This window comes from Taudactylus pleione, unplaced genomic scaffold (genome assembly GCF_031769625.1).
Source record: "Taudactylus pleione unplaced genomic scaffold, aTauple2 ptg000329l, whole genome shotgun sequence".
Taxonomy (NCBI): Eukaryota; Metazoa; Chordata; class Amphibia; order Anura; family Myobatrachidae; genus Taudactylus; species Taudactylus pleione.
Window position 1 is genome coordinate 11,461,220 of NW_028284730.1, and position 72,089 is coordinate 11,533,308.

Here is a 72,089-nt window from a genome sequence, read left to right on the forward strand (position 1 = left end):
AAAGCAACCTGACAGACCTGAAGAGAGAAGGTAAGGAGTGGAGGTGGCACTGGAGGGAGACAGGGCAGGATGTAGGTGCTGGAGGTTAGACAGAGCATGAAGGCTGTATGGTGGAACTTGAGGGATACAGGGCAGGATGCAGGTGCTGGAGGGAGACAGGGCATGAGGGCTGGAAGGTGCTGCTGGACGGAGACAGGGCATGAGGGCAGGATGATGGCACTTGAAGGAGAGAGGGCATGAGAACAGGATGGTGGCGCTGGATGGAAACAGGGCATGAGGGCAGGATGGTGGCACTGGAAAGAGACAGGGAATGAGGGCAGGTTGGTGGAGCTGGATGGAAACAGGGCATGAAGGCAGGATGGTGGTTCAGGTCAGAATCAGGGCATGAGGGCAGGTTGGAGGTGTTGGAGGTTAGACAGGGCATGATAGCAGTATGGTGGCACTTGAGGGAGACAGGGTATGAGGGTAGGATGGAGGTGCTGGAGGGAGACAAGGCATGAGAGCAGGATAGTGGCACTGGAGGGAGACAGGACATGAGGGCAGGACGGAGGAGCTATAGGGAGACAGGGCATGAGGGCAGGATGGTGGAACTGGAGGGAGACAGGGCAAGATAGTGGCACTTCAGGAAGATGGGGCAAGAGGATGGCGCTTGAGGGAGACAGGGCAGGATGGTGGCATTGGAGGGACGCAGGGCAGGATAATGGTAATGGAGGCTGGAGAGACCCAGGGGGCAGGAGGTGACACAGGAGTCTGGTGCAACTTCTGTTGTACGATGATGACATTGGATATATTTCTACACAAATATAGGCATCTTCTGGACCATGTGATCACCTACATGAATATTGAATACCTGCTGAAGACACTATCTGCCCAGGGAGGATCAATTTCACCACAGGTTCTCCGTTGCAGAGAAACCACAATATAGGTAAGGTGTATTTGTAATGGAATGGAGAGGAATGCTTCCATAGTGACAAGAAATAAGCTGTGTGTCATACTGACATGCCCCTTGCGACGCATGACCACACCTATTTTTCCCCCACGCCTGCAGCACGCACTGATATTGCCACTTTCATGTACTTGCTACTTGCACCGCTGCCTCCACTTAAAAAATGTCCATACCCCCACTTCAAAATTCCCACCTTGACCACTGAATCTTACTATAAAGTAAGGATGAAAATGCTGGCATCAGGGCTGGCAACACTGGGAAATAAAGGGAATTGTTGTTACTGTTTTTTTTTATTGCAGAGTGAAATCTTGTTTTAGTTACAAAATTGTGACTAGTGGTAAATCATTGCAGGCAGATAGCAGTACAATGAGTAGCATTTTTCTTACATACATATTAATACATTAGTCAGTAATTGATTCTATCTGGGCAGTCTATGGAATACTATATTATCAATTAGGAAAGATTTTTGCAATAAATTAAAGTTAATCACAATGAAGAATTATCTAGATCACCTTCACCTGATCTGTGGTGACAGACCAGGGCCGTAACTAGGGGGGGTGCAGCGGTGCCATCGCCCAGGGATCTGAGGGCAGCACTGTCGCCCCACAGCCCCTGCATCTGGCTAGCAGGGTGTCTAGAATGGCACCCTGCAGCCAGTATTGCTGCTGCAAAGCTTTGGACGCTCCAGGCACGCAGCTTGCAGCCTGTACAGCCGCCTAGAATGTCCTGAGGGTGCCTCAGGCAGTGCCATACTTCCCTGTTCTGACAGCCCCGACCCCTCGGCATGATGTCATGCGCTCAGGGCGTGGAGCGGCACAGGACACACTACTGCCCCTTTACGGCATTGTGACAGATCATAGCCATAGTGGGAGGAGCTAAAAGGGAGCACTGGGGGACAGACTTAATGAACAACACAAAATGGCTTCCACCTGCCTCAGACTTCAATAACCAAAGGGACTGAGAGTTCTCTACAAATCTTTTATATTGGTGTGTTGTTCTCAAGACCCATCTACTTTTTTTTTTAATTAAGGGGTCTACTTATGAAATTGTGGTGATATGTGTCCGAGTATTACAGTGGCGATACAAAAAAAATTTTCACCACAATCAGAGGAGTAGTGTGGAACCATGGCACCTGGAGAAAGTGCATGTCATAGCCCCCCCCTCCCTGTACTCATCTGTGCCAGTGGGGTATGGCCAGCCTGCAGGGGAATACTGAAATGAAGAGAAAAACAGCAAACAGTGCAGTATCACGCTGTGCATTGAGGCCCCATTGGGGGAATAGAATGCTTCGGTGATGCACTGATGCAGTGTAGAATGCATCTGACATTAAGGGGTAGCTACTTTGGCACTGCTTTATTTATGTATAGCACCTAGGATCTAACTTTTATCTCATTTGAATCATTATTAGTCAATAGAGGAGATTGTATTATATATTCTGATCATTTAACTTAAATTGACAGAGTACATGTGCTAGAGTGAGATTCCACAGGGTGCACAGCTTAATACTGCAATTGCTGCCCCAAGCAGCTGTCACTGGAGTGGGAACACTTATGAGAAGCTCCATTCTCAGCTATGCTCCTACTTTGCAAATATACATTGCACCTATATTAATGTGAGTACTACGTACTACTAATCATGTTCTGTCTACCACAATTATTTCAGGTCTCCTAATACAGTATTTTTTAAAAGACCTTTCAAATAACACTTTGTTGGATCTGGATTGGTTTTCCCACCTACGTGTTTTGTTTTCGTGTCTTGGTTTTGATTTTGGATCTGGATTTTTTCTTAAAAAATAAAAAAAACATCTAAAATCACATAAAATGGGCCTTTTTTGTTCCTACAGTATTAATAACCTCAATAACATTTATTTCCACTCGTTTCCAGTCAATTTTGACCACCTCACAGCTCACAATATTGATTTTTTTCATCTAGTTATAGGACCAAAAGGTTGCATCCAGCTTGCTGGCTCAAAACTGATTGATATAATTATTAATAGAGTTGAGGACTGTGCAGAGATGATGGTTGGGATACCCTTGAGGATTGACAAATTAATAGTTGATAGTTGGTGCAGCCCCTGGCTGTAAAATTGATAATAAATGAATTAAAAAACAATTCATTGGGTGCAGCCCCTGGTTGTAAAATTTATAATAAATAATTTTTTTAAAAAACAATTCATTGGGTGCAGCCCCTGGCTGAATAATTAATAAAAAGCAATTAATTGGTACAGCCATTGGCTGTAAAAGTTATAATAAATTAATTAAAAAACAATTCATTGGGTGCAACCCCTGGCTGAATAATTAATAAAAAGCAATTCTTTGGTACAGCCCCTGGCTGTAAAAGTTATAATAAATGAATTTTAAAAACAATTCATTGGGTGCAGCCCCTGGCTGAATAATTAATAAAAAGAAATGTATTGGTACAGAACCTGGTTGTAAAATTGATAATAAATGAATTTAAAAATAAATCATTGGTTCCTAAACCAACCATAACATTAATTTAGAATGTCAGGCAGCAATGCCCGAACCAGCACATAATGGAAAGGAAAAAGGTGCCAGATGGAATAGTCATTGGGCCCTCCCACCCACCCTTATGTTGTATACAAAACAGGACAGTTTATCAAACCAATCATTTCAGTGACAAGAACTGCCAATTGTGCTTGAAATGATTGGTTTGTTTGGACCCCCATAAAACAAGCTGCCAATGTGATATGGACATGGAAATTAAAATGATCCCATACACAAACTGGCTTTACATTACTAGTTGTCATCGTCCTCATCTTCGTCATCCCCATCAGTGTGTATTTCCTCCTCTTCACACAATATTAATTTGTCCCCGATGGAATCCACCTTAGGCGCCTCTGTAATTTTTTCATGTAATTGTTGGCAGAGGTCTTCCTCGTGGAATTTGTAATTCATTTTAATGAATATCATCTTTTCCACATTTTGAGGAAGTAACCTCCTACACCGGTCACTGACAAGGTTGCCAGCTGCACTGAAACTCTTTTGGAGTACACACTGGAGGGTGGGCAATTTAAGTAATGCAAAGCCAATTTCTGTATGGGACTCTAAATTGCCTCTTTTTCCTGCCAGTACTGAAAGGGACTGTCTGACATGCCTATCAGGATGTTATCTCTGAAATAGTCCTCCACCATTCTGTGAATGGAGACCGTATCACACATAGTCACGGTAGAAGACATGTCACCAGTAGGCAGTTCTCTCAGGCCCGACCAGATGTCATTTTTTGGTGAAAGATCTGCATGACCAGCAGGCATTCTGTAAGGAAAATTTAGTCTTTTCCTGGCAGCTGTAGAAACTGAAGGAGGAGATGATGGCATTTCACGTGCAGCTGCAGCTGACAATTTTTTTTACCAACATCTCTTTGCACAGTTTTAGATTTTTGTCTGTTGGAAAAAAACTCACAAGGTAGGACTTAAACCTAGGATCCAGAATGGTCGCCAAAATATATTTTTCCGATTTCAATAGATTGACGACTCTTGGATCCTGGTGAAGTGAATCAAGGGCTTGATCCACCAGTCCGACATACTTTGCGCAATCGCTCTGTTTTGCCTCCTCCTTCAGTTTCTCCAGCTGTTTTTGCAAAAGTCTGATGAGGGGAATGACCTGACTCAAGCTGGCACTGTCTGAACTAACTTCACGTGTGGCAAGTTCAAAGGGTTTGAGAACCTTGCACAACACGGAAATTATACTCCACTGCGCTTGTGCATTCCCCCTCCACGGCCTATGTCATAGTCCGTTGTATAGGCCTGGATGGTCTTTTGCTGTTCCTCCATCCACTTAAGCATATAGAGGGTAGAATTCCACCAAGTTACTACCCCTTGCTTCAGCTGATGGAAGGGCAAATGTAATAGTACCTGCTGGTCATGCAATCTTCGACAAGCAGTCGACGAATGTCTAAAATGTCCGGATATTTTGCGGGCCACGAGAGCATCTCCTGCACGACCGTGTCAGTTTTTTTATAAAACGTTGCACCACCAAATTAATTGTGCAAGCAAAACATGGGACGTGTTGGAATTGGCCCAGATGTAATGCTCTCACAATATTGGTGGCATTGTCCGAAATCACAAATCCCGAGGAGAGTCCAAGTGGGGTAAGCCATTTAGCAATGATTTCACTGAATTTTTCTAAGAGGTTCTAAGCGGTATGCCTCTTAGTGAAACCAGTTATACAAAGAGTAGCCTGCCTCTGTATCAGCTGTCTTTTGGTAGATGCTGCTGTTGTAGGCAATACACCTACCCAGTGGGCTGTCACAGTCATGTAATCCTTAGTTTGCCCTGTCCCACTTGTCCACATATCAGTGGTCAAGTGGACAGTGGGTACAACGGCATTTCTGAGGACATTAATAAGGTTTTTTTTAATGTCCTTATACAGACTTGGAATTGCTGTTCTAGCGAAGTGGAATCTAGAAGGGATCTGGTAGCGAGGACACAAGACCTTAATTAACTGTTGAAAACCCACTGCAGTAATGGTGGATACTGGACGCACATCTAATACCAGCATAGCTGTAATGGCTTCAGTAATCTGCTGTGCAAATGGGTGATTGCTGTCATACTTTGCCCTTGCAAACGATTGTTTAACAGTTAATTGTTTCTTGGAGGATACGCTACAAGTAGTCTTCCTCCTGGTCCCCTTCTGGGATGAAGATCCACTGACAGCAATAGCAGCAGCAACAGGCGTAGTCATCAAGGATCCTTCTGAGGAATCATGGATAGGAGAGGAGTCAATCATGCTTCGAATACCAACATTGGATGCAGCAGGACTACTCCCGATGAAGAATGAGGATGTTGATGATGCAGGTGTTGGAGATCGAAGGCACTTGGATCTCACAGAGAGGGAGCAGGTAGGTGACACTGGACTTGTTACGTTTTAAGTTTTGGAACTTGGCGATGTACACTTTGATATTTGATGAATGCGCTCCAAGTGACGTAACAAGGAGGAGGTTCCTAGGTGGTTTAGGTCCCTCCCTCTACTCACTCTGGCATGGCAACGGGCACATATGGCTTGACCTCTGTTGTCCGGATCGGGATGGAAATAATTCCACACATGAGAAGTGGATTTTTTTGTCTTTTGTCCCGGCATGACAACAATGGGCTTTGGCTTTTTCAATCCATGGGCAACAGCTGTTGCCTTACTTACACAAAGGACATCTTTATCATCAACATCCTCATCATCCTTAGCACCTTCAACTACCAAAATATCCTCCTCCTCCATGTACAATTCCACAGAAGCTTCCTCGATGACTATGTGTGCAAGATGTTGACTGTCCTTCCCCACATTTACAGAGGGCACACAAATATTGGAACTTGGAGGATCCTCCAGTACACTAGTATTTAGTTCTGGCTCACACATGGCAACCACGGACACACTTGCACTCTCTTCGGGGATTTGTGATATCGATTTCTCAGGGCACACAGTTGTTTTTTCCAAAAGGCTATCAGAATCAGCAGTCTTCCTATAGAAAGGCCAAGGCCTTATCCTTTCCTTGCCACTTTGTGTAGCGAATGGCATATATCCAATTTTTTGTTTATCTAAAGGCGACTTTCCTTTAAATTTTTTTTCTTAACTTCAGTAGGAGCTTTACCATATCGATGGCGTGACTTAAACCCTGGGGTATGGGCTTTTATAGAGGACGAGGAAGTTGACATCCTTGCACTGCTGGCGGCAGCTACAACATGTGGTTCTTGGCCTTGCTCTCCTGTGATGTGACAGCCCTCCATATTTTCTGCGGTCTTGAAGCAGTGTCACAAGCAACAATAGTGTAGCCAAGGTGCGGTTACTATAAATTTTGCTCCCCCATGCCAAAAAAGTTTCAGGCGCCCCCCCCGCCCAAAGATTAAACACACCCAAAGACTACATTTAAGGTATGTGGTTACATGATAGAGCAACATGCCTTACACATTATGACACACTAAGTAATGCCACTTATAACACAGTGTGCCACACCGGAATGCCCCTTACAACACATTATGCCACACAGCAATGCCCCTTACACATCCCACACAATAATGCCACATATAACACATAATGACATACAGTAAAGCGCTTATAACAAATTTATGCCATGCTGTAATGCCCCTATTTCACATTATGCCACACTGTAATGCCACATACAACAGATTATGCCACATACAACACATTATGCCAAACAGTAATGCCCCTTACACATATGCCACACAGTAATGCCCCTAATAGCACATTGTGCACACAGTAATGCCAAATACACATTATGGGAAACAGTAATGCCCATTACATCCCACCCTGACAGATCTACTTCACCAACCCTCCTTTCTGCACCTGCCAGTCCGTCACATCAGCTCAAGACAGGTTGCACAGTTTTTATGTCCGTGTAGAACCAGATTATTGGGAACATAGTTTATAACCTGTAAACTGTGTATCAAATTAGTGCCCCTTATACAATGCCCCCTGTAGTTGTACCCCAGAATGCAATGCCCCCTATACTAGTGCCCCTTATGCAATGCCCCCTGTAGTAGTGCCCCTTATGCAATGCCCCCTGTAGTAGTGCCCATTATGCAATGTCCCCTGTAGTAGTGCCCATTATGCAATGTCCCCTGTAGTAGTGCCCCTTATGCAATGTCCCCTGTAGTAGTGCCCATTATGCAATGCCCCCTGTAGTAGTGCCCCTTATGCAATGCCCCCTGTAGTAGTGCCCCTTATGCAATGCCCCCTGTAGTAGTGCCCCTTATGCAATGCCCCCTGTAGTAGTTCCCCTTATGCAATGCCCCCTGTAGTAGTGCCCATCATGCAGGGCCCCCTGTAGTAGTGCCCATTATGCAGGGCCCACTGTAGTAGTGCCCATTATGCAGGGTCCGCTGTAGTGCCCCTTCTAGTAGTTAGCCCCCTGTAGTGCCCCTTCTAGTAGTTAGCCACCTGTAGTTAGCCCCCTGTAGTTAGCCCCCTGTAGTTAAGCGCCTGTAGTTAGCCCCCTGTAGTGCCCCTTCTAGTAGTTAGCCCCCTGTAGTTAGCCCCCTGTAGTTAGCCGCCTGTACTTAGCCGCCTGTAGTTAGCCGCCTGTAGTTAGCCCCCTGTAGTGCCCCTTCTAGTAGTTAGTCGCCTGTAGTTAGCCGCCTGTAGTTAGCCCCCTGTAGTTGCTCCCCCCCTCCGCGCGCATACAAACAAACACACACACACAAAAGAAAAAAACACAAACACTTACCTTTATCCCCGCTCCAGTGCTGCTGCCGTCCATACCCCGGCGTCCGCTCCTCTGCACTATGGGAGTGACGTCATTACGTCACTCCCATAGTGCTCTGCGGGACCCGGAAGACGGAGCTCACTCCTGAGCTCCGTCCCCAGCGTCCGCTCCTCGGCACTATGGGAGTGACGTCATTATGTCACTCCCATAGTGCCCTGCGGGACCCGGAAGACGGAGGGAGCTCCGTCCTCCGGCTGCCGCCGGGGGTTTGCATAGGAGCCGGGCGCCTGCTGGTAACACACTCAGCGGGTGCCCGGCAGATGGAGGGTGCTGCACCCTCCATAGTTACTACTACTGCCCCCGTCGCCCCCAAGCTACCCAGCGCCCCCAAGCCACCGCGGGGCCTGCAGGGGCTGTAGTTACGCCACTGACTAGGGTGCAACTGGCGCTGCTGGCTGGATCTTGTGTGGTGCTGCAGTTAAGCCTAACACGCATGCACACACACACACACAGAAAAATATAAAAGACACTTTGATTTGATTTTTTTTTTTTAATATATATATATATATATATATGTATGTATATATATATATAATTATTTTTTTGAGTCCAGAACTTGGGCCCAGATGGACACAGCACCAGCCTAGATGTATCTGCAGCACTGCACCAGCCCAGATGGACACAGCAGACAGCAAAGCATCAGCCCAGAATGGACCACCAGCACAGGACACAGCAGACAGCACAGACAGCCCAGATGGATCAGCAACAGCCCAGATGGACACAGCAGACAGCACAATGACATCACCGGCCCAGCCAGAATGGATGAGCACCAGCCCACGACACAGCAGACAGCACCAGCACCTCTCCCAGCCCTACACTACCCAACCTCCCTGTTCAGTCTCCACAGCCGGAGTGAAATGGCGTCCGTCGCGTGGTCCCTTATATACTACATTGATCATAGAGACGAAAGCTTGCGAACCGCAAGATTTCAGACTCTATAGTTTTGCCTCGGTTTGAGATCTGAGTCAGGCGGGAAAAATCGAGCCTGCTTGGATCCGACTCGGATCTGCTAAATTCGGATGGGCTCTGATCTCTGAAATCCGAACCCGCTCATCCCTAGTAAATACTAAATATACCCTTAATAGTCAAAACAATTATAAACTCACAATTAACATGGAGTATAAATGAGGTTGTTAGCACGTTTGGCCACAAATGCATGCCCACACACCACGTCAAGGTGAACCTCATCAGATGGGTCCCTAACATCCCTAACACTGACACATATCAATGTCTTCCTGCCTTCCTGCTCTAGTAAGAGACTCCTGGTCACTAGAGGAGCCTGTGCTGAGCCCTGATTGGTGGAGCTCAGCACATGTTCATCTGACCTCCAGCAGGGGGCGGGGCTACAGCAGCATGTCGAGGAAGAAGCTGCAAGGTCCACATTAAGGTAAGGGTTAGGTCTAGACTATACAAGGCTGATGGACCTGTGACATCACACCCACGTGACCCGGCCTGAAAGGGGGAGGGGCGGGGATGCTAACGGGGGGACCAAAAGTGTCCCCTCGTGGGCTCTCTGCGCTCGCCACGCTTCGGGCACGGTGGCTCGCTGCGCTCGCCACAAATATTTATGGTAACGCAGGAGCGGTCCAGCCTCCTGCAGCGGTCATGTGGTGGATACGTCACAGAGGTCCTTTAGCCATATAGGAAATAGCAGCAACCTTAAGGTAAGAGAGGTTATACTCCAGTTATGTCAATCACCCCCCTGCCTGTATGTACTGTAAGTGTGACCCTCCCTGCCTGTATGTACTGTATGTGTGACCCTCCCTGCCAGTATGTACTGTATGTGTGTATGTGTGACCCTCCCTGCCTGTATGTACGATATGTGTGTATGCATATGTGACCCTCCCCCCTGCCTATATGTATGTATGTGTGTAGGTGTAACCCTCCCTGCCTGTATGTATGTGCGACCCTCCCTGCCTGTATGTATGTGCGACCCTCCCTGCCTGTATGTACTGTATGTGTGTATGAGTGACCCTTCCTGCCTGTATGTACTGTGGCCCTGATTCAGAGCCGGACGCTCTGACAGAGCGCTCGCTCTGAATCAGGGCCGTCCCTACTCCTTTTTGGAGCGGCCTCCTGGCCGCTCGCATAGCTGTGGGTGACCTCCCACAGCTATAGCGAGCGGCCAAAATGATGGTCGCGATGGTCAAGACCATCGCGACCATCAGGCTTGCGACGAGACCCTGCGGTAGGGTCTCACTGCCGCAAGCCCAGGAGTGCTTTTGGCTCTATCAGAGCCAAAAGCACTCCCACTGACATCACTAGTGATGTCAGTGGGGCCGGCCCCAGACGGTAGGCGTTCCCATGCCCCCGGCACGCCCACCAAAGGGGGCGTGCTGTCAATCAACATCAACAGCACGCCCCCTTTGGTGCGAGACTCTTAATGACAGCTTGGCCATCGTTATTTGGGTCTCGCGCATGCGCACGTCCGTCGTGCGCACTTGGGCACCATCGACACGCTTGCGAGCGCTCGGCGCTAGCGAGCGGGTCGAAATCAGGCCCTGTATGTGTGTATGTATGTGTGACCCCCCTTGCCTGTATGTGTGTGTATGTATGTATGTATGTATTGTGATAGGATCACTGGTAAAGTGGTCTGTGGCAGGTACATTTGTCCCAGATTCCTGTCATTATGTGTTTTAAACCCCCAGGAGAAAGTCTGCAGTGTAGCAGGCTTGAGTTTCGGCTTTTTGAAAAGCCGGTTTGGGACCTGGGGGTTGTGGGTGAGAGGAGAGGGAGGGCTCCACCCACGGCCACTCCAGGTTTTGGTTCTCTTAGCCTGGTAACAGGCTTGTTAAGGTTTCCACCTGAGAGTGGCCAATATAAGCCTAGTGTGTTGAGGGCTGATTGTCTCACCTGGGAGAGCAGGCAGGGAGTTTGCTCAGAGACACTTGGATACCTAACTGTGAGTGTTGTGCTGTGCTTTTGTTGCTGGCGAGGGCATTAGGCCCTGCCAGGTTCTGGTAGTGAGGGAACTACCTGTGAAGTTAGTGCCCCGACAGGGCTAGGATTTACGTTTATGTTTTCTTTATGTTTCTGACATTGTACAATAAAGACTGGCGCCGACCAGCTTGTACTTGCATCTAGACTGGTGTGCTGCTTCCCTGCTGCTGTGTGTGTGTAAGGAAGGAGTCCTCTACCCAGGAGAGGGACCCCCTAACCTAACTGTGTCACAGTATGTATGTACAGTATGTGACCCTGCCTGTATGTGTGTTTGTATGTATGAATGTGTGACCCAGCCTACATGTGTATGTATGTCTGTGTGACCATTCCTGCATGTGTATATGTTTGTATGTATGTATGACCCTGCCATGTATGTATGTGTATATATGTAGCAGTTATATTATATAGCACACACTTTTTTGGGGGTGAGGGGGGCGTGGCACGGTAGCACACTCGTGCTTCGGGCACTATGGCCACATGCTACACCTCTGCCTGGCTACCCCAAGTAGTCCATACATGCAGCACCTACACAAAGAAAACCTTGGACAACACTATTAGATACCTGCCAGCAGTAAATAAATAAATGTAAAATTCTATATGAAACAGTGTTCAGAGCATCTCTTTTGGCTTTTCTGCATCAAAAATCAGCTGTTTTCTCTATGCATGGTGCCACTGTCAGGACCTTCTATTTCTCAAACATCTGATAACCTTTAGTTCAAGCCTGAAAGTTTCAGAACACTATTTCCCCATCCAGGCAGCAGGGAGCAAACAGATGCAACATTAGTTCTTTCGTCTGTACATTTCGGATGATACATTTATTGATTCAGTTTGACATACACACTTTGCAGGGTAAGAGCCAGTTCTTAAACTCTGTCACGACTGGGCTCAGTACTACTGTCTAATGTCAAAGCAGACTCCAGTGCTTATTCAATGCACTGTTATAAAAAAGTGAGTCATCACAAAAAAAAACTTTTTAAAAAGTAAATCATATCCTTTGTATATGATAAATGTGTATGTAGTTAGGAGCCTGGCAGTCAGAAATACAGAGGGTCACAATACCGGCTCCGGAATCCCGACGGTCAGAATCCCGACGGTGAGTATTAGGGTTAGGCACTAGTGGGAGGGTTAGAGATAGACTGCCAAAGGGGACAGTAAGGGAAATGCTGCCAAAGGGGACGGTTAGGGTTAGGCTGCAGGAGTGGTGGGTAAGGGATAGGGTTAGTCTATGGGGTGTAGTAGGTATTACCGCCGGCCGCAGCCCGACAAAGGTGAAGATCCCGATCGTCCCTAAGGTAAGTATTGCTAACCTAATTCCCCTCCTAACCCTCCCTTAGGGGGTGTCTAACCTTAACCTCCCCCCCAAGTGCCTAACCCTAATCCCCCTTCTAAGTGCCTAAACCTAACCCCCCCTTCCCCGCAGCCTAAACTTAAGTCCCCCGGGGTGGTGCCTAACCCTAACCTCCCCACGAGGGTGCCTAACCCTAACCCCCCCCTTCCCCTAGCCTAAACCTAATCCTCCTGGGGGGGTTGCCTAACCCTGTCCCCCCGGGAGCCCTAAACCTAACCCCCCCGCGCCGCTGTCCGCGCCTGGCTTACCTTTGTTCGGTATGCCGGGCGTCGGTCTCCAGCATATGGTTAATGACAGGTGTCGAGTTTTCATCGCCTGTCATTAGTACCACGCCGGGATTAGAAAGTCTGGAAGCCGGCGGTCGGCATTTAGACAGTCGGCTTCCAAACTACATCCCAGGCTATGGGAGGAGTTGGTAAGAGTTAGGGTTAGATTACTTACCAACATGCATCAGGATATTGACCATTGGGATTCTGGAGCTTGCATTGTGACCATTGAGATTCTGACCACTGGGATATCATACCCAACCCCACAGGAATACCCAATATTTTACAATGCTGGAAAAATGTAGATTTTGGTATATAATATCTTTTTCAGCTCTCCTGTGTACCCTTTAATGTTATATTGTCATATTGACTTTCATCTCTACCCTGAGTTCCCCACTCATCCTCATCTTCCTCCTTTCTTCTTCCTTTAAGTTTTGTCTTCCCTCCCCTGGGAACTGCATAATCGTCCCATCCTGGTAAATATGGATATTCGTAGCCAGTATCATGGGCGTCAGTACCTTGACTCTTCCAAGCATCTACCCTGATGCCTTCTGGCTCATCATACACTGGATTAGAAGGGAGTTCTGGCTCATCATAAATATGCTCATGTTTGCGAATGCTTTTGGATTTTCTTTGGGTGGGAACCGGTCCAAGAAGACCCCCAAAGCCTGTAGCCAAAAGGTTTTTCGCCACTTTGTCAAAAGGGACAGCATATTCGCTCTCCTGGACGGTGTTGTTAGCAGTCTGATTGCTCTGGGGACTTTTAGATGGATGCAACGAAGAAGAGCGGATTGGTTGCCGCGGTGCAGTGGTCGCTTCCTCTTGAGGTTGTTCTTGGATAGTTGGGGAAGAGGCATCATTTTGGCTTGCTTTAATGGCACATTCAATGGCCTGGAAAATCTGACTTCCATAGGCTGTCTCAAATTCAAAGTTTCCTTCTCCTGAAGCACAACGCCGGCCAGCCTCAAAGGAGAACATACTCTGTTGTTGGAGAGGAAGAAGAAATAATCAAGACATTAAAGTAAATAAAGTGAGAGGGAAGGGACATTAAACTTGATAAAGTAGACACAATATCATAGGTAAATAACTTGAGACTATGTAAAACGATGTCCAACTAACAGCTGATTTCTTAAACGTTCCTAAGTAAACATTTCCATGGCAAAGTTGTCATCAAAATCACTTTAATTACTGTGCTATGGTTGGCTGGTACAAGTAAAATCAGTCTGAATACAGCAATCACAAAACAGTAAGGATAAAGGGAAGTATTCACATTTGCGCCATCGACACAGTTGTCATGGAAATTTATAGCCAAGCTTCTCAACCCTCTCCTTAAGAAGCCCGTTTTGTCTGGACTGGATAAGTTTGGACCAGTCAATTAAATTAATTTCCATGTGTATTGTTCAAAACATGGTTTGTAGTTAGTACTAGATATAAAAACAGGGTGTCAAAATAATAAACTATATATTACCTTGTCTCTGCCAAACCTCCTTAGGTATGGATAAGGCCAGCTGAAGATCAGACTCCTAGACTGACAATCTCGCAGGGAGAGACTGTTGCTTTCAGCTGAAAGTGTGTACATGCCGGACAGACCACAGCGAGATGATGCGTTTGTCTTTCTCACCCGCACTAGAAAGTGACCACCTGCAGTACAAACATGGAAAGCTTTGCTTTATTTATGTTATTTAGATAACCTTCCATCTCACGTGCAGTGTTTTTCTAACCCCTTGCTGGACACTCTCTCATTCCTACACAGTATATCTCTCCCCCCTTGTTGAATATGAATCTACCATTTCATGTACAGTGTATCAAGTGCTTTAGTTCGCAGGGGTACTCAGATGAACGCAGTGTCGGCACCTTTTCTTGGTCTAATTTTATATAGTTCCAGAAACAGGAAGAAATCAGTGAAATCATTTCAGAAATGAATAAAATAAGCATCTGCATACTGATCTAGAGTATGGAAACTTTTATTTTTATATAAATGTCTAACTTTAGGTGAGTACCACCACCTTTATTCTACTATCTCCTGCTAAACTCACATACTCTGTACATTCTTTATTTCAACACCAGCTAAACAACCCTCTCCCATATCTTCCCTTGCTTAGCACCACTCTCCTATCTCCTGTACAATGCTCTTCCCTGCTTAGCACCACTCTCCCATCTCCTGTACAAATGTATCTCCCCTGCTGAGCACCACTCTCCCATCTCCTGTACAATGTATCTCCCCTGCTTAGCACCACTCTCCAATCTCCTGTACAATGTATCTACCCTGCTGAGCACCACTCTCACATCTCCTGTACAATGTATCTCCCCTGCTGAGCACCACTCTCCCATCTCCTGTACAATGTATCTCCCCTGCTGAGCGCACCAATCTCCCATCTCCTGTACAATATATCTCCCCTGCTTAGCACCACTCTCCCATCTCCTGTACAAATGTATCTCCCCTGCTGAGCACCACTCTCCCATCTCCTGTACAAATGTATCTCCCCTGCTGAGCACCACTCTCCCATCTCCTGTACAAATGTATCTCCCCTGCTGAGCACCACTCTCACATCTCCTGTACAATGTATCTCCCCTGCTGAGCACCACTCTCCCATCTCCTGTACAATGTATCTCCCCTGCTGAGCACCAATCTCCCATCTCCTGTACAATGTATCTCCCCTGCTTAGCACCACTCTCCCATCTCCTGTACAAATGTATCTCCCCTGCTGAGCACCACTCTCCCATCTCCTGTACAAATGTATCTCCCCTGCTGAGCACCACTCTCCCATCTCCTGTACAAATGTATCTCCCCTGCTGAGCACCACTCTCCCATCTCCTGTACAATGTATCTCCTCTGCTGAGCACTACTCTCCCATCTCCTGTACAATGCTCTTCCCTGCTTAGCACCACTCTCCCATCTCCTGTACAATGCTCTTCCCTGCTTAGCACTACTCTCCCATCTCCAGTACAATGCTCTTCCCTATTTAGCACCACTCTCCCATCTCCTGTACAATGCTCTTCCCTGCTTAGCACCACTCTCCCATCTCCTGTACAATGCTCTTCCCTTGCTTAGCACAGCTCTTCTATCTCCTGTACAATGCTCTTCCCTTGCTTAGCACCACTCTCCCATGTCCTGTACAATATATGTCCCCTGCTGAGCATTACTCTCCCATCTCTTGTACAATGTATCTTTCCTGCTGAGCACCACCCTCCCATCTCCTGTACAATGTATCTCCCCTGCTGAGCACCACCCTCTTGTACAATGTATCTCCCCTGCTGAGCACCACTCTCCCATCTCCTGTACAATGTATCTCTCCAGCTGAGCACCACTCTCTTGTACAATGTATTTCCTCTGCTGAGCACCACTCTCCCATCTCCTGTACAATGTATCTCACCTGCTGTGCACCACTCTCCCATCTCCTGTACAATGTATCTCCCCTGCTGAGCACCACTCTCCCATCTCCTGTACAATGTATCTCCCCTGCTGAGCACCACTCTCCCATCTCCTGTACAATGTATCTCCCCTGCTGAGCACCACTCTCCCATCACCTGTACAATGTATCTCCCCTGCTGAGCACCACTCTCCCATGTCCTGTACAAAGTATCTCCCCTGCTGACCACCACTCTCCCATCTCCTGTACAACGTATTTCCCTTGCTGAGCACCACTCTCTTGTACAATGTATTTCCTCTGCTGAGCACCACTCTCCCATCTCCTGTACAATGTATCTCCCCTGCTGAGCACCACTCTCCCATCTCTTGTACAATGTATTTCCCCTGCTGAGCACCACTCTCTTGTACAATGTATCTCCTCTGCTGAGCACCACTCTCCCATCTCCTGTACAATGTATCTCCCCTGCTAAGCACTACTCTCCCATCTCCTGTACAATGTATCTCCCCTGCTGAGCACCACTCTCTTGTACAATGTATCTCCCCTGCTGAGCACCACTCTCCCATCTCCTGTACAATGTATCTCCCCTGCTGAGCACCACTCTCCCATCTCCTGTACAATGTATCTCCCCTGCTAAGCACTACTCTCCCATCTCCTGTACAATGTATCTCCCCTGCTGAGCACCACTCTCTTGTACAATGTATCTCCCCTGCTGAGCACCACTCTCTTGTACAATGTATCTCCTCTGCTGAGCACCACTCTCCCATCTCCTGTACAATGTATCTCCCCTGCTGAGCACCACTCTCCCATCTCCTGTACAATGTATCTCCCCTGCTGAGCATCACTCTCCCATCTTCTGTACAATGTATCTCCCATTCTAATCACCACTCTCCCATCTCCTGTACAATGAATCTTCGCTGCTGAGCACCACTCTCCCATCTCCTATACAATGTATCTCCACTGCTGAACACCACTCTCCCATCTCCTGTACAATGTATCTCCCCTGCTGAGCACCACTCTCCCATCTCCTGTACAATGTATCTCCACTGCTGAGCACCACTCTCCCATCTCCTGTACAATGTATCTCCCCGGCTGAGCACCAATCTCACACCTCCTGTACAATGTATCTCCCCTTCTGAGCACCACTCTCCCATCTCCTATACAATGTATCTCCCCGGCTGAGCACCACTCTCTTGTAAAATGTATCTCCTCTGCTGAGCACCACTCTCCCATCTCCTGTACAATGTATCTCCCCTGCTGAGCACCACTCTCTCATCTCCTGTACAATGTATCTCCCCTGCTGAGCACCATTCTCCGATCTCCTGTACAATGTATCTCCCCTGCTGAGCACCACTCTCCCATCTCCTGTACAATGTATCTCCACTGCTGAGCACCACTCTCCCATCTCCTGTACAATGTATCTCCCCTGCTTAGCACCACCCTCCCATCTCCTGTACAATGTATCTCCCGTGCTGAGCACCACTCTCCCATCTCCTGTACAATGTATCTCCCCTGCTGAGCACCACTCTCCCATCACCTGTACAATGTATCTCCCCTGCTGAGCACCACTCTCCCATCTCCTGTACAAAATATCTCACCTGCTGACCACCACTCTCCCATCTCCTGTACAATGTATTTCCCCTGCTGAGCACCACTCTCTTGTACAATGTATCTCCTCTGCTGAGCGCCACTCTCCCATCTCCTGTACAATGTATCTCACCTGCTGAGCACCACTCTCCCATCTCCTGTACAATGTATCTCCCCTGCTGAGCACCACTCTCCCATCTCCTGTACAATGTATCTCCCCTGCTAAGCACTACTCTCCCATCTCCTGTACAATGTATCTCCCCTGCTGAGCACCACTCTCTTGTACAATGTATCTCCCCTGCTGAGCACCACTGTCCCATCTCCTGTACAATGTATCTCCTCTGCTGAGCACCACTCTCCCATCTCCTGTACAATGTATCTCCCCTGCTGAGCACCACTCTCCCATCTCCTGTACAATGTATCTCCCCTGCTGAGCACCACTCTCCCATCTTCTGTACAATGTATCTCCCATGCTGAGCACCACTCTCCCATCTCCTGTACAATGAATCTTCGCTGCTGAGCACCACTCTCCCATCTCCTATACAATGTATCTCCACTGCTGAACACCACTCTCCCATCTCCTGTACAATGTATCTCCCCTGCTGAGCACCACTCTCCCATCTCCTGTACAATGTATCTCCCCTGCTGAGCACCACTCTCCCATCTCCTGTACAATGTATCTCCCTTGCTGAGCACCAATCTCACACCTCCTGTACAATGTATCTCCCCTTCTGAGCACCACTCTCCAATCTCCTGTACAATGTATCTCCCCTGCTGAGCACCACTCTCCCATCTCCTGTACAATGTATCTCCCCGGCTGAGCACCACTCTCCCATCTCCTGTACAATGTATCTCCCCTGCTGAGCACCACTCTCTTGTAAAATGTATCTCCTCTGCTGAGCACCACTCTCCCATCTCCTGTACAATGTATCTCCCCTGCTGAGCACCACTCTCCCATCTCCTATACAATGTATTTCCCCGGCTGAGCACCACTCTCCAATCTCCTGTACAATGTATCTCCCCTGCTGAGCACCACTCTCCCATCTCCTGTACAATGTATCTCCCCTGCTGAGCACCACTCTCCAATCTCCTGTACAATGTATCTCCCGTGCTGAGCACCACTCTCCGATCTCCTGTACAATGTATCTCCCCTGCTAAGCACTACTCTCCCATCTCCTTTACAATGTATCTCCCCTGCTGAGCACCACTCTCTTGTACAATGTATCTCCCCTGCTGAGCACCACTCTCTTGTACAATGTATTTCCTCTGCTGAGCACCACTCTCCCATCTCCTGTACAATGTATGTCCCCTGCTAAGCACCACTCTCTTGTACAATGTATCTCCCCTGCTGAGCACCACTCTCTTGTACAATGTATCTCCCCTGCTAAGCACTACTCTCCCATCTCCTTTACAATGTATCTCCCCTGCTGAGCACCACTCTCTTGTACAATGTATCTCCCCTGCTGAGCACCACTCTCTTGTACAATGTATTTCCTCTGCTGAGCACCACTCTCCCATCTCCTGTACAATGTATGTCCCCTGCTAAGCACCACTCTCTTGTACAATGTATCTCCCCTGCTGAGCACCACTCTCTTGTACAATGTATCTCCCCGGCTGAGCACCACTCTCCAATCTCCTGTACAATGTATCTCCCCTGCTGAGCACCACTCTCTTGTAAAATGTATCTCCTCTGCTGAGCACCACTCTCCCATCTCCTGTACAATGTATCTCCCCGGCTGAGCACCACTCTCCAATCTCCTGTACAATGTATCTCCCCTGCTGAGCACCACTCTCTTGTAAAATGTATCTCCTCTGCTGAGCACCACTCTCCCATCTCCTGTACAATGTATCTCCCCTGCTGAGCACCACTCTCTCATCTCCTGTACAATGTATCTCCCCTGCTGAGCACCACTCTCCGATCTCCTGTACAATGTATCTCCCCTGCTGAGCACCACTCTCCCATCTCCTATACAATGTATCTCCCCGGCTGAGCACCACTCTCCAATCTCCTGTACAATGTATCTCCCCTGCTGAGCACCACTCTCCCATCTCCTGTACAATGTATCTCACCTGCTGAGCACCACTCTCCCATCTCCTGTACAATGTATCTCCCCTGCTGAGAACCACTCTCCAATCTCCTATGCAATGTATCTCCCCTGCTGAGAACCACTCTCCAATCTCCTATACAATGTATCTCCCCTGCTGAGCACCACTCTCCTATCTCCTGTACAATGTATCTCCCCTGCTTAGCACCACCCTCCCATCTCCTGTACAATGTATCTCCCCTGCTTAGCACCACCCTCCCATCTCCTGTACAATGTATCTCCCCTGCTTAGCACCACCCTCCCATCTCCTGTACAATGTATCTCCCCTGCTGAGCACCACTCTCCCATCTCCTGTCCAATGTATCTCCCCTGCTGAGCACCACTTTCCCATCTCCTGTACAATGTATCTCCCCTGCTGAGCACCACTCTCTTGTACAATGTATCTCCTCTGCTGAGCACCACTCTCCCATCTCCTGTACAATGTATCTCCCCTGCTGAGCACCACTCTCCCATCTCCTGTACAATGTATCTCCCCTGCTGAGCACCACTCTCTTGTACAATGTATTTCCTCTGCTGAGCACCACTCTCCCATTGTCACGACCAGGGTTTCACGGCATGGTAGTCGACGGGTAATACCTGTGAGGACGCTATGGCTAGGGGCGTCTGGCGGTGGCACTGGTGCCTGGTGGGGAGCATTGGCTGTGCATGGTTCCCTGTGGGCATACTGTCACTCTGGTCTGGTTAGGCCTGGTGGTGCTTCTGTTCCGTTCTGGCATGGGCGCCGCCATCTTGTCTCCGGTCAGGTGACCTAGTTGCCCTATCCTGTTTTGTCACATGCTCCTTTCTGACCAGTCACGGCTGAGCACTGGGGATTTAAGGGAGTTCAGAGCTCCCTTGCATTGCCAGTGCAACGTGTTTCTCAGTGAGTGCTGAGAGTGCGTTCCTGTGCTTTCACCTGGTTTCATTGCCTAAGCCTGCTTCACCTGACTTGCTCCAACCCTGCTGGATTCCCCTGCCTCCTCCAATTACCTTTCCTATTGCCTGAGCACCTGTGTCGACTAGACTTACCCTGCACCCTCCATTTACCTTTTCCCCTTCCTGAGAACCTGAACCTGCTGTTTCCCTGCACCTTACCTCCATTTATACCCAGCTGGACTTCGTTACCTCTGCCTGCATTTTGTTACAGCTCACCATACCTGCATACTGGACTGTTCCTGCCTGTCACTTTCTGGACATTCTCCCATTTACTTCACTACAGTTATTAAGTGCACTTTAGTGCTATACCTGGACTATTTCTTGCCATTCCCATGTCTGTTAAGCCAATCATTAAAAGTTCCACATTTACCTTTAAATTTGCTCCTGTGATCGCTCCTGCTACCACCCCGGGTGCACAAACAACCCAGAACATAACAGCCATCTCCTGTACAATGTATCGCACCTGCTTAGCACCACTTTCCCATCTCCTGTACAATGTATCTCCCCTGCTGAGCACCACTCTCCCATCTCCTGTACAATGTATCTCCCCTGCTGAGCACCACTCTCCCATCTTCTGTACAATGTATCTCCCATGCTGAGCACCACTCTCCCATCTCCTGTACAATGAATCTTCGCTGCTGAGCACCACTCTCCCATCTCCTATACAATGTATCTCCACTGCTGAACACCACTCTCCCATCTCCTGTACAATGTATCTCCCCTGCTGAGCACCACTCTCCCATCTCCTGTACAATGTATCTCCCCTGCTGAGCACCACTCTCCCATCTCCTGTACAATGTATCTCCCCTGCTGAGCACCACTCTCTTGTAAAATGTATCTCCTCTGCTGAGCACCACTCTCCCATCTCCTGTACAATGTATCTCCCCTGCTGAGCACCACTCTCCCATCTCCTATACAATGTATCTCCCCGGCTGAGCACCACTCTCCAATCTCCTGTACAATGTATCTCCCCTGCTGAGCACCACTCTCCCATCTCCTGTACAATGTATCTCCCCTGCTGAGCACCACTCTCCCATCTCCTGTACAATGTATCTCACCTGCTGAGCAGCACTCTCCCAACTCCTGTACAATGTATCTCCCCTGCTGACCACCACTCTCCAATCTCCTGTACAATGTATCTCCCCTGCTGAGCACCACTCTCCGATCTCCTGTACAATGTATCTCCCCTGCTAAGCACTACTCTCCCATCTCCTTTACAATGTATCTCCCCTGCTGAGCACCACTCTCTTGTACAATGTATCTCCCCTGCTGAGCACCACTCTCTTGTACAATGTATTTCCTCTGCTGAGCACCACTCTCCCATCTCCTGTACAATGTATCTCCCCTGCTAAGCACCACTCTCTTGTACAATGTATCTCCCCTGCTGAGCACCACTCTCTTGTACAATGTATCTCCCCGGCTGAGCACCACTCTCCAATCTCCTGTACAATGTATCTCCCCTGCTGAGCACCACTCTCTTGTAAAATGTATCTCCTCTGCTGAGCACCACTCTCCCATCTCCTGTACAATGTATCTCCCCGGCTGAGCACCACTCTCCAATCTCCTGTACAATGTATCTCCCCTGCTGAGCACCACTCTCTTGTAAAATGTATCTCCTCTGCTTTGCACCACTCTCCCATCTCCTGTACAATGTATCTCCCCTGCTGAGCACCACTCTCTCATCTCCTGTACAATGTATCTCCCCTGCTGAGCACCACTCTCCGATCTCAAGTACAATGTATCTCCCCTGCTGAGCACCACTCTCCCATCTCCTATACAATGTATCTCCCCGGCTGAGCACCACTCTCCAATCTCCTGTACAATGTATCTCCCCTGCTGAGCACCACTCTCCCATCTCCTGTACAATGTATCTCACCTGCTGAGCACCACTCTCCCATCTCCTGTACAATGTATCTCCCCTGCTGAGAACCACTCCCCAATCTCCTATGCAATGTATCTCCCCTGCTGAGAACCACTCTCCAATCTCCTATACAATGTACCTCCCCTGCTGAGCACCACTCTCCTATCTCCTGTACAATGTATCTCCCCTGCTTAGCACCACCCTCCCATCTCCTGTACAATGTATCTCCCCTGCTTAGCACCACCCTCCCATCTCCTGTACAATGTGTCTCCCCTGCTTAGCACCACCCTCCCATCTCCTGTACAATGTATCTCCCCTGCTGAGCACCACTCTCCCATCTCCTGTCCAATGTATCTCCCCTGCTGAGCACCACTTTCCCATCTCCTGTACAATGTATCTCCCCTGCTGAGCACCACTTTCCCATCTCCTGTACAATGTATCTCCCCTGCTGAGCACCACTCTCCAATCCCCTGTACAATGTATCTCCCCTGCTGAGCACCACTTTCACATCTCCTGTACAATGTATCTCCCCTGCTGAGCACCACTCTCCAATCTCCTGTACAATGTATCTCCCCTGCTGAGCACCACTCTCCCATCTCCTGTACAATGTTTCTCCCCTGCTGAGCACCACTCTCTTGTACAATGTATCTCCTCTGCTGAGCACCACTCTCCCATCTCCTGTACAATGTATCTCCCCTGCTGAGCACCACTCTCCCATCTCCTGTACAATGTATCTCCCCTGCTGAGCACCACTCTCTTGTACAATGTATTTCCTCTGCTGAGCACCACTCTCCCATTGTCACGACCAGGGTTTCACGGCATGGTAGTCGACGGGTAATACCTGTGAGGACGCTATGGCTAGGGGCGTCTGGCGGTGGCACTGGTGCCTGGTGGGGAGCATTGGCTGTGCATGGTTCCCTGTGGGCATACTGTCACTCTGGTCTGGTTAGGCCTGGTGGTGCTTCTGTTCCGTTCTGGCATGGGCGCCGCCATCTTGTCTCCGGTCAGGTGACCTAGTTGCCCTATCCTGTTTTGTCACATGCTCCTTTCTGACCAGTCACGGCTGAGCACTGGGGATTTAAGGGAGTTCAGAGCTCCCTTGCATTGCCAGTGCAACGTGTTTCTCAGTGAGTGCTGAGAGTGCGTTCCTGTGCTTTCACCTGGTTTCATTGCCTAAGCCTGCTTCACCTGACTTACTCCAACCCTGCTGGATTCCCCTGCCTCCTCCAATTACCTTTCCTATTGCCTGAGCACCTGTGTCGACTAGACTTACCCTGCACCCTCCATTTACCTTTTCCCCTTCCTGAGAACCTGAACCTGCTGTTTCCCTGCACCTTACCTCCATTTATACCCAGCTGGACTTCGTTACCTCTGCCTGCATTTTGTTACAGCTCACCATACCTGCATACTGGACTGTTCCTGCCTGTCACTTTCTGGACATTCTCCCATTTACTTCACTACAGTTATTAAGTGCACTTTAGTGCTATACCTGGACTATTTCTTGCCATTCCCATGTCTGTTAAGCCAATCATTAAAAGTTCCACATTTACCTTTAAATTTGCTCCTGTGATCGCTCCTGCTACCACCCCGGGTGCACAAACAACCCAGAACATAACAGCCATCTCCTGTACAATGTATCGCACCTGCTTAGCACCACTTTCCCATCTCCTGTACAATGTATCTCCCCTGCTGAGCACCACTCTCCCATCTCCTGTACAATGTATCTCCCCTGCTGAGCACCACTCTCCCATCTTCTGTACAATGTATCTCCCATGCTGAGCACCACTCTCCCATCTCCTGTACAATGAATCTTCGCTGCTGAGCACCACTCTCCCATCTCCTATACAATGTATCTCCACTGCTGAACACCACTCTCCCATCTCCTGTACAATGTATCTCCCCTGCTGAGCACCACTCTCCCATCTCCTGTACAATGTATCTCCCCTGCTGAGCACCACTCTCCCATCTCCTGTACAATGTATCTCCCTTGCTGAGCACCAATCTCACACCTCCTGTAGAATGTATCTCCCCTTTTGAGCACCACTCTCCAATCTCCTGTACAATGTATCTCCCCTGCTGAGCACCACTCTCCCATCTCCTGTACAATGTATCTCCCCTGCTGAGCACCACTCTCCAATCTCCTGTACAATGTATCTCCCCTGCTGAGCACCACTCTCTTGTAAAATGTATCTCCTCTGCTGAGCACCACTCTCCCATCTCCTGTACAATGTATCTCCCCTGCTGAGCACCACTCTCCCATCTCCTATACAATGTATCTCCCCGGCTGAGCACCACTCTCCAATCTCCTGTACAATGTATCTCCCCTGCTGAGCACCACTCTCCCATCTCCTGTACAATGTATCTCCCCTGCTGAGCACCACTCTCCCATCTCCTGTACAATGTATCTCACCTGCTGAGCAGCACTCTCCCAACTCCTGTACAATGTATCTCCCCTGCTGACCACCACTCTCCAATCTCCTGTACAATGTATCTCCCCTGCTGAGCACCACTCTCCGATCTCCTGTACAATGTATCTCCCCTGCTAAGCACTACTCTCCCATCTCCTTTACAATGTATCTCCCCTGCTGAGCACCACTCTCTTGTACAATGTATCTCCCCTGCTGAGCACCACTCTCTTGTACAATGTATTTCCTCTGCTGAGCACCACTCTCCCATCTCCTGTACAATGTATCTCCCCTGCTAAGCACCACTCTCTTGTACAATGTATCTCCCCTGCTGAGCACCACTCTCTTGTACAATGTATCTCCCCGGCTGAGCACCACTCTCCAATCTCCTGTACAATGTATCTCCCCTGCTGAGCACCACTCTCTTGTAAAATGTATCTCCTCTGCTGAGCACCACTCTCCCATCTCCTGTACAATGTATCTCCCCGGCTGAGCACCACTCTCCAATCTCCTGTACAATGTATCTCCCCTGCTGAGCACCACTCTCTTGTAAAATGTATCTCCTCTGCTGAGCACCACTCTCCCATCTCCTGTACAATGTATCTCCCCTGCTGAGCACCACTCTCTCATCTCCTGTACAATGTATCTCCCCTGCTGAGCACCACTCTCCGATCTCCTGTACAATGTATCTCCCCTGCTGAGCACCACTCTCCCATCTCCTATACAATGTATCTCCCCGGCTGAGCACCACTCTCCAATCTCCTGTACAATGTATCTCCCCTGCTGAGCACCACTCTCCCATCTCCTGTACAATGTATCTCACCTGCTGAGCACCACTCTCCCATCTCCTGTACAATGTATCTCCCCTGCTGAGAACCACTCTCCAATCTCCTATGCAATGTATCTCCCCTGCTGAGAACCACTCTCCAATCTCCTATACAATGTATCTCCCCTGCTGAGCACCACTCTCCTATCTCCTGTACAATGTATCTCCCCTGCTTAGCACCACCCTCCCATCTCCTGTACAATGTATCTCCCCTGCTTAGCACCACCCTCCCATCTCCTGTACAATGTATCTCCCCTGCTTAGCACCACCCTCCCATCTCCTGTACAATGTATCTCCCCTGCTGAGCACCACTCTCCCATCTCCTGTCCAATGTATCTCCCCTGCTGAGCACCACTTTCCCATCTCCTGTACAATGTATCTCCCCTGCTGAGCACCACTTTCCCATCTCCTGTACAATGTATCTCCCCTGCTGAGCACCACTCTCCAATCTCCTGTACAATGTATCTCCCCTGCTGAGCACCACTTTCACATCTCCTGTACAATGTATCTCCCCTGCTGAGCACCACTCTCCAATCTCCTGTACAATGTGTCTCCCCTGCTGAGCACCACTCTCCCATCTCCTGTACAATGTATCTCCCCTGCTGAGCACCACTCTCTTGTACAATGTATCTCCTCTGCTGAGCACGACTCTCCCATCTCCTGTACAATGTATCTCCCCTGCTGAGCACCACTCTCCCATCTCCTGTACAATGTATCTCCCCTGCTGAGCACCACTCTCTTGTACAATGTATTTCCTCTGCTGAGCACCACTCTCCCATTGTCACGACCAGGGTTTCACGGCATGGTAGTCGACGGGTAATACCTGTGAGGACGCTATGGCTAGGGGCGTCTGGCGGTGGCACTGGTGCCTGGTGGGGAGCATTGGCTGTGCATGGTTCCCTGTGGGCATACTGTCACTCTGGTCTGGTTAGGCCTGGTGGTGCTTCTGTTCCGTTCTGGCATGGGCGCCGCCATCTTGTCTCCGGTCAGGTGACCTAGTTGCCCTATCCTGTTTTGTCACATGCTCCTTTCTGACCAGTCACGGCTGAGCACTGGGGATTTAAGGGAGTTCAGAGCTCCCTTGCATTGCCAGTGCAACGTGTTTCTCAGTGAGTGCTGAGAGTGCGTTCCTGTGCTTTTACCTGGTTTCATTGCCTAAGCCTGCTTCACCTGACTTGCTCCAACCCTGCTGGATTCCCCTGCCTCCTCCAATTACCTTTCCTATTGCCTGAGCACCTGTGTCGACTAGACTTACCCTGCACCCTCCATTTACCTTTTCCCCTTCCTGAGAACCTGAACCTGCTGTTTCCCTGCACCTTACCTCCATTTATACCCAGCTGGACTTCGTTACCTCTGCCTGCATTTTGTTACAGCTCACCATACCTGCATACTGGACTGTTCCTGCCTGTCACTTTCTGGACATTCTCCCATTTACTTCACTACAGTTATTAAGTGCACTTTAGTGCTATACCTGGACTATTTCTTGCCATTCCCATGTCTGTTAAGCCAATCATTAAAAGTTCCACATTTACCTTTAAATTTGCTCCTGTGATCGCTCCTGCTACCACCCCGGGTGCACAAACAACCCAGAACATAACAGCCATCTCCTGTACAATGTATCGCACCTGCTTAGCACCACTTTCCCATCTCCTGTACAATGTATCTCCCCTGCTGAGCTCCACTCTCCCATCTCCTGTACAATGTATCTCCCCTGCTGAGCACCACTCTCCCATCTTCTGTACAATGTATCTCCCATGCTGAGCACCACTCTCCCATCTCCTGTACAATGAATCTTCGCTGCTGAGCACCACTCTCCCATCTCCTATACAATGTATCTCCACTGCTGAACACCACTCTCCCATCTCCTGTACAATGTATCTCCCCTGCTGAGCACCACTCTCCCATCTCCTGTACAATGTATCTCCCCTGCTGAGCACCACTCTCCCATCTCCTGTACAATGTATCTCCCTTGCTGAGCACCAATCTCACACCTCCTGTAGAATGTATCTCCCCTTCTGAGCACCACTCTCCAATCTCCTGTACAATGTATCTCCCCTGCTGAGCACCACTCTCCCATCTCCTGTACAATGTATCTCCCCTGCTGAGCACCACTCTCCAATCTCCTGTACAATGTATCTCCCCTGCTGAGCACCACTCTCTTGTAAAATGTATCTCCTCTGCTGAGCACCACTCTCCCATCTCCTGTACAATGTATCTCCCCTGCTGAGCACCACTCTCCCATCTCCTATACAATGTATCTCCCCGGCTGAGCACCACTCTCCAATCTCCTGTACAATGTATCTCCCCTGCTAAGCACTACTCTCCCATCTCCTTTACAATGTATCTCCCCTGCTGAGCACCACTCTCCGATCTCCTGTACAATGTATCTCCCCTGCTAAGCACTACTCTCCCATCTCCTTTACAATGTATCTCCCCTGCTGAGCACCACTCTCTTGTACAATGTATCTCCCCTGCTGAGCACCACTCTCTTGTACAATGTATTTCCTCTGCTGAGCACCACTCTCCAATCTCCTGTACAATGTATCTCCCCTGCTAAGCACCACTCTCTTGTACAATGTATCTCCCCTGCTGAGCACCACTCTCTTGTACAATGTATCTCCCCGGCTGAGCACCACTCTCCAATCTCCTGTACAATGTATCTCCCCTGCTGAGCACCACTCTCTTGTAAAATGTATCTCCTCTGCTGAGCACCACTCTCCCATCTCCTGTACAATGAATCTCCCCGGCTGAGCACCACTCTCCAATCTCCTGTACAATGTATCTCCCCTGCTGAGCACCACTCTCTTGTAAAATGTATCTCCTCTGCTGAGCACCACTCTCCCATCTCCTGTACAATGTATCTCCCCTGCTGAGCACCACTCTCTCATCTCCTGTACAATGTATCTCCCCTGCTGAGCACCACTCTCCGATCTCCTGTACAATGTATCTCCCCTGTTGAGCACCACTCTCCCATCTCCTATACAATGTATCTCCCCGGTTGAGCACCACTCTCCAATCTCCTGTACAATGTATCTCCCCTGCTGAGCACCACTCTCCCATCTCCTGTACAATGTATCTCACCTGCTGAGCACCACTCTCCCATCTCCTGTACAATGTATCTCCCCTGCTGAGAACCACTCCCCAATCTCCTATGCAATGTATCTCCCCTGCTGAGAACCACTCTCCAATCTCCTATACAATGTATCTCCCCTGCTGAGCACCACTCTCCTATCTCCTGTACAATGTATCTCCCCTGCTTAGCACCACCCTCCCATCTCCTGTACAATGTATCTCCCCTGCTTAGCACCACCCTCCCATCTCCTGTACAATGTATCTCCCCTGCTTAGCACCACCCTCCCATCTCCTGTACAATGTATCTCCCCTGCTGAGCACCACTCTCCCATCTCCTGTCCAATGTATCTCCCCTGCTGAGCACCACTTTCCCATCTCCTGTACAATGTATCTCCCCTGCTGAGCACCACTTTCCCATCTCCTGTACAATGTATCTCCCCTGCTGAGCACCACTCTCCAATCTCCTGTACAATGTATCTCCCCTGCTGAGCACCACTTTCACATCTCCTGTACAATGTATCTCCCCTGCTGAGCACCACTCTCCAATCTCCTGTCCAATGTATCTCCCCTGCTGAGCACCACTCTCCCATCTCCTGTACAATGTTTCTCCCCTGCTGAGCACCACTCTCTTGTACAACGTATCTCCTCTGCTGAGCACCACTCTCCCATCTCCTGTACAATGTATCTCCCCTGCTGAGCACCACTCTCCCATCTCCTATACAATGTATCTCCCCTGCTGAGCACCACTCTCTTGTACAATGTATTTCCTCTGCTGAGCACCACTCTCCCATTGTCACGACCAGGGTTTCACGGCATGGTAGTCGACGGGTAATACCTGTGAGGACGCTATGGCTAGGGGCGTCTGGCGGTGGCACTGGTGCCTGGTGGGGAGCATTGGCTGTGCATGGTTCCCTGTGGGCATACTGTCACTCTGGTCTGGTTAGGCCTGGTGGTGCTTCTGTTCCGTTCTGGCATGGGCGCCGCCATCTTGTCTCCGGTCAGGTGACCTAGTTGCCCTATCCTGTTTTGTCACATGCTCCTTTCTGACCAGTCACGGCTGAGCACTGGGGATTTAAGGGAGTTCAGAGCTCCCTTGCATTGCCAGTGCAACGTGTTTCTCAGTGAGTGCTGAGAGTGCGTTCCTGTGCTATCACCTGGTTTCATTGCCTAAGCCTGCTTCACCTGACTTGCTCCAACCCTGCTGGATTCCCCTGCCTCCTCCAATTACCTTTCCTATTGCCTGAGCACCTGTGTCGACTAGACTTACCCTGCACCCTCCATTTACCTTTTCCCCTTCCTGAGAACCTGAACCTGCTGTTTCCCTGCACCTTACCTCCATTTATACCCAGCTGGACTTCGTTACCTCTGCCTGCATTTTGTTACAGCTCACCATACCTGCATACTGGACTGTTCCTGCCTGTCACTTTCTGGACATTCTCCCATTTACTTCACTACAGTTATTAAGTGCACTTTAGTGCTATACCTGGACTATTTCTTGCCATTCCCATGTCTGTTAAGCCAATCATTAAAAGTTCCACATTTACCTTTAAATTTGCTCCTGTGATCGCTCCTGCTACCACCCCGGGTGCACAAACAACCCAGAACATAACAGCCATCTCCTGTACAATGTATCGCACCTGCTTAGCACCACTTTCCCATCTCCTGTACAATGTATCTCCCCTGCTGAGCACCACTCTCCCATCTCCTGTACAATGTATCTCCCCTGCTGAGCACCACTCTCCCATCTTCTGTACAATGTATCTCCCATGCTGAGCACCACTCTCCCATCTCCTGTACAATGAATCTTCGCTGCTGAGCACCACTCTCCCATCTCCTATACAATGTATCTCCACTGCTGAACACCACTCTCCCATCTCCTGTACAATGTATCTCCCCTGCTGAGCACCACTCTCCCATCTCCTGTACAATGTATCTCCCCTGCTGAGCACCACTCTCCCATCTCCTGTACAATGTATCTCCCTTGCTGAGCACCAATCTCACACCTGATGTACAATGTATCTCCCCTTCTGAGCACCACTCTCCAATCTCCTGTACAATGTATCTCCCCTGCTGAGCACCACTCTCCCATCTCCTGTACAATGTATCTCCCCTGCTGAGCACCACTCTCCAATCTCCTGTACAATGTATCTCCCCTGCTGAGCACCACTCTCTTGTAAAATGTATCTCCTCTGCTGAGCACCACTCTCCCATCTCCTGTACAATGTATCTCCCCTGCTGAGCACCACTCTCCCATCTCCTATACAATGTATCTCCCCGGCTGAGCACCACTCTCCAATCTCCTGTACAATGTATCTCCCCAGCTGAGCACCACTCTCCCATCTCCTGTACAATGTATCTCCCCTGCTGAGCACCACTCTCCCATCTCCTGTACAATGTATCTCACCTGCTGAGCAGCACTCTCCCAACTCCTGTACAATGTATCTCCCCTGCTGAGCACCACTCTCCCATCTCCTGTACAATGTATCTCACCTGCTGAGCAGCACTCTCCCAACTCCTGTACAATGTATCTCCCCTGCTGAGCACCACTCTCCAATCTCCTGTACAATGTATCTCCCGTGCTGAGCACCACTCTCCGATCTCCTGTACAATGTATCTCCCCTGCTAAGCACTACTCTCCCATCTCCTTTACAATGTATCTCCCCTGCTGAGCACCACTCTCTTGTACAATGTATCTCCCCTGCTGAGCACCACTCTCTTGTACAATGTATTTCCTCTGCTGAGCACCACTCTCCCATCTCCTGTACAATGTATCTCCCCTGCTAAGCACCACTCTCTTGTACAATGTATCTCCCCTGCTGAGCACCACTCTCTTGTACAATGTATCTCCCCGGCTGAGCACCACTCTCCAATCTCCTGTACAATGTATCTCCCCTGCTGAGCACCACTCTCTTGTAAAATGTATCTCCTCTGCTGAGCACCACTCTCCCATCTCCTGTACAATGTATCTCCCCGGCTGAGCACCACTCTCCAATCTCCAGTACAATGTATCTCCCCTGCTGAGCACCACTCTCTTGTAAAATGTATCTCCTCTGCTGAGCACCACTCTCCCATCTCCTGTACAATGTATCTCCCCTGCTGAGCACCACTCTCTCATCTCCTGTACAAAGTATCTCCCCTGCTGAGCACCACTCTCCGATCTCCTGTACAATGTATCTCCCCTGCTGAGCACCACTCTCCCATCTCCTATACAATGTATCTCCCCGGCTGAGCACCACTCTCCAATCTCCTGTACAATGTATCTCCCCTGCTGAGCACCACTCTCCCATCTCCTGTACAATGTATCTCACCTGCTGAGCACCACTCTCCCATCTCCTGTACAATGTATCTCCCCTGCTGAGAACCACTCTCCAATCTCCTATGCAATGTATCTCCCCTGCTGAGAACCACTCTCCAATCTCCTATACAATGTATCTCCCCTGCTGAGCACCACTCTCCTATCTCCTGTACAATGTATCTCCCCTGCTTAGCACCACCCTCCCATCTCCTGTACAATGTATCTCCCCTGCTTAGCACCACCCTCCCATCTCCTGTACAATGTATCTCCCCTGCTTAGCACCACCCTCCCATCTCCTGTACAATGTATCTCCCCTGCTGAGCACCACTCTCCCATCTCCTGTCCAATATATCTCCCCTGCTGAGCACCACTTTCCCATCTCCTGTACAATGTATCTCCCCTGCTGAGCACCACTTTCCCATCTCCTGTACAATGTATCTCCCCTGCTGAGCACCACTCTCCAATCTCCTGTACAATGTATCTCCCCTGCTGAGCACCACTTTCACATCTCCTGTACAATGTATCTCCCCTGCTGAGCACCACTCTCCAATCTCCTGTACAATGTATCTCCCCTGCTGAGCACCACTCTCCCATCTCCTGTACAATGTATCTCCCCTGCTGAGCACCACTCTCTTGTACAATGTATCTCCTCTGCTGAGCACCACTCTCCCATCTCCTGTACAATTGTATCTCCCCTGCTGAGCACCACTCTCCCATCTCCTGTACAATGTATCTCCCCTGCTGAGCACCACTCTCTTGTACAATGTATTTCCTCTGCTGAGCACCACTCTCCCATTGTCACGACCAGGGTTTCACGGCATGGTAGTCGACGGGTAATACCTGTGAGGACGCTATGGCTAGGGGCGTCTGCCGGTGGCACTGGTGCCTGGTGGGGAGCATTGGCTGTGCATGGTTCCCTGTGGGCATACTGTCACTCTGGTCTGGTTAGGCCTGGTGGTGCTTCTGTTCCGTTCTGGCATGGGCGCCGCCATCTTGTCTCCGGTCAGGTGACCTAGTTGCCCTATCCTGTTTTGTCACATGCTCCTTTCTGACCAGTCACGGCTGAGCACTGGGGATTTAAGGGAGTTCAGAGCTCCCTTGCATTGCCAGTGCAACGTGTTTCTCAGTGAGTGCTGAGAGTGCGTTCCTGTGCTTTCACCTGGTTTCATTGCCTAAGCCTGCTTCACCTGACTTGCTCCAACCCTGCTGGATTCCCCTGCCTCCTCCAATTACCTTTCCTATTGCCTGAGCACCTGTGTCGACTAGACTTACCCTGCACCCTCCATTTACCTTTTCCCCTTCCTGAGAACCTGAACCTGCTGTTTCCCTGCACCTTACCTCCATTTATACCCAGCTGGACTTCGTTACCTCTGCCTGCATTTTGTTACAGCTCACCATACCTGCATACTGGACTGTTCCTGCCTGTCACTTTCTGGACATTCTCCCATTTACTTCACTACAGTTATTAAGTGCACTTTAGTGCTATACCTGGACTATTTCTTGCCATTCCCATGTCTGTTAAGCCAATCATTAAAAGTTCCACATTTACCTTTAAATTTGCTCCTGTGATCGCTCCTGCTACCACCCCTGGTGCACAAACAACCCAGAACATAACAGCCATCTCCTGTACAATGTATCGCACCTGCTTAGCACCACTTTCCCATCTCCTGTACAATGTATCTCCCCTGCTGAGCACCACTCTCCCATCTCCTGTACAATGTATCTCCCCTGCTGAGCACCACTCTCCCATCTTCTGTACAATGTATCTCCCATGCTGAGCACCACTCTCCCATCTCCTGTACAATGAATCTTCGCTGCTGAGCACCACTCTCCCATCTCCTATACAATGTATCTCCACTGCTGAACACCACTCTCCCATCTCCTGTACAATGTATCTCCCCTGCTGAGCACCACTCTCCCATCTCCTGTACAATGTATCTCCCTTGCTGAGCACCAATCTCACACCTCCTGTAGAATGTATCTCCCCTTCTGAGCACCACTCTCCAATCTCCTGTACAATGTATCTCCCCTGCTGAGCACCACTCTCCCATCTCCTGTACAATGTATCTCCCCTGCTGAGCACCACTCTCCAATCTCCTGTACAATGTATCTCCCCTGCTGAGCACCACTCTCTTGTAAAATGTATCTCCTCTGCTGAGCACCACTCTCCCATCTCCTGTACAATGTATCTCCCCTGCTGAGCACCACTCTCCCATCTCCTATACAAAGTATCTCCCCTGCTGAGCACCACTCTCCAATCTCCTGTACAATGTATCTCCCCTGCTGAGCACCACTCTCCCATCTCCTGTACAATGTATCTCCCCTGCTGAGCACCACTCTCCCATCTCCTGTACAATGTATCTCACCTGCTGAGCAGCACTCTCCCAACTCCTGTACAATGTATCTCCCCTGCTGACCACCACTCTCCAATCTCCTGTACAATGTATCTCCCCTGCTGAGCACCACTCTCCGATCTCCTGTACAATGTATCTCCCCTGCTAAGCACTACTCTCCCATCTCCTTTACAATGTATCTCCCCTGCTGAGCACCACTCTCTTGTACAATGTATCTCCCCTGCTGAGCACCACTCTCTTGTACAATGTATTTCCTCTGCTGAGCACCACTCTCCCATCTCCTGTACAATGTATCTCCCCTGCTAAGCACCACTCTCTTGTACAATGTATCTCCCCTGCTGAGCCCCACTCTCTTGTACAATGTATCTCCCCGGCTGAGCACCACTCTCCAATCTCCTGTACAATGTATCTCCCCTGCTGAGCACCACTCTCTTGTAAAATGTATCTCCTCTGCTGAGCACCACTCTCCCATCTCCTGTACAATGTATCTCCCCGGCTGAGCACCACTCTCCAATCTCCTGTACAATGTATCTCCCCTGCTGAGCACCACTCTCTTGTAAAATGTATCTCCTCTGCTGAGCACCACTCTCCCATCTCCTGTACAATGTATCTCCCCTGCTGAGCACCACTCTCTCATCTCCTGTACAATGTATCTCCCCTGCTGAGCACCACTCTCCGATCTCCTGTACAATGTATCTCCCCTGCTGAGCACCACTCTCCCATCTCCTATACAATGTATCTCCCCGGCTGAGCACCACTCTCCAATCTCCTGTACAATGTATCTCCCCTGCTGAGCACCACTCTCCCATCTCCTGTACAATGTATCTCACCTGCTGAGCACCACTCTCCCATCTCCTGTACAATGTATCTCCCCTGCTGAGAACCACTCTCCAATCTGCTATGCAATGTATCTCCCCTGCTGAGAACCACTCTCCAATCTCCTATACAATGTATCTCCCCTGCTGAGCACCACTCTCCTATCTCCTGTACAATGTATCTCCCCTGCTTAGCACCACCCTCCCATCTCCTGTACAATGTATCTCCCCTGCTTAGCACCACCCTCCCATCTCCTGTACAATGTATCTCCCCTGCTTAGCACCACCCTCCCATCTCCTGTACAATGTATCTCCCCTGCTGAGCACCACTCTCCCATCTCCTGTCCAATGTATCTCCCCTGCTGAGCACCACTTTCCCATCTCCTGTACAATGTATCTCCCCTGCTGAGCACCACTTTCCCATCTCCTGTACAATGTATCTCCCCTGCTGAGCACCACTCTCCAATCTCCTGTACAATGTATCTCCCCTGCTGAGCACCACTTTCACATCTCCTGTACAATGTATCTCCCCTGCTGAGCACCACTCTCCAATCTCCTGTACAATGTATCTCCCCTGCTGAGCACCACTCTCCCATCTCCTGTACAATGTTTCTCCCCTGCTGAGCACCACTCTCTTGTACAATGTATCTCCTCTGCTGAGCACCACTCTCCCATCTCCTGTACAATGTATCTCCCCTGCTGAGCACCACTCTCCCATCTCCTGTACAATGTATCTCCCCTGCTGAGCACCACTCTCTTGTACAATGTATTTCCTCTGCTGAGCACCACTCTCCCATTGTCACGACCAGGGTTTCACGGCATGGTAGTCGACGGGTAATGCCTGTGAGGACGCTATGGCTAGGGGCGTCTGGCGGTGGCACTGGTGCCTGGTGGGGAGCATTGGCTGTGCATGGTTCCCTGTGGGCATACTGTCACTCTGGTCTGGTTAGGCCTGGTGGTGATTCTGTTCCGTTCTGGCATGGGCGCCGCCATCTTGTCTCCGGTCAGGTGACCTAGTTGCCCTATCCTGTTTTGTCACATGCTCCTTTCTGACCAGTCACGGCTGAGCACTGGGGATTTAAGGGAGTTCAGAGCTCCCTTGCATTGCCAGTGCAACGTGTTTCTCAGTGAGTGCTGAGAGTGCGTTCCTGTGCTTTCACCTGGTTTCATTGCCTAAGCCTGCTTCACCTGACTTGCTCCAACCCTGCTGGATTCCCCTGCCTCCTCCAATTACCTTTCCTATTGCCTGAGCACCTGTGTCGACTAGACTTACCCTGCACCCTCCATTTACCTTTTCCCCTTCCTGAGAACCTGAACCTGCTGTTTCCCTGCACCTTACCTCCATTTATACCCAGCTGGACTTCGTTACCTCTGCCTGCATTTTGTTACAGCTCACCATACCTGCATACTGGACTGTTCCTGCCTGTCACTTTCTGGACATTCTCCCATTTACTTCACTACAGTTATTAAGTGCACTTTAGTGCTATACCTGGACTATTTCTTGCCATTCCCATGTCTGTTAAGCCAATCATTAAAAGTTCCACATTTACCTTTAAATTTGCTCCTGTGATCGCTCCTGCTACCACCCCGGGTGCACAAACAACCCAGAACATAACAGCCATCTCCTGTACAATGTATCGCACCTGCTTAGCACCACTTTCCCATCTCCTGTACAATGTATCTCCCCTGCTGAGCACCACTCTCCCATCTCCTGTACAATGTATCTCCCCTGCTGAGCACCACTCTCCCATCTTCTGTACAATGTATCTCCCATGCTGAGCACCACTCTCCCATCTCCTGTACAATGAATCTTCGCTGCTGAGCACCACTCTCCCATCTCCTATACAATGTATCTCCACTGCTGAACACCACTCTCCCATCTCCTGTACAATGTATCTCCCCTGCTGAGCACCACTCTCCCATCTCCTGTACAATGTATCTCCCCTGCTGAGCACCACTCTCCCATCTCCTGTACAATGTATCTCCCTTGCTGAGCACCAATCTCACACCTCCTGTACAATGTATCTCCCCTTCTGAGCACCACTCTCCAATCTCCTGTACAATGTATCTCCCCTGCTGAGCACCACTCTCCCATCTCCTGTACAATGTATCTCCCCTGCTGAGCACCACTCTCCAATCTCCTGTACAATGTATCTCCCCTGCTGAGCACCACACTCTTCTAAAATGTATCTCCTCTGCTGAGCACCACTCTCCCATCTCCTGTACAATGTATCTCCCCTGCTGAGCACCACTCTCCCATCTCCTATACAATGTATCTCCCCGGCTGAGCACCACTCTCCCATCTCCTGTACAATGTATCTCCCCTGCTGAGCACCACTCTCCAATCTCCTGTACAATGTATCTCCCCTGCTGAGCACCACTCTCCCATCTCCTGTACAATGTATCTCCCCTGCTGAGCACCACTCTCCCATCTCCTGTACAATGTATCTCACCTGCTGAGCAGCACTCTCCCAACTCCTGTACAATGTATCTCCCCTGCTGACCACCACTCTCCAATCTCCTGTACAATGTATCTCCCCTGCTGAGCACCACTCTCCGATCTCCTGTACAATGTATCTCCCCTGCTAAGCACTACTCTCCCATCTCCTTTACAATGTATCTCCCCTGCTGAGCACCACTCTCTTGTACAATGTATCTCCCCTGCTGAGCACCACTCTCTTGTACAATGTATCTCCCCTGCTGAGCACCACTCTCTTGTACAATGTATTTCCTCTGCTGAGCACCACTCTCCCATCTCCTGTACAATGTATCTCCCCTGCTAAGCACCACTCTCTTGTACAATGTATCTCCCCTGCTGAGCACCACTCTCTTGTACAATGTATCTCCCCGGCTGAGCACCACTCTCCAATCTCCTGTACAATGTATCTCCCCTGCTGAGCACCACTCTCTTGTAAAATGTATCTCCTCTGCTGAGCACCACTCTCCCATCTCCTGTACAATGTATCTCCCCGGCTGAGCACCACTCTCCAATCTCCTGTACAATGTATCTCCCCTGCTGAGCACCACTCTCTTGTAAAATGTATCTCCTCTGCTGAGCACCACTCTCCCATCTCCTGTACAATGTATCTCCCCTGCTGAGCACCACTCTCTCATCTCCTGTACAATGTATCTCCCCTGCTGAGCACCACTCTCCGATCTCCTGTACAATGTATCTCCCCTGCTGAGCACCACTCTCCCATCTCCTATACAATGTATCTCCCCGGCTGAGCACCACTCTCCAATCTCCTGTACAATGTATCTCCCCTGCTGAGCACCACTCTCCCATCTCCTGTACAATGTATCTCACCTGCTGAGCACCACTCTCCCATCTCCTGTACAATGTATCTCCCCTGCTGAGAACCACTCTCCAATCTCCTATGCAATGTATCTCCCCTGCTGAGAACCACTCTCCAATCTCCTATACAATGTATCTCCCCTGCTGAGCACCACTCTCCTATCTCCTGTACAATGTATCTCCCCTGCTTAGCACCACCCTCCCATCTCCTGTACAATGTATCTCCCCTGCTTAGCACCACCCTCCCATCTCCTGTACAATGTATCTCCCCTGCTTAGCACCACCCTCCCATCTCCTGTACAATGTATCTCCCCTGCTGAGCACCACTCTCCCATCTCCTGTCCAATGTATCTCCCCTGCTGAGCACCACTTTCCCATCTCCTGTACAATGTATCTCCCCTGCTGAGCACCACTTTCCCATCTCCTGTACAATGTATCTCCCCTGCTGAGCACCACTCTCCCATCTCCTGTACAATGTTTCTCCCCTGCTGAGCACCACTCTCTTGTACAATGTATCTCCTCTGCTGAGCACCACTCTCCCATCTCCTGTACAATGTATCTCCCCTGCTGAGCACCACTCTCCCATCTCCTGTACAATGTATCTCCCCTGCTGAGCACCACTCTCTTGTACAATGAATTTCCTCTGCTGAGCACCACTCTCCCATTGTCACGACCAGGGTTTCACGGCATGGTAGTCGACGGGTAATACCTGTGAGGACGCTATGGCTAGGGGCGTCTGCCGGTGGCACTGGTGCCTGGTGGGGAGCATTGGCTGTGCATGGTTCCCTGTGGGCATACTGTCACTCTGGTCTGGTTAGGCCTGGTGGTGCTTCTGTTCCGTTCTGGCATGGGCACCGCCATCTTGTCTCCGGTCAGGTGACCTAGTTGCCCTATCCTGTTTTGTCACATGCTCCTTTCTGACCAGTCACGGCTGAGCACTGGGGATTTAAGGGAGTTCAGAGCTCCCTTGCATTGCCAGTGCAACGTGTTTCTCAGTGAGTGCTGAGAGTGCGTTCCTGTGCTTTCACCTGGTTTCATTGCCTAAGCCTGCTTCACCTGACTTGCTCCAACCCTGCTGGATTCCCCTGCCTCCTCCAATTACCTTTCCTATTGCCTGAGCACCTGTGTCGACTAGACTTACCCTGCACCCTCCATTTACCTTTTCCCCTTCCTGAGAACCTGAACCTGCTGTTTCCCTGCACCTTACCTCCATTTATACCCAGCTGGACTTCGTTACCTCTGCCTGCATTTTGTTACAGCTCACCATACCTGCATACTGGACTGTTCCTGCCTGTCACTTTCTGGACATTCTCCCATTTACTTCACTACAGTTATTAAGTGCACTTTAGTGCTATACCTGGACTATTTCTTGCCATTCCCATGTCTGTTAAGCCAATCAATAAAAGTTCCACATTTACCTTTATATTTGGTCCTGTGATCGCTCCTGCTACCACCCCGGGTGCACAAACAACCCAGAACATAACAGCCATCTCCTGTACAATGTATCGCACCTGCTTAGCACCACTTTCCCATCTCATGTACAATGTATCTCCCCTGCTGAGCACCACTCTCCCATCTCCTGTACAATGTATCTCCCCTGCTGAGCACCACTCTCCCATCTCCTGTACAATGTATCTCCCCTGCTGAGCACCACTCTCCCATCTCCTGTACAATGTATCTCCCCTGCTGAGCACCACTCTCCAATCTCCTGTACAATGTATCTCCCCTGCTGAGCACCACTCTCCTACCTCCTGTACAATGTATCTCCCCTGCTGAGCACCACTCTCCTACCTCCTGTACAATGTATCTCCCCTGCTGAGCACCACTCTCCCATCTCCTGTACAATGTATCTCCCCTGCTGAGCACCACTTTCCCATCTCCTGTACAATGTATCTCACCTGCTGAGCACAAATCTCACATCTCCTGTACAATGTATCTCCCCTGCTGAGCACCACTCTCCAATCTCCTGTACAATGTATCTCCCCTGCTGAGCACCACTCTCCTACCTCCTGTACAATGTATCTCCCCTGCTGAGCACCACTCTCCCATCTTCTGTGCTATAAAACATATGCATGTCATTCTTCTCACCTTTTGTCTTTTATGTTTACATGTTTCCATCACATTTCCCAATGTATTCACCTTACCTAACATGTATTCTTACTTGTTGTTGCCTCCTGGCTTGTACTGTACAGGGTGTTTTCCTGAAGCTGGAGAGATGAATTGAGTGTCTGACTGTCTGTCCTCTCCAGATACCGCCGTTCCTGAGCACACACAGAAGGTCTTGTAAGCAGGAGGGGTAAACAGTGGTGACGTTTTAAAAAATACTTTCTGCCTCCAATGAAAAAGGCTTAATACAGAGGGCAGCATTCTCTCTCAGCTTTATCTTACTACGTCAATGTTTCAAAGAAAGAGACAAAATATATCTGTATAAATGAATGAATGCATGATGCAATAAACATGTGCTGAACAATTTTTAAAATATATCTCATCTCCACATATAGCCCACTGGTTTGTAGACTTCCTACCTACAAAGTGTAAATATAGAAAACAAACTTTGCCACATTGAATATTGTGTGACTTTAAATCTGGGGACTAAGCAGAGATGTATGTGGGTCTGAAACAGTGGATTGCCACACTTACCCCCATAGGCATGCACATGGGGTGTACAGGCACACTCCTTAGCTGCAATCTAGGGGACAGGGACTCTGCCAACCAAGGGCTGGGTGGTGCCAGTTGTGTATTTTTGAGTGGGTATCTGGAATGATTAGCAGAGCTTCCAATGCTGCTGTCCGCCTACGCTGCTATGTTGTCTTCACCAACATGCATTGTGGTAGCATAGACAGTGGCAGAACTGATGATTGGTGGGTCTGGGTGCAAAACTACGCTTTGGGCCCACCTTAAAAAGGGGCATGGCCTTGTGGAGGAAGGGGCGTGGCCTCATAGCACACAGGATATCAGTTTTATTCATGTACAAGACCGTGTCATCTAAAGACCATGTTAAGTGGTTCAAAATCTAAATGGTGGGCAAGCACTGGATAATCCTGTAGCTCATCTTGAGCGTTAAGCATCAGGATCATGTCCTGTGGGTGCGGCATTGTCTCATACTGATGATCTGTAAATTATATATTCAGATGTATAAATACTGTTTGAGTGGCTTATCATTCACGTCACTTCTCACACATCACAGGGACAGGCTCTTTTCAGAGCCCCTGTCCGTGCATGTGTATTTTAAAACATTTGGGTGGTACATCATTTCTTATTGCTGTGAATAGCGGCAATAAGAAATTATAATTATGGGGTCTAAAACCGAATTGATAATTGATAAATAGGCCCTTAAGAAAGAGATAGAAATATGGACAAATTAATCAATTTCCCTAATTCTCCCATATCCTACCCATATCCACTGACCACATTCTCTGAAGGCCACCTCCATTTACTGATCATACATATAAAACAGCTGGAACATTTGTGAAGGCGGTGGGAAATGACATGGCAGAGCCGAGGAGTCACCACGCCAAGGACAGGGTTGTTTTGAGCATTTACTTATCTGCAAATATTAGGAAGAAGTGTCCTGGCACTGTGCCCAGCTCCTAGCACGATGCCAACATGTCATATATCTGTTCCCAGCTGGAGGATTACCACAAGGTGAGCATGGAAGAAGGTATCAACAAGTCCAAGGCGGTCTGGGACATGCAGATGGACATGCAGAACAACCACATGCATCCCGACATTGGTAACTTTGGAATTGGGACACAGCGGCACATTGGGGTCATCATCACTGTGCAGGGGCGTCGGAATGATATTATGAGCAGAAGCCGCGTACAGTCAGGAGCTGTGCTTTATAACAATAGGCTGCACCGCATGGAGGAGGAAGCGTAATGTGCAGTGTTTTAACTTAAAGGCCGCACATTACACCTCCTCCATGTGGTGCAGGGGCTGTGCAGCCTATTGCTATACAGCATAGCCCCTGACTGTCCCAGCGGCCGCTTCTCCTTTCACATATTTGGGGGGGGTAAGCTGCCACTTCTACCCCCCCTCCTCCCCGTTCTGAAGCCCATGTCACTGTGTCATATCATATTCAGAACCAGAAAAGATAAGTTAAATGGTGGAGGACAGTCTCGTTGCCAGCAGCGGAATGATTTAAGATTTGTACAATGACTAGGTTTTTTTTGGTGGCTGATAATGCTTCAGTCTGAGGGGTATATTTACTAAAAGTCGATTTTAATCGGTTAAAATCGATGTGCTTCAGAGGCTAAATCACACATTTACTAACAGACAATTTATTTATATTGATTATTGAGTGTTAGTAAATGTGCGATTTAGCCCCTAAAACTCAACATCAATGTTGATTGAGTTGAAACCCCCCCAATAAAGGGGTCCCCCTCTCCAGGGCACTCCAGGCCTGGGCTGATAGCCCGGGACTATTCCCGGCACCCCTGGCAGGTGGGTGCCGGGTTGATTGTGTATAGTGTGTATAAAAAAATAGATGTAATAATATTTTCTTTTGCTGGAGAACACAAGGTCCTAAGCGTCCCCCGCATGCTGGTACTTGGAGAACCACAAGTACCAGCATGCGGTGCATTAAGGGCCCGCTGGTACCTGTAGTTCACCTGCAAAAGAAATATTAAAATATACACAAGACACACACACCGTGACAGTGTAATTTTATTAAAACATACATACACACTCACACATACAGTACCTACAATCCCTGGACACTTCCTCTTCGGTCAATGTAGGCATCCACCGTCTTCTTAAAACTAAAAAACGACAATTCCCGATCCAAAAACATAAGTACCATCCTCTAAGAATGGTACTTCCCAAATGACAGCTCAGCTCATTTCTCTATATAAGTGCCGCGGCTGAGCGTTCATTGGCTGAGAGAGGCGAGTCTCCACCTCCCTCAGCCAATGAACGGTTCCCACCATTGACTTCAATGGTGAGAACCGCTAGGTTACTAAAGGTTTCCTAGCAGTTCTCACCATTGAAGTCAATGGTGGGAACCGCTCATTGGATGAGAGAGGCGGAGGCTCACCTCTCTCAGCCAATGAACTGTCAGCACTGGCATTTACATAGAGAAATGCAGCGGCTGAGCTGTCATTTGGGAAGTACTATCCTTAGAGGACGGTACTGATGTTTGGCAGCACTTGGGATGACAGTTGGCAGGGGCATCTTAAGAGAGGAGGGGGTCCATGTGCATTCCCCGTCCAGGGCACTCTCCTCTCTCCCCGGCAGCTGGCCACCGCAGTATCAGTAGACTCTGGGCACTAGAGTGATTTCCTTACTGCATATGCGCAAAACGCCGTAAAAATGGCCGTGGCAGCCATTTTCCGGCGTTTTGTACAGCGCTGAAACACCCGAATGCGGGACCTCGGAGAGGGAAGTTCTAGACAATATGGGTGCAGGGTGTGCGGTGCGGGCCCCCCTGGACCTGGGGGCACGCGTGCACCGCAGACCCTGCACCCATTATAGATACACCCCTGGCAGTTGGTGTTTGAATTCTGAATTGTGTTACAGCCACGACAGTCAGGCCGGACACAGCACAGGGGGAGGAAACATTTTAGCCCTTTTCACCCCCTTAGGAGTCAAATTTCTAAAATCCCTTCTTAGTGGGCACCTACGTCATGGAAGGTATATACTCCCCGATATTCATTCATGTTTCTAGGTCCAGGAGTTTGGGCTGGGTGTTGATGAGTCAGTGAATCAGGATATTTGAATATATATATATATATATATATATATATATATATATAATCTGTGCCAGCAGTTTTTTGTTCTCACCTGTGGGAATGCCAAGCTGCAGAGCACTCTCACCCAGTTCGGCTGTTCAGTGATGTCGCTGGCAATCAGGTAGACCCGCTGTGCTGTCTCAATGCTGAAAGCACGGGTGTCCTTTGGGCTGCTCTCTCCAGAACGCTCTGATAGACTCACACATTCACTGAGCTGAAGCAGTTTCCAGCACTCCTGCTTACGACCAGTTTCAAGGGGCTGGGAGCCTTCGTACATCTCCAAGCGTGCCAAACCGGTGGGGTTAGTTTCATACAAAACCCCCCATACTTTCTTCCACTTCTGTATTGGGACAAAGAGAGGAGACATTATTGGTGGATATAGTGCCTAGTAAGAGAGACAGATATGACATGATACGGGTATGGAGAAGTTGCCCATACCAACCAATCAGCTCCTACCTAGTAGCTGTTCACTGCTTGCTACATAAACCCCAAAGAAGTAGCTGTATTGTAAAGTGGCATTGGACTGGTCATTACGTTAGCTGCAGGGGAAGAAAATGCAGAAACTCCCAACTTTCAATGTTGCCCTTCATCTGTGATAAGTGACAGCTGCAAAAGGAGCCAACTGGCATCCTCCATGCCACACTGGCAGAGGGGACAGTGGCGGAACTGCCGGAGACAATGGAGTCAGTTGCCGCCGGGCACCAGCCCTGAAGGGGGCACCTCCTCCATTGTCACCCGGCCGTTCCATGTCCTACCTGGCCTGCTTCTAGTAGAAAGGAGCCGCTGAGCTGAGCGCCGATCAGCATCAGTGGCGCTCCTCCATTTCTGTACTGTGTGGTCTCTGGGCTCGGACATCACATAGCATGTGACCGCCCGCAACCCTGTGACTGCCCGCCTGAGGAGCCGGGACTCGAGACTGCATGGCATCGGCGGCTGGCAGTGGAGTGGACATCCCCACCATGCCATGGAGGACGGAAACCAATGCGTCCACGGCGTCTGTCACTGTGGGGAGAATGGGCAAGGAGGAGAGCATCCAGAGCCAGCCCAGCAGATAACAGTGGTACTGGCTGTGGCAGACTGGTAGTAGAAAACATTATGGTAAGTTGTCAAATGCAAGCCGAGGGGGGGGGAGGGGGGGTGATATATTTAAAGAGCACATACTTTATTACTCAGTCATGTTAGGGGGGTGATATATTTAAAGAGCATATATTTTATCACTCTGCCATGTTAAATTATTTAACATGAGTGGTAAATTATATGCTCTTTAAATATATCACCTCCCCCCCTCTTACATAAAGAGTGATAAGACAGGGGCAGAACTATGGGAGACTACGGGCGCCAGCACTGAAGGGGCTCCTCAATCGCCCACAATATATTCACCCCACTTAGGGCTGTAAATATGGGGGATGGGGGGGCACCAAGTGATAACTTGCCTCGGGGCGTCTGTGATAAACTTACACCTCTGAGAGGGGAGATTTGGCGCCTAGAAGCAGCTTCGGGGTTTATGTATCAATCAGTGAGAATGTGGAGAAGTGGACCAGTGGAGAAGTTGCCCATAGCAACCAATCAGCTCCTACCTATTCATTTATAGACTGTAATTGATAAATGCTATTTCAAAGCTGATTATTTGCTATGGGCTACATATCCACTAGTCCAGTGGTTCTCAAACTCGGTCCTCGGGACCCCACACAGGCCATGTTTTCCAGGTCACCCAGCAGGTGCACAGGTGTATTCATTGCTCACTGACACATTTTATAAGATCCACTGGTGGAGCTAATTATTTCACTTGCGTTTCTGTGAGGAGACCTGGAAAACATGCACTGTTTGGGGTCCTGAGGACCAAGTTTGAGAACCTGTGCACTAGTCCACTTATCCACGCTTTTCACTGCTTGATACATTAACCCCTTCATTAGATAAGTTCAGTGCATAATACAACGGGAGGCAATCGTTAAGCCGACTGCCTAAATGCCGGCAGCCGGCTTCCCGACTGTCTTATCCCGGCAAGGGTGAAATGCCGGGTGTCTAGATGTAGACGCCCGCATTTCCCCGACGCCGGGAGACCGGCGCCCAGCATCACGATCGTAGTGATGCCGGGCGCCGCGAGCGGACAGCTGCGGGGGGGGAGGGTTAGGTTTAGGGCTCCTGGGGGGGACTTAGGGTTAGGCTAGGGGAAGGGAGGGTTAGGGTTAGGCTAGGGGAAGGGAGGGTTAGGGTTAGGCACCCCCGGGGGGGACTTAGGGTTAGGCACCCCCCCGGGGGACTTAGGGTTAGGCACCCCCCCGGGGGACTTAGGTTTAGGCAGCGGGGAAGGGGGTGGTTAGGGTTAGGCACTTAGAGGGGGGATTAGGGTTAGGCACTTGGGGGGGAAGTTAGGGTTAGGCACCCCTAAGGAGGGTTAGGGTTAGTGGGGTTAGGTTAGGTTAGTGGATACTTACCTATCCACGATCGGGATTTCCAGCGCTGTCGGGCTTCCGCTGCGTCGCACTCTGCTCCTGTCGGGCTGCTGGTGACGGGAATCGAACCGCCAGATATGCGGCTGGCGGTATTTCATACCAATTCCTAATACAACATATATAACCAACACATCCACATGGTAACCATCACAACAGCCTACAAACTACAGGAGGAAGTAATAATAACCTGTGATTTTGCAAAAAATGTGCATTTGCAGCAGTTTTCCATCGAGGTACAAATCACTGTATGTAATAGAATAAAGCTCACTGGAAAATTACACTGATTGCAAGTCACAGGCTAAATCACCCTCCACTACATACTGCCATGTTCTCTAATGGAAAAAAATATATATTATTAATATATGGATGAGTTGGGAGCTACCTTTTTAAAATATTTTTTTTGTTTCATCTACTTATTTAATTCAGTAAAATAACTTACTTAGAATTTCAATGTAAAGAATGAATAAGTGGAAAACAAAGTGTAAAGAAGTCTGTGAACATCACGACAATAACAAGATAGTTTAGAATTTTTTCAGAAGAGACATTTCTGAAATCCAATTAAAACAATATGCCTATGTACTAACTGCAATAAGTCAGAGTCACATTTACATGACTGATCTAGCATCTCCATGATGTACTGTATGTAAGCTGACCATGCTGATAAAAAAACAACATTTAAAATAAAAATCTTCTATATTATATTGTAGATATCATTAAGGCTTTCTATATTGACATAAGGCCTGATTCAGCAAGGAACGCAGTTGCTAATATGCATGTAAAAGGTCGATTAATTTGCCCTCCGCATGCATATGCATCGCAGGGAGCATGCTTGAACCAGCAATTGGGAATTGTGTTTGCAGACCCAGAGCAGAGTGATTGACAGGAAGTGCCGTTCTTGTGGGTGGTGACGGGGGGTCGGGTGAACGCAGGCGTGCCAGTGTGTTTGAACGCCGTTGCAGGGGCATGCATAAATTATCCACTGCGTGGCCATAAGCAGCCATAGGGGCCTATTCATTAAACCTAAAAATTCTCTGGAGATAATTAGCTTTAGAACTCTCATGGAGTTCTAGCTAATTATAGGTGGAATTCATCATTCCACCTCTCCATAAGTATCTATTCCGAAAAGCTGTTATTTTTGCGATGACAGCTTTTCGGGAAATAGATACTTTTCCCTGCCTACACTACCTTATCGCATCTGGAAACAGTGCTGCGCATGCGCTGTTACATCTGTAAAACCAGCGCATGCGCAGCACTGCCTACAGATGCGGTAAGTTTGTGTACCCCCCCTCCCGACCAGCTGACCAGAGAGGAGCCATCACCGGAGGCCCTGGATTCAGGTAAGGAAAAAAAAAATATTTAATTTTTTTTTTCTTTTTTTTTGCAGTAATCAGCTTGCGGTCTGTTTAGACCACAAAGCTGATTACTGGTACCGGCTCCCGCCTCTGCTCTCCCCATTAGAGCAGAGTGGGAGCCCGGTAACCGGGGGAGACCCTGGATAACGCCACCTCCAGGTGGCGTTATTATCACAGGGCTTCCCCCGGTATTTGTTTACAATTTATTTTTAGTAACTCTGGTCGGATCACATTTCCCATTACAATTATGGGAAATGCGATCTGCTTTACTAAAAATAAGTGATAATTAGGGGTTGGAGTAGAATTTTACTAATTCTACTCCAATTGCCCTGTAATAACTACAGGTGAAACTAAAATAATGTGAAAAGGGTGTGAAAACACCCTTTTTCACTTTATTTTAGTAAAAATAATGTTAATAAATAGAGCCCCTAGTCCTCAATAAATAATTTAATACTATATAGAGAATATATACTTATTGCACACAGAAGCATCCTAGTACACCTCTCAAAGTAATACAATATAATATGGTAACACTGATCTCAGGAGCTTACACTATAGGGCAGAGGTTCCCAAACTCGGTCCTCAAGGCTCCCCAATGGTCCGGGTTTTAAAGATTACCATGCTTGGTCACAGGTGACTTAATTAGTACCTCAGCCTTTTGATTTAATCATCTGTACTCAATCATGGATATCCTTAAAACCTGGACCGTTAGGGTGCCTTGAGGACCAAGTTTGGGAACCTCTGCTCTAGGGGGTAAAAGGGGTTGAGAGTACTGTGTACTGTAGGTTACTCAATGAGCAGTGCAGTAGTGTATGTTACAGTGGGTGATCATGGTAAGGAGGAGTAGAAATAGACCTGCAATTACTCAGCTACTGTTGGCACTCTGGACAGATCAGGGAAATCCGATTTTGTGTACAGTTACTGGGCCTGGTGCAGAGTTGGCCGGATATGGGAATTTGAGCACCTGCACTGCACACATGGAAGATAATGCACAATATACAGAATTGTACGAAGCTTTCAGTGCGCCCACCCTCTATTCCATCACTTGGCTTCCTTTCTCCGGCCGATTCTGTTGGCCGGATCTTGTTAGCAGGGCCGTAACTCGGGTAGTGCGGCTTTGGGCCGGTCAATTTTCCTGTTTATTATCTTTCTCACTTGCAGCTTCCTCTTCTTTTATCCCCAGCAGCTTCTGGCCTGCCCTGTCTCTCCCCTGTCCCTTCCCCATAAAGCCATGGCCCTCTTTCGGATGCACTATCTTATGTACCCAGTTAAAAAATGGGTGAGGGGGCGCCAATGCTCTCTCTGGCAAAGGGCACCAAAAGGTCTAGTTACGGCTCTGTTTGTTCATATCTCTCTTTGCGGGAAACGGGAGTTCTGGGTGGCAAACGCTGTGGTCGCATGCATGGGAGTGCCATGGTAATGTCGTAGCCATGTAGTGATACTACCGGGCTGCTATGAGTCGCATATACAGTGAAGGGAAACCTGTGTCTGATGGATCTCTGGCTCCCAGCATAGGGCAGGTGCAAGTGTCCAAACTAATAATGACAATGTGGACAGTAAAACAGCCCTATGGATACGTTCATTAGCATAAGGTAGTAAATCTGGTTTCCAGCAAATACAGTCACTTTGCATCCAACTCAGAATCAGGCCCTCAATGTGCATCTGAGCAGTCCCAACTTTCTTGTTCTGCATGTTACATGCAATTCTCTTCAATGTTATTGTCAATCTGCAGAGTATCATATGTCTTGTTCTGCATGGGCTATCTCACATTGGGCTGTATTTACTACAATCCGCATATTGAATGCGGATTGTAGTGTGATATTACCGAGTGAATTCGCATTGCGAATTCAGGTAATATCACAGGGATTTACTATAAATCCCTTGCAGGGACAGAGCTTGCGATAAAGCTCTGTCCCTGCGGATCCCATCCGCACTCTAGTCGCGGTATTTTCGGAAAAAATACCGCGACTAAGAGTCCGCGCATGCGCCGACCGACCACAGCTACTACCCCCCCACCGACGCTAAGCCCCGCCCCCCGGTGCTAAGCCCCGCCCCCCACGATCGCGGACCCCCCCCGCGACCCCCCCTCCCTTCATTACACTTACCTGCATCCTCCTGGCCTCCGGTGGTCTTCTCCGGGCTCCCCGATCAGGTGATCTCCCATACTGCACTGGGGCCCGATCACCTGATGACCAGGCCCCAGTGTACTATGGGAGACCAGCTGACTGGAGAGGAGCCATCACCGGAGCCCCGATCACCGGTCCCTGGATTCAGGTAAGTGAAGAAAAAAATGTTTAATTTTTTTTTTCTTTTTTTTACAGCAATCAGCTTGCGGTCTGCTTAGACCACATAGCTGATTACTGGTACCGGCTCCCGTCTCTGCTCTCCCCGTTAGAGCAGAGTGGGAGCCCTGTAACCGGGGGAGACCCTGGATAACGCCACCTCCAGGTGGCGTTATTATCACAGGGCTTCCCCCGGTATTTTTTTACAATTTATTTTTAGTAACTTGCACACAGATCACATTTCCCATTACAATTATGGGAAATGCGATCTGCTTTACTAAAAATAAGTGATACTGGGGGTTGGAGTAGAATTTTACTAATTCTACTCCAATTGCCCTGTAATAAATACAGGTGAAACTAAAATAATGTGAAAAGGGTGTGAAAACACCCTTTATCACTTTATTTTAGTAAAAATAATGTTAATAAATAGAGCCCATTGCATGCAATTCTCACTCTTCTGTATGTATCTTGCTCTGCTCTCATTGTACACTGTATGGCACTAGCTGGCTGGATGCAGCTCTGACTGTCTATCCCTACATTGTAATCTTTCAATATTTATAATGCTAAATCATTGTACTGCAATCCTGTCACCAGATGTGTGTTACAAGCAAATTATTCTTGAAAATTGTACTGAGAACTTGGTGGCTGCAGCTGCTGCTGCTGGTCTATGCGGAAACGAAAGACTAGCAAAGGCCTGTATGAGAAAGAGTAAGATAACAGCACTCGGGAAGTAGAAATTGCACAACTCGTGCTTTCTGTCCCATATCTGCCTTCTGTGCAGACCACTAACTCCATAAGACAGAAGCACTTTTTATTCTAATTTTACCCTTGACCAAAGCCCTCTGTGCTAACATCTCAGCAAACATCATTTTTTTAAACAAGAGTTATAGGGGCCTATTCATCATTACTTATTTTTCACAAAAGCATGTGAAATTTAACATTTTCATATACTTTTATAAAAAAATAAGTGTCCGGGCTATTAATCAAGTTACGGAAAAAAAGCATATATTTCTGAACTTGATGGTGTTACTGAACGCCACTCTTAAAGCTCATACACACTTAAAGATATGCTCCATGAGCAATATCGTTTAGTGTTATACCTTACACTGCCGGCCACAATGTCAGGAATGATATCGATCAGTGATGTCACCCTGCCACATTCCCGAACTTGCAGAATCTGATGATATCGTCAGATTGTCCTGCAAGTTCAGGTCGATGAAAGACATCGATAACGATCCGCGGCAGCGCCCATCGTTAATGATATTATGTATACACACTGGACGATATTGAACGCTATGAACGATATCGTTATCTTCCATATCGTTCACTTTATCGTCTAGTGTGTATGAGCCTTGAGATGGCGTTCAGCCCCCAATAATCTTCACAGGCTGCCGTGTAAACAGTAGAAATACCTGTCATCCACAGCAGAGGGATCTATTAAGATCCCTCCCTTCTGTGTCTGCACTGCCGTGGCACCGCAGACATGTGGCCACGCTCACTGGCCGAAGACGGAAGAGGTGAGAGGGAGAAGGGCGATGCAGCGGGGGAGGGGGGGAGATCAGACACCCGCGGGGGGGCCATCGGACAAGGGGAAGGGGTGTGCAACGGCATCGGACACCCGCGGGGAAGGGGTGTGCAACGGCATCGGACACCCGCGGGGAAGGGATGTGCAACGCACACCCCTTGGCCGGAACTCGCAGCGAGTTTAAAACATAATTATAACTAGTGATAACTATGTCATGATGAATAGGCCCCATAGTAATGCTGAGGCCAGAAGCTGAGTAGCTGCATGTGAAGGTGGTAGAGGTGCGCACAGACAGGACCCCGCTTCTTTTGCCGTGTCTGCGTTTTCTAATGCCACGACCAATTCCCACTGGCAGCGCTCTGGGGCCTGATTCAGAGATGGTTGGTAATGCAGCCACGGTCGCAGCCGTTCGCAATAGCGGTTGCTGGAATATGCAAATGCTAATCTCAGCCTTCTGTTTGTGCAGGACGGTGCCATGGATAGTACGAGCGGTGAGACGTCCACCTTCAGGCTGCGTGATCTGTGCATTTGTGATGGAGATTGTAAACTCACCAACATTGACGCAACATTGGTAGAGCCTCAACATTTGTTGTAGCCTAGTTTCAGGGGCGTAGCGAGGGCGGAGCTGGTGGAGCTCATTCTCCAAGCGCCGACGGGGGTAGAAGGCGTCGTCCAGACACAATCTAGTGTGTGTGTCATTCAAAAGTCATGCAAATCGTGTCACAGTGATCCTGGTGGGCGGTGTGTTTGATAGCCACTGACCCCGCTGCCGGGATTACCGCAGAGCGCGTAGTGTGACTTTTGAATGATATCAGGCCACTACTGTCCCCAGTTCTCCAGCTCCTCATCATCACTTAATTTCTATAAAAAGTTAATGTAGGAGATATCGCAGATATCTCCTGGTTACCTTTCTCTCCCGGAATGGCCCATTGTCCCCATACACTAGTATCACAGATATCTCCTGGTTACCTTTCTCACCCGGAATGGCCCGCTGTCCCCATATACTAGTATCACAGATATCTCCTGGTTACCTTTCTCTCCCGAAATGGCCCATTGTCCCCATACACTAGTATCACAGATATCTCCTGGTTACCTTTCTCTCCCAGAATGGCCCATTGTCCCCATACATTAGTATCACAGATATCTCCTGGTTACCTTTCTCTCCCGGAATGGCCCATTGTCCCCATACATTAGTATGGGGACAGAATTCAGCAATTTCTAAAATACAATATTTTCGGAGCTTTACTGCAGAAGCACTCGCCATCTTTAGATGGCATTTACTCCCGGACTCGCCGCTAACTCTGCTCCTTCCCTATAGCAATGAATCCTGGGTTGCAAAGATCCGCCCCTGTCTGGCTTCTTCCGCAGGACGCCGGGGCTTTTGTGTGCATGCGTGACCTGTAGGTTATGCAGGCGCACTAGTGTCATTGCTCTGCAAGGAGCAGTGAAAAGATTCACAGTGAAGCACTTCGGGGAGACAGATGATTTTCTGTACTCACGTCGAGTTAGTATGTTAATTATCGGGGTCCCGATAATGAACATAATGAATAGAGCCCCTAGGCTCATCCTTTGGAGATCATGTTAATATTTGCACAGTAAGCCACAAATGATCACAAGATCACTAGATACAGTATGTCTTTTATCCCCACATCACCTGGAGCAAACATCTGACCTTTTGTAAAAGCTGTCACATTGCCATAGAAAGCCGCACAGAGTTGTGCAAGAGTCACAAAACCAGTCACATGACAAAACAACAGGGACATGTGCAAAAGTGAAATAAGTCTGTAAAATGAATATATCAGGCTTTGTGTTACACTCACCTTTCCAAATCGCTGCTGATGTTGCAAGTACAGTGGTCCCTGTTTCACTAAACCCACTTCCATGACCTACTCCTATCTACGTTCTTACCTAATAGCACTCTGACCCCCACCCACAGTATCTCCTGACACTCTCGTCTTCTGTTGCACTCTTTCTCCTTCCTGCAGTAACCGTCTCTCCACACCCAGCACTGTCCACTAGAAATGCTCTCTGACCTCCTAATTCTCTTTTACAAAATTATATTTTAAGATCCCTCTTCCACTAAAACTGCCCCTGCTCATCATTACTGTCCCCTTACGAATTTTGCCACACTCTTAATGACCACTGCACTCTCCTCCCTCACTATTTCTGCCTGTACTCAATCTAGTGAGCATCTATCTCCCGGATCTTATAGAAGATTTTTTTTTTCTTTTTGTAAAACTTTTTGCCCTCATTCAACTTCACAGTGCCTGTCTCTTTGTTTCGCTCTCTCCTTTCTCTTGCAGTCTCTTTTTGTGCGTTCTCTCTCCCATTATCTTCCTCTTCCTTGTAGTATTTTTTTCTTCAGCAGGTTGGTTCTCTCTTCCTCTCAGTTCCTCCCTCCCTTGTACACGCTTCCGCTGTGAAATCTACCCTGTCATAACTTAGTGTGTATCTCGGTGTGTCTATATATAAACATCTGTCTGTTTGCAACATGTTCATCTATATAGTTTAGCGATGGACGGCTTTTACAAACTGTACGTGTAAGCATTGCAAATGCAAACGTTCTGCACTTTAGCACCAGTTTGGTGCAGCCATTTGTCATCAAAGTGCATTATTGCCTTCTACTCACACCCCTCATCAAACTAGGAGTATGCCTTGGTGCACAAAGAGGCGTAAATCATCTGCAGAGGGGCCGTATCTGCAATATTTCTCACTGCACATGCATCCGAGGGCAGACATTACACATCTCAGCGGATTAGCAGGCTATTGGGAGTAGCACATAACCCACCCGGATCTCCACAGTGGCAGCTAAATAGGTGTAACTCTCCGGGCAGTATCAGGGGTCGCCGCTAGCACTTAGCCTAAGTTTGCTGTGGCAATGTTGAGGGTGTGTAGACAGAATAGAAGCCTATTCAGAGGAACGAGTACGCAAATATCCAGCGATTTCAGATGGATCTTTTGTAGGCAGAATAGGGCTGGTGCAAATGCTTGTTGGAAAGTAACAAGTTATCAGACGTCGGGGTCTCCAGAATATTTCTGGGTGACGCTATTTTTTTGTGAATTGTAATGTTGTTTCAGTTCCAAATGGAGCAATGGAGGTCAGTGGCTTCCTCCACATACCCCAATGTGCCGTCTTCAGAGGTGGCCCCATATAGCTCCTTTGGGGTTCTATTCATCATCACATCATTTCTACAAAAGCAGGTGAAAATGAACATTTTCATCTGCAATTGTAGAAATTAAGCATTCAGGTAATTCATCAAGAAGGTAGAGCAGGAGATATCACAGATATCTCCTACTTACCTTCCTCTTGCGGAATGGCCCGCTGTCCCCATACATTAGTACGGGGAGAGAATTCATCAAGTTCCGAAAATACAATATTTTTAGAGCTTGAGTGCGGGAGCATTTGCCATCTACAGCTGTAGCTCCACCCGCCCCATTGTTAATCCGGCCCTGGGCAGGTCATCTACTTGCAAAAAAATTGAGAGGAAGGGAAACTGGCAAAAGATAGTATGAGAGTGATTACCAATTTGAAAGGTACTAAGGTATCAGATCCCTCAGATATTGCTAATGCTTTTGCGACCTACTATTCCAAATGGTATAATATGGAGGATGATTCTATGGTCCCACAGCCGACACTGGCAGGGATAGATGAGTTCTTAAAAGATATCAATTTACCTTCACTAGATGTCGATACACTCCACTGTCTTGAGCGCCCGTGGTCTTGGGAAGAAATAGAGACAGTCATTGACTCTCTTCCAACAGATAAGGCCCCTGGTCCTGATGGATACACCAATAACTTTTATAAATGTTTCAAGGATACCCTAACCCTGATTCTGGTTCAGGTTTTTAACGAAGCCTCATCCTGTGGTTCCTTCCCTAAAGAAATGCTAGAGGCGAGAAAAGTTGCATTTCCCAAACCGGGAAAAAAAATCTCTACGTTATTAGCTAATTATCAACCAACCTCCCTTCTCATCACAGATGTGAAAATGTATGCAAAACTCATAGCGAATGGACTTAATCCTCTACTTCCCTCCCTTATCCATCAGGACTAGGTGGGCTTCGTTCAGAGTCGACAATCCCTGGGTAACACGAGGAGGGTCATTGATATTCTTGATGCCTTCTCTGCACCTGAACAGCCTCTTTTGTTGCTGTCGTTGGACACGGAGAAGGCATTTCATAGACTTAAAGATGAAGAAAAATGGAGAGCGCTGGACAGAGGTAAAGTATTTATTCGTCACTAACACAAGACAAAAATATAAAAACTTTCAGTACAATCATAAAATACAGTATAAATTGATGAATCCAAGACCTATTATTGTGAGAGACACCTTAAATGATCTAAAAATAATCACACAATATAGCAAAAAGCTGCATACGATTGGCAGCTATTAAATGAGTATATGATTAGCAGAAAGCAGATTAGCAGAAAAGCATCTCATACATTCCACATCCAGCTCAAAAAGCGTTAGTAGATTGAGTTGTAGTGTTTGGGAAAGAATCCTGCATGCATAGTCTCACTCCAGCTTAATGAGTAATGAATGGTAACTCAAAGCATATATAACAGGAAAAGCCAGGGAGCTTGTAATGGTTGTCAGGCAGCAGTAGAAGACTTTATCACCTATGTATGATGGAGCTGTTTTCCGGCGTCCCGGCAGATACAGCTGGGTGGCGTCTGTCCTGCCTCCCAAAGGCTTTGGCGGTGTGTAGATTCTCTGCCGCTTGGATAGGAGAGTTGCGCTGCCCACTGCGAGCCCACCAGGGCGGATGACCAGAGATGAAGGTAGAGTGGCGTCTCCGTATGTGAAGTCCCAACAGCTGAAAGGAGACAGCGGCGTGTCCGTCTGTATGCTCGCTGGAGCAGAGCGAGTGGGTTCAGCTGGCAATAGCTGTATAGCCAATTGGGTGCTCTCTTGGTCCGGGATTCAGCAAGAAACATCTGACGCGTTTCTCGGCCAATTTTCATAGACTTCATTGGGGATGCCTCCACGCCATCCTGCGTAAGTTTGGAATAAGAGGTAGTACTCTAAACACAATCTTTGCTTTGTATTTTGATCCATCGGCCAGAGTCTTTGTAAATGGCAAGCTGTCCCCCATTTTTCAAATAACAAATGGCACATGCCAAGGCTGCCTCTTATCCCCATTGGTCTTCGCGCTGGCTATTGATCCCTTAGCCGAAGTCATTAGAACAAGAACCTCTATTCGAGGACCTGTTCTTTATGGACGGACGTATAAAATTTGTTTGCAGATGACATTCTCTTAACTCTCACTGATCCAAGCTCATCTCTACCACATTTACATTTGGTTTTGGAGGATTATTCTAAGGTATTTCACTATAAATTAAATAGATCTAAAACAGAAGCCCTTCCTGTTAACTTCCCAACAGCCCTGCTGCGGTCTTTTTGTTCAGAATATTCCTACACCTGGCAGGATGGAAGCCTTAGATATCTGGGGATACAATTAACCCCTAAAATAAAAGATGTAACAATGGCCAACTACTCCCCTCTTTTAAGTAAGATTTATTTATTGATGTCAGACTGGATGATGCAGAATGTTTTATGTTTGAGTCGCATTGTTGCATTGACACTGGTCCTACTACCCAAAATTCAGAACCATACCTATAATAGTACCAAAGTTCTTATTGAATAAATTTCATACGGCTTTTATCAAATATATGCAGAAAGGCAAGAAACCCAGACTAGCAAGGAAAACCTTGTCCCTCCCAAAACTAGAGGGAAGCTTGGCATATCCGGATCTACATTGCTACCAACTTGCAATCTTACGCTCTCAAATTGAGGCGTGTGTTTGTTAAAGAGAACCCTAAAACGTAGGTCCTTTTGGAACGTGGCATGGTCTCCCCACTCCCCTCAACCGATAGTTAGATCCATTAATTTATATTTATTTGTAAGGTCAGCTGTGGTTCTAGCTACCAGTAAAGCATGGCTCGAATTGGCATCTAGATCAGTGGATTTCCCTTCCCTTCCAGTCACTTCTCTCTTGAAGGTATAGCTCTCCGATTCCGAACTTATCATTTGCATCTTGGCTTGCTCGGGGAGTGCGCACTGTAGCTGAGGTTACGTCATCGGGTATTTTGCTGCCATACTCTCAAATTCAAACGCAGTATTCCCTATCTTCTAGGGACTTTTACAAATATCTACAACTTAGACACTGGTTATTTAATATAACACAATCCCCACATACAGTGTTGACTCTCCCTAAATATCTCTACGACAAATTACATAAAGCAGTTAGTAAGGGTAGTATAACCTCATGGTCAATCCTCCAGAATTTTTAAAATGAACATCACTATTGAAATGGGAAGCTGACTTATTGCACACAATATGGCCATCACACTCCAATTTATGCTGACGTAATTGCGGTTATGTTGGCTCCCTATTGCATATATTCTGGTGCTGTCTAGCTATATCCAATCTTTGGTCAATGGTATTTGCTCTTATTTCCAAAGTTCTCAGTATTCCTATTACCCACCCATTACTGATCCTGTTTTACGTGTATCACAGAGATTTGCCTAATAATGACCGTTACATAATGGGACACATTGTCATACTGTGTGACGAAAGGATGCCCTCTATGTATTAGAGAGCGACGGCAGTGAGCAAACGCAGGTGTATAAAGACGCCCACTTTCCTTTCTTAACATACGTCATCTCCAGGAAGTGTATGATTAATCGGTAACATCGAGAGCCATCGGAGCTGTACGCAGCGCTTGAGGTAGACCCTACCCAGCCGCAACTCTGCGATCAGTGCTGACTGAAATACAACCAGGTGACGGCCCTCCAGTCTTCGGCCCCTGTCGTTTTTCCAAAATTTCTTCACCACCAAATTTATTGTGTGACCAAAACATGGGACGTGCTGGAATTTGCCCAGATGTAATGCCCGAACAATATTGGTGGCGTTGTCAGATATCACAAATCCCCAGGAGAGTCTAAGTGGGGTAAGCCATTGGGCGATGATTTCCCTCAGTTTCTCTAAGAGGTTGTCGGCGGCGTGCCTCTTACTGAAACCGGTGATACACAGCGTAGCCTGCCTTTGAACGAGCTGGCGTTTCTGAGATGCTGCTACTGGTGACGCTGCTCTTGTTGCTGCATAAGGCAATACATCTACCCAGTGGGCTGTCACAGTCATATAGTCCTTAGTCTGCCCTGTTCCACATGTCCACATGTTCGTGGTTAAGTGGACATTGGGTACAACTGCATTTTTTAGGACACTGCGGACACTTTTTCTGACGTCTCTGTACATTCTCGGTATCGCCTGCCTAGTGAAGTGGAATCTAGATGGGATTTGGTACTGGGGACACACTACCTCCATCAATTGTCTCAATCCCACTGCACTAATGGCGGATACCGGATGCACGTCTAACACCAACATAGCTGTCAAGGCCTCAGTTATCCGCTTTGCTTCAGGATGACTGCTGTCATACTTCATCCTCCTCGCTAAGGACTGTTGGAGGGTCAATTGCTTAGTAAAAGAAGTAGTGGTGTTCCTACTTCCTCTCTGGGATGATGAACGACTCCCAGCAGCAACAGCAGCAGCGGCAGCAGTTGGCGCAGCAATGCAGGATCCTCCCGAGGAATCCTGGATAGGAGAGTCAGTCATGCCAGTGACATGACCTGCAGGACTACTTCCAATCCTGACTGAGGAGGGGAGTTGACGGTGTGGTTTGCAGGCACTTGGATACAACAGGAAAAAGGGATGTAGGTGTCCCTGGACTGCTTATGGTCTTAGCCACAGTTTCTGAACTTGACAGTAACTTTTTATGAACGCGCTGCAGGTGATGTATAAGGTGGTTAACATCCCTACCCCTACTTATTTCACCTTTTACATATGGTACATATGGCAAGACAGTTGTTGTCCGGATTTGGATAAAAATATTTCCAGACCAAAGAGGTGGAATGTTTGGTCTTCTGCCCAGGAATGACCGTAATGGGCTTTTTCATCCCACGGACAACAACTGTCTCCCCCGGTGCCTGATTTAAACAAACCACCTCACCATCAGAATCCTCCTTGCCAACTTCCTCCTCCGCACCAGTTACACCAATATCCTCATCCTGTTGTACTTCAACAGTGACATCTTCAATTTGAATATCAGCAAGTGGACTGTGGGTGCTCCCTCCAGCACTTGCAGAGGGCATGCAAATGGTGGAAGGAGCCACCTCTTCCCGTCCAGTGTTGGGAAGGGCAGGCATCACAACTGTCGCCATACTTGGACTCTCCATGGGGATTTGTGATATCTTCTTAGAATTAGAAAGCACAGTTCTTTGCTGTGCTTTTGCCAGCTTAACTCGTTTGATTTTTGTAGTGGGAGGAGGGCTTCCATCGTCATGTGAAGCTGAACCACTAGTCATGAACATAAGGGAGGACCGTAGCCGTTCCTTGCCACTCCGTGTCGTAAATGGCATATTGGCAAGTTTGCGTTTCTCCTCAGACGATTTAAATACATTTTTTAAGGTCATTTTCCTGAACTTTGCCATTTGGGATTTTATATGCCCTCTACTATGACATTGGGGCATATAAAATCAGCCTTGGCAGGCAACGTTGATGGCATTTCAGTGTCTATGTCATGACTAGTGGCAGCAGCTTCAGCACTAGGAGGAAGGGGTTCTTGAACTTTTCCTATTTATTTTTATCGGACAAATTTTTGGCCTCCATTTATGTGATATTGATGCACGTGCGGCTAAGGCGCACACAAACACAGAAAAAGATTTATTTATTTTTTCAGGCACTTTGGGGGTTACACCACCCTTCAACAGACGATCCAGCCGGCCCTTGATTTATGACACAGGCGCACGCTTGGCGCTGCTACTTTGTTGATGCACGTGCGGCTAATGCGCTTTGCAAGTCACAAACACAGAAAAAAAAATATTTTTTATTTTTTGGAGCACTTTGGGGTTACACCACCCTTCACCAGACGAGCCAGCCGGCCCTTGACTTATGACACAGGCTCACGCTTGGCGCTGCTACTTTGTTGATGCACGTGCGGCTAATGCGCACACAAGTCACAAACACAGAAAAACATTTTTTATTTTTTTTTGGAGTACTTTGGGATTACACCACCCTTCAACAGATGAGACAGCCTGCCATTGATTTGTCACACAGGCGCACGCTTGGCGCTGCTGCTTTGTTGATGCATGTACGGCTACAGCGCACACAAACAGAAAAAAAAATATTGTTTTTTTGCACTTGGGGGGAGCACCCCTGATGGACAGAGCACCCCCAGGACAACACTACAGCACCTCTTTAGGACTGCAGCCTTTATGGGACACTGCACACAAGTCACAAACACAGAAATGTATTATTTGGGGGGTTTTTTCGCCGCTTTGGGGGTTACACCACCCTTCAACAGATGAGACAGCCTGCCCTTGATTTATGACACAGGCACACGCTTGGTGCTGCTACTTTGTTGATGCACGTGTGGCTAATGCGCACACAAGTCACAAACACAGAAAAAAAGACATTTTTTATTTTTTGAAGCACTTTGGGGTTACACCACCTTTCAACAGACGAGCCAGCCGGACCTTGACTTATGACACAGGCGCACGCTTGGCGCTGCTACTTTGTTGTTGCAAGTGTGGCTACAGCGCACACAAACAGAAAAAAAAGAATTGTTATTTTTGCACTTGGGGGGAGCACCCCTGATGGACAGAGCACCCCCTGGACAACACTACAGCACCCCTTTAGGACTACAGCCTTTATGGGACACTGCATAACACAGCCCAGCCAACCCCTATGGACTTTGGAGTGGACACAGCCCCTATGGACAACAGCAGCACAGCCCAGCCAGTCCTACATCCCACCCTCCCTCTTCACTGTCCACAGCCGAAGTAAAAAATGGCGCCGACGGAGGGACCTTTTATAGAATCCAAAACCCGCGAGATCCGACAGCGGGATGATGACGTTTTGCCTCGATTTCATGTCCGAGTCAGGCGGGAAAACCCGAGCCTGACTCGGTTCCCGGCTCGGATGGGATCGGGGGGTTCGAATTTCAGAAATCCGAACCCGCTCATCCCTACTTCAATCTGATTTAATGTATACATGTATACCTCAATTGTGTGTATCCTCCCTGTTCCCCACCCTCTTGTTTTTATTTCTGAACCCCAATCCCCATCTTATGCTTTATAAATTCAATAAAAATCTAAAATTGTAAAAAATAATAATTTTAAAACACAATAGATGTATAATATATTTTATACCTTATGTATTGTTTCATACATTAGAATTCAAAATTAATTATATTTCCACCGGCCAATAGTAGTTACCAACCTGATATCTCTATTACTGTTGACAACTCGACAATCAACCCCACCCCACAAGCTCGCTGCCTTGGTGTCATCCTTGACTCTGAACTGTCTTTTGTTCCCCACATTCGATCTGTTTCTAAATCCTGTTACACACATCTAAAAAACATAGCCAAAATTCAACCATATCTTACGCAAGACACTGCAAAAACTCTAATACACGCACTCAGAATTTCCCACATTGACTATTGCAATAGTCTCCTTATTGGTCTTCCCAAAAACAGGCTCTCCCCACTACAATCCATTTTGAATGCAGCTGCGAGGTTGATCTTTCTCACCAAACGTTCAGTGTCTGCTGATCCACTCTGTCAGTCCCTGCATTGGCTGCCGGTCTTCTACCATATTCAATTTAAAATACTTACACTCACACATAAAGCTATTAACCAAACCACACCAACATACATCTCAAAATATCTTCCAACCCGACATCTCCGCTCTGCACAAGATCTGCGTCTCTCATTGTACTCCTGCCTGAATGGCTGATATTAAAAGAGTACTTGTAGCGGAATGTAGTTCAAAACTAGTATAAATAATCACTTGTATAGGTTATACTATGTTCTTGTTATAAGCTCAATTCGCTGCACTCTCTATATATTTTTGTTTGAATCCCTCAGACAGGATGTGGTAAAGTGCCGCTGCTCCTTTTCCCACTATAGTGGTCCTGGTCCCTGCGGCATAATTGCTGGTATGGCTCCCTGCCGCTTGCCAATGCCTCTGCGTCCTACCTGGCTGTTGGAACGCAGGTCTGGAATGCAGAATGACAGCTTCCGGTACCGCGTTTGCCGACTTCCGGCATTCCGAGAGTATAGAGCAGCAATGTGTGAGATCCTTCCAATGCGCCTCTCCCCCTTGAGGCTTCGTCATATTTTATGATTGTCAGACACCAGCACTAGTTTTGCCTATCACATTGACCAAAAATAATTTGGTCCTGGATCACTAACTTGTGACACCCAGGGCTGGTGCTACCATTAGGCGCTATAGGGCAGGATTGTCTACCCTCCCGATTTGGTCGGGAGCCTCCCGAATATCAGGTGCCGCTCCCGACCCCCCAGAAAGGCAGGCAAGCTTCCCGGCTGCCGCCTGCCCCCCCCCCCTGGACTACTACTAGAAACCCCTGCAGCGGGCGGCCCGATTACGCGATTTGCGCTGAATCGCATCATTGTGGCTCTGCCCCCTGCTTCACAATGCCTTTATTTTTCGGCATTGTGAAGAGGGGGGGGCCAGAGGCGTGACTGTGCGATCGCGCCCCCAAACAGAATCAGTGCCTGGCCACGCCCCCTGCTGTATCCCGGAAGGAGGGAGCTGAATGTCGGCAAGTATGCTATAGGGGCACATGCGTGGCATATGTATTAGGGGCATTGTGTGGGATAATTCACAACTATGTGGCATACAATACATTTGGTGCACAGCTGTGTGGCATACATATTGGGGCACAAATGTGTGGCATATTATGTATTGGAGGCATTGATGTGTACCATAATAATGAATTGGGGAGACAGCTGTGTGGCATATAGTGAATTTGTAGCACAGATGTTTTGCATCGGCCCTGGTGACAACACTGCAAGTGCTCCACGGTGCCACGACATCCAGATTTGTAACCACTACTTTAAGAAATAAACCAGAGTCTAATGTGCAGCATGTTATGGGAGATGTCATTTGAATGTAAAAACATCAAATAAATGGAATGGTACAAATGTGTTGGTATCGCTGTACCTTTAGGTGGCAGGTTTACTTCTGCCAACTTGTGCATTTTTGTTATTGTCAAAAATCATTAAAATGCTGCACAATGCACAAACACCGGAAAGCTAAATAGTACCACGCTACAATGTATGTGTATAGAGGACAAACAGATGCAATGACACATGTTTACACAAGTGCATCTAATTATCAGTTCATAATCAATCAGTAAACATAAGCAGGAAAATACATTATAATCACATTAGCCGTAACTCTAATAACATGACAGCGATGCAGTGCGGTCTGTGCACACCTCATTCATAGTCACATGAAGGACACGCTGGGGGGGAGAGAGGGGGAGATGACTTCCACATTATCTAGCTGAGAGCTTATTTCCGTTACACATATATATATGTACATAGGCTATAAATAGACTGAGGAAAGAGAACGGTCAGAAATAGACCTGTGCATAGAGATGATGTATGCAAAGGCAGATGATTAGTATTAGAGAAATGAAGGAGGTTTATATCCCAAAAACTCGGCATATCTCACCTTACACGGGAAAATAACCAGCGGGGAGGAGAGCAAATAAATAAGGTTTTCTGTGCTGTAGTCACTTCTGGTTCAGTGCAGCATTTGTGGCTCTGCTTAGACAGCCTCCGCCTCACCAAGGCCTGACTCAGGGCCTGATTCAGACCCGGACGCTATTTGCGGACGCTCGCTGGCTAAAAGGGGCCGGCTATTTAAATCTTGTGCTCGCACTGCATCGCGTAAAGCCGCCCACTAAGTAATAGCGAGAGGCCGCACTATGCGCTCGCACCTGTATAAAGACGCCCCTTTGCCACTCGCAACACACGTCATCTCCGGCAGTTGTAGGATTAATTGGGAACATAGAGAGCCATCGGAGCTGCTCGCAGCGCTTGTGGTAGCCTTTTCCCACCACAACATTGCGAGCAGTTCAGGCTAAAATACAACCCAGTCACGTGTGTAATGACGCTACTATGCTAATTATGCACACCCATTAAACGCCGTTCTGACGGTCGGGCACGTGTGTGTTCACACATCCACACCCCCGTTTACAAGCACCTTCCCCAGTTGCCACCCACAAACGGCACTATCTGTCACTCATAATAGCAGCCCGACTGCGGGCTACGGGCGAGCACTTTTCCATCGCAATGACTGGTTCGCGCACGCGCATTGCGACTCATACGCATGCGCAGATTGCAAGAAAACGCTCAATTTCTCACTATAATAAGTGATTCGGCCCTTCAGACACAATCACTTTAATCTTATTTTACCTTCTTATTATATTTTTCACGCCTATTACGCCATTTTATTATTTTTAAGCACTCAACTAATTTTCACTTATTTTAATTTATTTTCACAAAATTAGCAACATGTATGATAATAAATTAGATCTAGTATTTTAAATAGTAGTTTATTTTCATTGATACATCACTTAGTTAGCACACTGACTTTTATATAGCAATATCCTTCCACCTCACCTGCTGGAGCTGGGTTCTTTTTCATTGGCAAGAAGGACGGTGGCCTGAGACCTTGTATAGATTACCGGGGTCTTAATGACATAAAACTAAAGAATCAATACCCTCTTCCCCTGATTACAGAGTTGTTCGATAGGGTAAAGGGCTCCATCATATTTTCAAAGCTAGATCTAAGAGGGGCTTATAATCTCATCCGTATTCGTGCTGGCGATGAATGGAAGACCGCCTTTAATACCAGGGATGGACATTTCGAATACTTGGTGATGCCCTTTGGATTATGCAATGCCCCTGCTGTTTTTCAGAGATTTGTTAATGAGATTTTTCGGGACCTGTTATACATCTCGGTTGTTGTCTACCTGGACGATATACTAATTATTTCGTCTTCTGTAGTTAAACATCAAGAACATTTGAAGGAAGTTTTAACTCGTCTGAGAAAGAACCACCTTTACTGCAAGTTGGAGAAATGTGTCTTCAGTGTACCCAGTGTGCCTTTGCTTGGGTATGTCATCTCTGGTTCCAGTCTGGAAATGGATCCCAAGAAGGTACAGGCGATTTTGGATTGGACCCGACCTCAGACTGTGAAAGCCATCCAGAGATTGCTGGGGTTCGCCAACTACTATATACGCTTCATCAAGGGATTCTCATCATTACTGGCTCCCATTACAGCCCTGACCCATAAAGGTGCCAATCCTGCCCTATGGTCACCTGAGGCAGTGTCTGCTTTCCAGCTCTTAAAACAAGCCTTTGTTTTCTGCTCCAGTCCTTCGACAGCCAGATCTGGATAGGCCTTTTTATTGGAAGTGGACGCGTCATCAGAAGCTGTGGGAGCAGTCCTATCCCAGCATTATGAGGATAATCGCGTTCATCCCTGTGGGTTTTTCTCCAAGAAGTTCTCGCCTGCCGAAAGAAATTACACTATAGGCGAACACGAACTCCTGTCAGTGAAGTTGGCATTAAAAGAATGGAGATACCTGCTGGAAGGAGCAAAGTTTCCCTTCACTGTGTTTACTGACCATAGAAACCTCCTTTTTCTCAAGAATCTTCAATGTGTAAGTCCTCGTCTGGCCCGATGGGCAATATTTTTTGCCAGGTTCCAGTTCACCCTGACCTTTAATCAAAAGGCTGATGCCCTATCTAGATCTCTCCTCTGTGACGACAAATTAGAGAATCAACACAATACCCCTGTCTTGGAGTCAAGAGTGTTCGCCACCTTACAGATCCAGCCTCCTACTGGGAAATCTTTCGTGGCCCCGGAGTTAAGGAAGCAGCTCCTCACTTGTGCACATTCCTCCTGCTTCGCAGGGCATCAGGCACCCGGAAGACCTTGGAGTTTTTAAAAAGAAACTATTGATGGCCATCCATGAAAACGGACGTATTGGAATTCATTTCTTCATGCTCCTCTTGTGCCCAGCATAAATCTTCTCGACAGGCTCCAGCTGGTGAATTGTTGCCACTACCTACTCCATCACGTCCATGGACACATCTCTCCATGGACTTCGTCACAGATCTGCCAAACTCTCAAGGGTTCACTACTATCTGGGTCATAGTGGACCAGTTCTCAAAGATGGTCCATTACATACCCCTAAAGAAACTGCCTACTGCTCCTGACTTGGCTCACCTATTCGTTCAACACATATTCCGTCTCCATGGTCTTCCTGTTGAGATAGTCTCTGACCGTGGTGTTCAGTTTACTGCAAAGTTTTGGAGGGCCTTATGTTCTGTACTTCAGGTGAAATTAAATTTTTCCACGACTAACCACCCGCAAAGCAATGGCTCCACTGAGAGGGTTAATCAAGACCTAGAGACCTTCCTGAGAATATTTATGACATTGTCTCAAGATAATTGGGCTGCATTGCTGCCATGGGCCGAGTTCAAACATAATGCCTCCTACCATTCTTCAACAAATCAAACTCCATTTCAGATCATTTATGGTCTTCACCCCCATGTTCCTGAATTTCAAAGTCTGCCTGTCTTTGATGTCCCAGCCATAGAAGACTCAGTGCGGGATTTTGCTGCCATCTGGACTCAAGTGCGTGCTGACTTGGTGAAGGCGTCCTCCCATTATAAAATCCAGGCCGATAAAAAGCGTAGGAAGGTACCAAGCATGCAAGTTGGAGACCAAGTCTGGTTGTACACCCGGAACCTTCATCTTCGAGTCCCATCTATGAAATTTGCCCCACGCTTCATCGGTCCCTTCACCATCATAGAAGTCATTAACCCTGTGGCTTCTTGTCTACAGTTGCCCCCATACCTGAAAATCCCCAACTCCTTTCACATTTCCTTAATCAAACCCCTGGTGCTGAACAAGTTCCACAGAGTCCTGCCTGCTTCTCCCCAAGTCCAGACGGAAAGAGGAGTCGAGTTTGAGGTCTCCCAGGTCCTGGATTCCCGTCTTCGCAGAGGTCGTTTGCAATATCTGCTGTATTGGAGGGGTTATGGTCCGAAGGAGCGCTGCTGGACCGATGCCCGAGACGTCCATGCTCCTGCACTCATCAGGAAGTTCCATTCTGCCCATCCAGAGAAGCCTGGTGAGTGTCCTGAGGCCACCCAAAAAGGGGGGTGTACTGTCACGGCCAGGGTTTCTCAGCATGGTGGTCGGCGGGTATTACCTGTGAGGTCACTATGGCGGGGGGTGTCTGGCAGTGGCGCTGGTGCTTGGCAAGGGGCTTTGGCTGCGCGTGGTTCTGTGTGGGCACATTGTCATTCAGGGCTGATAAGGCCTGGCGGTGTTTCTGTTCCATTTGGCATGGGCGCCGCCATCTTGCCTTCTGACCATGTGATTCAACTGCCCAATCCTGGTGAGTCATGTGTTCCCTCCAGCCAGTCATAGCGCGGCACGGGGTATTTAGGAAGGTCCAGAGCCTTCCTTCATTGCCAGTGCAACGTGTATCTCAGCCTAGCTGAGAGGGAGTTCTCTGTGCTCACCTCTTGTTACCTGTGTAAACGCTACCTGCAAGCCTGCTTGTCAACTCCTAAAACCTGCTGGATTACCCTGCATTCCCCACTGCCTTTTCCCGTGCCTGAGCCTGCTGACACCCTGCCTCCATTTCACTCCCAGCTGGACTCATTACCTCTGCCCAGGGGCGTATCTACACATTGGCCAGGATGGCAATTGCCAGGGGCGCCGGCTGAGGGGGGCGCCACCCAGCGGTGCCATCCTTGGCCAGGTAGTAGATACGCGCTGGGTCTTCTCTTAAAAAAAACCCCCTTCATCTCCCGGCGCCGGTAGACGTGCACTTCGGGAAGCTGCACAAGCCCGAGGAGGGCAGCAGCCTCATCCACGCAGCTTCCTGTAGTGCGCGGCTACGCTCCTACCAGCGCCGTAAGATTAGGGTTTTTTTGTGTGTGGAGAGAAGACCCGGCGCGCGTGACCAGTGCTAAAGAGAGGACAGAGGGGCCGCGGCCCGCGAGACCACTGCAACAACAAGGTAAGTGGGGATTGGGGGCACGGCATGGGACCTGCCGGGGCTGGCTGGGGAGTGGGGACTTTATAATGGGGGCTGGCTGGGGAGTGGGGACTTTAGAATGGGGGCTGGTTGGGGAGTGGGGACTTTGGAATAGGGGCTGGCTGGGGAGTGGGGACTTAGAAGTGGGGCTGGCTAGGGAGTGGGGTCACAGAAGGTGACCTGCTAGGGCTGGCTGGGGAGTGGTGTCTTAGAAGGGTGGCAGGCTGTTTTTTTTCCATGTGGAAGTAAAAGTGTGGTTTTTTTACTATTAAAATAGTAAAAGCTGTGTGAGGGGACGGGGCTGTGAGGGGGGAGGGGGGGCGCCAGTCAATTATTTTGCCAAGGGCGCTCTGACCCTTAGATACACCCCTGCCTCTGCCTGTATTTATTTCACTCCCAGCTGGACTCATCACCACTGTCTGTATTTATTTCAGCTCACTAGCCTGCATACCAGACTGTTCTTATCTGCCACTTTCTGGACATTCTCCCATTATTCTCACTACAGTAATCAAGTGCACTTTAGTGCTAAACCTGGACTTTTTGCTTTTGCCATTCCCATGTCTTCTAAGCCACTCATTAAAAATTCTACCTTTTTATTTAAATCTGCTTCTGTGTTTGCTCCTGTCACCACCTCAGGCCCACAACTAAACCAGAACATTACAAGAAGAATATATTGTGATACCTTGTTCTGGATATCTAAAAAGATGGCTGTACTGTATGTGACTGTATGCCGTGAGATTTCACTGATTAACATAGGGAATATGTCTTGGGCTCACTCCTTTATTTATTTATTTATAAATCATTTTCATTGATTGAGGCGAAGTGTCCAATATATATGTTCACCAACTATAGGGTGGACGGGACTGCGGATTTAATTTTCTTGGTCTGCTTAGCGGTGGTACTATACGGAGGATATATCACCACATGACTCTCCGTTTTATTTACCTAGGTATTTTTTAACCAATACACCGTTTTCTTGTGTGTAATAAATGATCAAACATACTATATTGTGGGGCACTTTTAAGCTGGTGATTAAACGCAGTGACGATGTTTGATCACTCCCCCTTGCTAAAACTTAGCCTTGTATTGGCTGATACGAGATGTCCATCATGTCGGTTTACCAATCATACATTGATCGGCAACATAACACTTGTTTGTCTGCCCCACATGGGTACTTATTTGTCCACATGTATGGTACAATGTTCTTTAGCTTCCATCTTAGAATATAGGCCATTTGGACATGTGTCATCACTTAGCACATAACAGATTGTGGGTTGTTATATTAACAACACAGGGCCGATGTTTGATCCAGCCCCTTCACCTTAGCCTCACTCTGATTGGTTGAAATTGGCTGTGACCAAATGTGTGTATTTTGATATAATATCACTAAATAAACAAGTGTGAAATAAATGGAATCGGTATGATTTACCGCCGGACCCATGCCCACGGTTGGAATCCCGACAGCGGCATCCCGGCAGAGGAGGAAATCCCGATCTTCCAAGGTAAGTATTCTCTAACCCAATTGTACCCCCTAACCCTCCCTTAGGGGTGCCTAACCCTAACCTTCCCACCCCAGTGCCTAACCCTAATCCCCCCTCTAAGTGCCTAAACCTAACCCCCCCTTCCTCGCCACCTAAACCTAAGTCCCCTGGGGGGTGCCTAACCCTAAGTCCCCCCGGGGGTGCCTAATGCTAACCCCCCTTCCCCTAGCCTAAACCTAACCGCCCAGGGGGGTGCCAAACCCTAAATCCCCCCCCCCCCCCCGGAAACCCTAAAGATAAACCTCCAGCCCCGCGGCTATCCGCGCTCGGCGTCCAGCGTCCCTTCGATCGGGATACATTTAGACGCCTGTCATTTAACCCTCGCCGGGATTAAGCAGTCGGGAAGCCAGCTGTCGGGATTAGGCCCGCCGGCTTCTGACTGCATACCGAAATAAATATGTGAATAAGGATAAATACCACCAATAACTTACAGTAAAAAAATCAATCACAATTTATCCTTACCTATATTTGGTAAAAACACATGACAAAAATACTATAATAAACTAAAAGATAAGTCAAGTATAATTAAATTCACCCCTAACGGGTAGCCACTTAATCTGCATATGAATGTACAAAAAATGCAAAGTGCCGAGCAAAAAAACGCATACTGTAACCATACACCCTCAAATGTACCTTTAAGGTGACCAGTACATTTTGATAGGCAGCAATTAATGCTTAGAAATCCACAGCACAATAATATTAAAAACAGAAAGAGGTATTTTTGAATAAAAAAGGTTTTACACTTGTTTATTTATTGATATTATATTACAATACACACATTTGGTCACTGTTGCACTTTACCATATACACAGAAGGTGTTTATCTGATTATGCACGGTCATACACAGAAACACGATAGTCGCTTGAACCAATTACATTTATCTATATTTAAATTTTTTGGCATACAACCCATTGCTTTATCCCAATTGGTTTTGCTGACACCCACTAATCTGAGAGAGTGCAGTTAGAAATCATTTATATACACGTATATATACTGTGTATTCTTCTAAATCTTGCGCATTTGGAAGTACTAACGATATCGTTCAAATCGTTCATTTTTTTGTCCTTACCAACTCACCATCGACCAGCGATGCGCGGCCACGTATGGACGATAGCGATATCATCCATCAGGCGTGCATGCAGGTCAACTTGCTCAATATCTATAGTCGTCGGTGAGTCGGTGGTGTGCTGGATGATCGATATCGATCATCCAGCACACCAGGGAGGGTTATATATATATTGTATCGCTGGCTGATCATTACGTGTGTATGCACCATTATATATATTATTGTAGAATAAATATTCTTGGATGTATAAACTATGTTCTTTTTATATCTTTGTCTAATTTGGCACTTCAAAAGGTGATACAGGTTCTGTGAGCACTTATTTCACTTTATGCACTGTATATGTAGCACTTGCTTTTTTAATATTACTTCTATTGAGATTTATATACAAAATGGCTATATTCAGTGGCCACTATTATGCTCCAATCAACCAACTAACTCTCTCTCCCTCTCCCCCCCCTACCCATTCAGAGCCTACCTCACTTCTTGAACCCTGACTATTATGGGCAGCTTGTCTGCAAACATAACACAGGAGCTTATTCAGATCCGGTCGTTAGCTCTACGAGCTCGCATCCGGGT

At 48.0% G+C, this 72,089-nt stretch overlaps 1 protein-coding gene across 1 annotated transcript; it reads right to left on the reverse strand.

Moving 5' to 3' along the window:
* Positions 1–12,620: 12,620 nt before the first annotated feature.
* Positions 12,621–54,284, reverse strand: DOK2 (docking protein 2). Its single transcript, XM_088443252.1, has 5 exons — positions 53,790–54,284; positions 44,410–44,697; positions 40,790–40,889; positions 14,199–14,371; positions 12,621–13,711 (listed from the first exon to the last, which is right to left on the reverse strand). Exons 1-5 carry the CDS (start codon positions 53,850–53,852, stop codon positions 13,058–13,060), a joined length of 1,278 nt encoding a protein of 425 aa, XP_088299378.1. The 5' UTR covers positions 53,853–54,284; the 3' UTR covers positions 12,621–13,057.
* Positions 54,285–72,089: the final 17,805 nt, after the last annotated feature.

Excerpts from the sequence above, each read along its gene's own strand:
- DOK2 (XM_088443252.1), bottom strand. The coding sequence starts at position 53,852 with ATGGAAGTGGGTTTAGTGAAACAGGGACCACTGTACTTGCAACATCAG. Across the intron at positions 44,698-53,789 it reads ATCAGCAGCGATTTGGAAAG|AAGTGGAAGAAAGTATGGGG; the intron begins GTGAGTGTAACA and ends GTCCCAATACAG. Across the intron at positions 13,712-14,198 it reads GGAGGTTTGGCAGAGACAAG|AGTATGTTCTCCTTTGAGGC; the intron begins GTAATATATAGT and ends CTCCAACAACAG.